This window comes from Sinohyriopsis cumingii, chromosome 16, assembly GCF_028554795.1.
Source record: "Sinohyriopsis cumingii isolate HCF-2022 chromosome 16, ASM2855479v2, whole genome shotgun sequence".
Taxonomy (NCBI): Eukaryota; Metazoa; Mollusca; class Bivalvia; order Unionida; family Unionidae; genus Sinohyriopsis; species Sinohyriopsis cumingii.
This window is the reverse complement of record NC_142976.1, coordinates 56,131,602-56,203,690: the sequence shown is the minus strand read 5'-3', so window position 1 is coordinate 56,203,690 and position 72,089 is coordinate 56,131,602. Positions and strand designations below refer to the sequence as shown.

The 72,089-nt window shown below is 38.3% G+C and overlaps 2 protein-coding genes across 4 annotated transcripts in view; both read right to left on the bottom strand.

The window, feature by feature from the left end:
• Positions 1-8,673, bottom strand: part of LOC149780462 (mechanosensory protein 2-like) — a 15,984-nt gene extending 7,311 nt beyond the window's left edge. For 2 of the 3 annotated variants that reach the window (XM_089937402.1, XM_089937404.1), the window contains exons 1-3: positions 8,356-8,673; positions 4,316-4,343; positions 2,639-2,692 (exon numbers count right to left, since the gene is read on the bottom strand). In XM_089937402.1, coding sequence (XP_089793528.1) covers positions 2,639-2,692; positions 4,316-4,337 — 76 coding nt within the window. In that variant the 5' untranslated portion in view covers positions 4,338-4,343; positions 8,356-8,673. The remainder of the gene's footprint in view (positions 1-2,638; positions 2,693-4,315; positions 4,344-8,355) is intronic. The other variant, XM_089937403.1, reaches the window with a different exon arrangement.
• A 14,913-nt stretch (positions 8,674-23,586) lies between these two features.
• On the bottom strand, positions 23,587-65,490 carry LOC149780461 (band 7 protein AAEL010189-like). The gene is made up of 9 exons (XM_089937405.1): positions 65,275-65,490; positions 34,357-34,384; positions 32,984-33,096; positions 32,536-32,608; positions 30,056-30,138; positions 29,493-29,696; positions 28,842-28,897; positions 27,452-27,530; positions 23,587-26,420 (listed from the first exon to the last, which is right to left on the bottom strand). Exons 2-9 carry the CDS (start codon positions 34,376-34,378, stop codon positions 26,229-26,231), a joined length of 822 nt encoding a protein of 273 aa, XP_089793531.1. The 5' UTR covers positions 34,379-34,384; positions 65,275-65,490; the 3' UTR covers positions 23,587-26,228.
• Between the last annotated feature and the right edge of the window lie 6,599 nt (positions 65,491-72,089).

Genomic DNA, 72,089 nt, shown 5'->3' with positions numbered 1-72,089 from the left:
ATGGTGCTATTTTGGAGGTTAAATGAGTATAGTGTTCCTTAGAACGAGGTACACATTGCATAGGACCTGGCAGACATAATACGAAATCTTGTATTGAAAGTATCATGTCAAAAAGATTTTCGAGATGGTCGCCATAGTAACCACAATACATGCCAGGAAAAAAAAAAAAAACAAGAAAAATTCCTTTTGGGTTTAAGAAGACATGATGTGAAGTCTTTCAGTACAAACTCAATGTCAAATTGACCATCCCTTCAGGATGATAGAGATACGAAGAGTTTCAATATGGCTACCACGGTGATCATATTTATTTCTGGAGGCATCACATAACGAAACAATTTTCATTGAAGACCAACGAGACACCATAAACAAGTTTTACGGATAAATAGCAATATCAAGATTTCAATATATCCAGCGTCGCTGCCATATTGGATGTCCGAAGACCTGACACAGACCTACCATTCAGGAGGAGAAGCAATAATGTATTTTCAAGTTTATCATCCGAGGCAGCCATATTAAACATAAGGTTGGTAGAGTTTTCATCCAGGACCTACCGGACATCAAATGAAGTCGTTTAGTTAAAACCCATGTCGAAACAACCACCCGTTCAGGACGGACAGTGATACAACGAATAAGACGTTCACCCTGTCAACCATAGTGAATGTCCAAGGGTACCCACAACGGGTGCCATTTTCGTCGAGGATCAACCATAGTGAATGTCCAAGGGTACCTACAACGGGTGCCATTTTCGTCGAGGATCAATAAGACATAATACGAAGTCTTTTAGTGAAAACTCCTTAACGACACGACCATCTGTTAAGATGAAATAGTGATAATATGATTTTCAAGATGGCCATTTTGGATGTCAGATCGGTACTTTTATCAAGATGGTGGACTTTGATTACATTAAATAGATAAAAGTCTTTAAACCACTGCCACTAGAACAAACAATTTATTTTTTGCAGGTTTCTAAAACTTCATCTTTAACGTGCAGTTATAAAGTTCAGACAACTGTGGTTTGTATACATGACGAGTATGGCGATAACATATCTTGTAAATGTTATAAAGTAAGTTAAATTCTTAATCAAAACATTTGTAAAGCTGAGGTTACCCACCCGATAGAGAACACAATAATCTGAATACATGGCCCCTATGGTATGTAGACTGAAGACATGATCACTTTAAGATGAAGTGATGACCACTTTAATTTGAAGACATGACCACTTCAATATTAAGATATGAAGACATGACCACTTTAATATGAAGACATTACCACTTTAATTTGAAGACATGACCACTTTAATATGAAGACATGACCACTTTAATATGAAGACATGACCACTATAATTTGAAGACATGACCACTTTAATATGAAGACATGACCACTATAATTTGAAGACATGACCACTTTAATATGAAAACATGACCACTATAATTTGAAGACATGACCACTTTAATTTAAAGACATGACCACTTCAATATTAAGACATGACCACTTTAATATGAAGACATGACCACTTTAATTTAAAGACATGACCACTTTAATATTAAGACATGACCACTTTAATATGAAGATATGACCACTTCTATATTAAGACATGACCACTTTAATTTAAAGACATGACCACTTTAAAATAAAATGAAGACATGACCACTTCAATATTAAGACATGACCACTTTAATATGAAGACATGACCACTTCTATATTAAGACATGACCACTATAATTTGAAGACATGACCATTTTAATATGAAGACATGACCACTTCAAAATGAGGAGAAAAACACTATGATATGAAGATCTTACCACTATGGGATGAAGACTTTTACGCGTGTAGTCTCTTTTCCATTTATTAGTGTATTATGAAAGTATATCTGAAATGGTTTTGGGTTGCCTACTTTTTAAAAACGGTTTGTCTATGTAATTAGATGCCTACTCTCTTCTGGTGTCTCTAGATTCAAAAACTGTCAATGGAGCATAATGCTACAAGTTACTCTTGTCTCATTGACATGCACGAATATCATCTTAGATTACAGCTGTATCCTCTGTAAATTTAAATTCAATTTCGTCTAGCATTCTATTCTCTTTTTTTTCCTTCTTGTTAGCCTCCAGTAAAAACGAACTTCAAGAACCATGGACTAACATATAGGTGGTCCTTGCTTGAATTTTAGTACCAAATTCATAAGAAAATAAAAGCAAAAGTGAGGACAGTAAAAAAAAAAAACGTATACCAGACCGTAAAAAATATGTGGTGCATATGTCATTTTATGGTACATATTATAAGGAACTGATGAGAAGCTATTACTCGCGGAAATATTGATATGAGGAAAAATCATCTATCAAGTGTTCCAAATCACTAAATGATCTGTATGTATCTCAAACTGTACAGATATATGTAGCCATTCAAAGTATTATTCTCTATATTTACGATAAAATCTCACTTGCTGTACAATAACGTGAATCCTAATCACAAAATGTACATTCAGTTGAATTGTACTGTACATTTGGAAGATTCTTTGTCAGTTGAATTGTACTGTACATGTGGAAGATTCTTTGTCAGTTGAATTGTACTGTACATTTGGAAGATTCTTTGTGATGCAAGCTTTATGTCAGGTTATCATCATGGCACTAACATGATTACCTTTGGTCGTCCTTGAATAGGGTGCATCTGCATCTTCACTTCCGGTAGGATGGACTGAAAATTGTTTTTTAAATCAATGATACAGAACGTTAATCCCAAAACATAAGAGAAATAGAAGGAATCAAAGAAAGAATAGTGGAAACTTGTTTGTGTTAGTGAAAGAGACAAATGAAGAAGAAAAAACTTGAAAATAGGGTTAAAGCATATTTTACTTCTCACACACACACACAAACGTACATTATATATATATATATATATATATATATATATATATATATATATATATATATATATATATATATATATATATATATATATATATATAAAGCAAAAGTAATTAAGTGACAGACAAAAACTAACAAAAATTATTTCAAAAATATTTGAATGCATTATTCTACAACGATGCGAAGTCACAATGTGGGATACTCGGTTTGGTTTTAAAAAGCAGCATTCGGCAGATTTATGCCTCTATGCCTTTACGGAAACTGTCAAACGTTATGTAGAACATGGCAGCCCGGTGTGCATGTATTTTAGACACTAGTAAAGCATGTGATAGCGACCACCATAGGATCCAATCCGCTAGTTGATGAAGATATCATGAGACATTACAGATGTTTGTGCACTCAAACAAATATGTTTCTACGTAATTGTTTTTAGTAATTGTTCATTCAATATCAAAATTAGACTAATCTGATCGTGCTGCTGCAAAATGTTTTACGCTCCTCTATGGACAAACCTTACTGAATGTATGAAAAGAAAACTAGTCATTGGTTATAATAACAGTCTTAGTTTTCTATTAAGCCTTCCAAGATGGAACAGTGCCACAAACATGTTTTTAAATTATAGCATATTAGGTTTAGAGGAAGTAATTAGAAAATATCTACTTTTAATAATGTCATAAATATATTATAGTAAAAATTGGATATTGAAATATGTTTGGAACTATGGCATTCGTTTAAATTCTCGTATTATAGAGCTTAGTCTTTGAATGTCTTACCTAATTTCATTTTTAGCTGGACACAGTCCATTGTTGTAGATATGTCTGTATATTTGTACATAAGACATCTATAGTTTCTTATATTTAAAATGCTTTTATTTTATATCATAACTGAATTTATTTGTATGGACTTTACAGTCTGAAATAAAGAATTCATATCATATTTTGAGGGATCCTGTAAAATAAGATTTGTAATGATGACAAACACAATAAGTTATAAAACAATACCTTATCTCAAGAATTGAATATTAAAAGCAGAGTCATGCTGCGACATTGTTTCCTTCCTAAACGTAGGTCTACAACAAAATGGCTCGCAGTAGATCACTTAAGACTTAAGTCCGTCAGGCTCAAATAAAAACTGTGATTAATTTTCGAGGATATTAAGTTTAAATTCTGCTTTGGTTTCAAATTTATTAAATGAAGACAAATTTGAGACCATACATTTTTAAACGGCTTTTGTTTTACTTTGATTTAGTTTTACTGATGTTTCGTTTTGCGTAGGTCTAAATAATGATCGTTAATTTGCACAACCAACAAATTAGAAAAAAAATATTAGTAGATAAAATTATGAAACTTGGTCTCGAAATGTTCTTCTGCCTCTAAAGACGGAACGCACCATCTGACAAAAATCGTGTTCTACCTCCCACCAGAATTGCGATGGATAGAAAATGCATACTTACTTTTGTTCTCTATGCTATTCATCTTCAACTGAAAAATATTAATACAAATGAAGTTTTTGATAAGGGAAAGAAAAGCACTTGAACCAAACTATTTTTTACATGACAACATTGGCAACCATTTGAGGGATGGTGGTATATGGACTTTAACAAATTTTGCTATTGAATACGTCAGATATCGCAGTTGAAAAACAATCTTTGAACCTAGAGAAAAATATTGTAAATCATACATCAAAAAATTGTGTGGAATCAACAGGCTTTGTGTTAGTATTTATATTAGCAGCAAGCATGCTGATTTTGTTTCAGTACGTTTTGATACTACTGGCCCGTTTTGGCAGTGGCCTATACTGCTGGTTATCTGGGCCATACATGGCACAATTTGCAAGTGTCATATCCCACTGGCCATCAGTGCCATCCTGGAAACATGACAGTAATATTTTTTGAAAAGAGTCTATTGTTGCACGACTGATTTCAGATAAATTAAAACTGGAGTATATTTTCAATTTCCAAATCTACCCAGAGTTTTCGAGGCATTAATTGTTTGAGAAAATAAACGTCGCAAACAATCAGTAAGAAATCAAAGCTATTCATTTTGCGACAGTAGGAACTTTAACACTGGGCCTGAAGATTAAAAGCTGTGAATCTGAGTTTCCGGACGAGTTTCAATTTTCAGGCAGACAAAGCTATCATTTCAAAATTATTTTTTCGTATTTGTTAGACGTAGAAGTATACAAGTCAACAAGTTTTACGCGAGTGTGATCTCCAGGTTTGATGGGACAGATTTTTTGCTATTGAGCGGATTTTCTACGATTTAGACGTGCTTTAAATATTGTTCTTGGAAACTAATGACTTGACCGTCAGAAACTTATTTTAATGCACAAATTGGGGAGATAGGAGTGAGAAAGCGGCCTGCAAAATAAATTACAAATTCATAAATCAGCATTGATTAGCTATAAAACAGCAACCAATTATAACTCTATTATTTTATTATTATTATTATTATTATTATTATTATTATTATTATTATTATTATTATATTAAGTCTTTATTTTTTATCGTTGCTCTCATAATTTACAGTCAATGTTGGGAACAAAAACTGTACCAATCCTTATTAAAGAGAGAGAGAGAGAGAGAGAGAGAGAGAGAGAGAGATAATGGATACTATATTTAAACAATTATTTTTTTATATTAGCTTGAATTAAAAGATATTTTTATATAAAATTAAACAATAATAATTTCACGATTATAATGAACTACGTGAAATTCAATGCCGTGGGAATATTTACCATCAAGGAATTATGCAAAATTATGCAGACAAAATTACTGCTAGAACTATACAATCGTGATATTAGATAAATCCTATCACAAATTCCAAAGCTTCATTTTGAAGGTACGACCTAGAAGATAGGGAACACGAATCTAACGGTAACCAATGATCATGATTTTTAATTCCATGATCTGAAGACATTTTTTAACTCATTCGGCCCTGGAGGTTTTTGTCGTTTTTGCCTGAAATGCGAGTAGGGAAGCCATTTTGGGGACTATTTCTGAATACATCGTGATACATCGGCTTCCAACAGATTTTCCATGAGACTAATGCCTAGTTGTATGAGAAACGTCGTTTTCCATTGGTCATTTTGCTTGCGCATGAGCAGAAGGGTAAAAGTTTGTTGGTGTTTTTTTTTTTTTTTTTTTTTTTTTTGCTTAATGGACCCATCATTTTCGTATGGAGACCACAAAATCGCATTCCGACCACAAGCAAATTTTGGGTGAAGAAAGTAAAAACGGATAAATAAAATGAGGTTTTTCATTCAGCATTTTGTAGTGTAAGTAGAACTTCTAGACTTTTTGGTATCATTGTAGAGCTATATCTGTCTGCTTTATTGTAATACCACCCACTTTGGTGTATCTTAAATGACCTTGATGCTGCAAAGCTTGGAAATAGGGTACAGCCTCATCACGCCTACATGCGGGTTTGGGGCCGAATGAGTTAAAAGCCGTGTGGCAACCAAATGAATGCATTGGTATTGACCAGGCTGGTAAATGGATCTCTTTTCCGTTAATAGCGATTGGAAATTCTTTGCTGATTTCATTACTGAAACGACAGGTTTTCCAAACTAACAGGCATAAAATCAATGATACATCTTTATATAATATAGCTACCATAATAATTAATCATTATACTTCAAAAACAGAATAAAAATTTGCAAATAACAATAATACAAATATACTGCAAAGGTGATGTCTGTGTCTCCGTCTGTTTGTCACATAATTGCGCGAGCCAGTCGATTTAGGTTAATATGTAGATTGACGAATGAAAACTCTCAACGCTCGCATAGGTGACAAGGATCCATTCCATGATTACACCAGAGAGATTTTCGGACAGTGGTGGTAATAGAGTGACCTTAAAAATTAAAACCTGTCTGTCGTTTTGTAACTGAAGATTATGGGTAAATAATTATGCGTAGTAGCATTAATCGGTCTGCTGTGCATATATAAACCATGCCCTGACGAACTTGCCAGCATAGCATATCATATAAAACCAAAGCATGTTAGGTTGACACTTACAACATGGGAATTAATATTAAGGGATAGTACTGGTCAGTGGTCCATAATACACAATCCCCAAGCTTTCCATTTGAAGTTCAGTGCTCATAGTGCTTGATAACTGTACTTATCATAGAACTGGTTGGGGTAATTGGACAGTTATATTTTTAAACCATATCCAAGAGCGGAGTGTTCCAAATACAAGTTGTACAAGTTTATGTTCATTAATGCACATAAATGACCGGAATAAATCTATTCGTGATTCCCTCGGACATAATTTCTCTCTCTCTCTCTCTCTCTCTCTCGCTGACAAAAAAGTTCTAAATACCTTCTCTCCCTCCGTCTGTGTGAGTGTGCGTGTGACAAAAATATGACGTTCTAGCATTAATAACCCTCTGGATACTGTAGCACAAGTATACAAATTGATCACTGTTACATAATGGAATATGTGAGTAATAAGTATAAAACAGTGTACATAACCGCATTTTCAATTAATTAAGTGTAGGCAAGTCATTAAAACAAGCAGTGAGTAATATATATATATATATATATATATATATATATATATATATATATATATATATATGTGTGTGTGTGTGTGTGTGTGTGTGTATGTATGTATGTATATATATATATATATATATATATATATGTATGTGTGTGTATGTATGTATGTATATATATATGTGTGTGTGTGTATATATATATATATATATATATATATATATATATATATATATATATATATATATTACATAGCATTCCTTGTCCATTTCAGTTAACCTGAGAGAGAATATTATTGGTGCTCAGCGGAGGGATTTATATCAAAACAGACGTAAAATTTTGCTTGAAGTAAAGGTTCTTTTCATAAAGAAGCTAGAACTATTTACTAACACAGAAGTAGGTGATATATATATATATATATATATATATATATATATATATATATATATATATATATATACTTCCACCAATTGAACAATTGAAGCATACTCAGCCTTTTCATTATTTTTCTTTGGCTTGAAAGAAAAGACAGAGGTTGCGTCTATTGACTGCTAGAAGTTGCCCCGATGCCAATAAGCAAGCCGCAGCCAAAGTAATTTGGGACTATATCAACTGACATGAATTTTGGAGTCCCTAAAGTAGAAAGATCAGTTTATTTACTAAAGATATATACAGTCGGGTGAGAGACTTTAGTTGGATGTGCGATATGCTGTACAGTATGATGTACGGTGAATGGCATAACTATTTTGATTTTACTTAAACTGGGCATTACTCAGTTTTACAAGCATGCTTCTATGTAATCAATGTAATGAGCAAATACCCGTATAATAAAATCCTTGAAAAAATTAGCCTCGGTCCATGAGCAGCTTTCAGTTTAAGAGAATTCCCATAGGCTCTATATAGATTCGGTTGTTGTATTTCCTCTACACATACAAACGTATTGATAGATAAAGGCTTCTAAAAACTATCATCTTGCTTGAGATAATACTTACCTACAGAAAACGCTCCACTTGAATGACAGTTCTCCACCTTACTTCGTTTAGTTATATCCAAGTTAGGGGGCTATGATGTAACTATCACAAGACTACGAAATCTACCCCAGTATCAATGGCTAAGCACATGCAGTGTGGGTATTGTACTGACCTGACATACTTAATGTGAGTGATTAGTAATCAAGAGACTCCACTAATGTCTATTTACAGATCATATACATTGTGTGTATTATATGGATCTGACGTAGGCAAAGTGAGTGCTTCTATTCCGAATACGTAGAAACAAAACAACGACTTAGCAACCACCGTCATAACGTAAACATAGCGGAAATTGTGCAGTCTTGTCTGGGATAAGAACTGCGCAGTGGCGTAGCAACCGCCCAAACAACCCATGCGGATTGAACTAAACCCTGTGTGGCCAGAAACACATTCTCTCTCTCTCTCTCTCTCTCTCTCTCTACCTTTCTCTCTCTCTCTCTCTCTCTCTCTCTCTCTCTCTCTCTCTCTCTCTCTGTACCTCAGTGGTTATTTGAGCCATATTTGCAATCAGATTGCTGCACAGGTCGGCCTGGATCGACTGCAGAAACCTAGCTCTGGGCAAGAGACATCACCCCCATTGTTGCGGCACTAAATATTCGAGGTAGTATTACGTCAATCGGGTCACTCTGGTTCCATTTTAATGCTAGTCGGCAGATTCCAGCTATGTCACCTGTACTGAAATCCCATTTAATTAAAATGCAACCGTTTCCAGAAAAGCAACATAAACTGTGCTAACTTTATTGGTTATTTGTATCACTTATTTATTGTTTGAAATTGTATACATGCTGTGCACTAATTAGTATGTATCATAATTTAAATGATTTCGTGTATCTGTACTTATAACTAATGCAATTGACTTCATAAATACATTGTTGAATAATGGAAGAAATATGCAAGGAACGTAAGCAGTAAAGTGATAGATCATAATCTTCCATGTGCCCAAGTACAGATCTCTCTCTCTCTCTCTCTCGATCTCTCTCTCTCTCAATCTCTCAAATTCACACAAATATACAAATCCAAAATATAAAGTTCAGTCATTTAAAACATTTGTACAAGACATATATCTTTGTCGACATATACTTTATTATTACAATTTAAATCCATTTTGTCTCTACCAACCAATATCGCACGATTTTGTATTTATAGCCAATACTGCTCAGAAAATAAATAAAACATTAATTTAAAAATCAACAAAATTAAAAATGACTAGAAAACAAAACTGTTAAGCCACCGAAGAGAATGACTCTGTGTGTGTGTGTGTGTGTGTGTGTGTGTGTGTATGTGTGTTTTTGATTTTTAACGTACCTTTAAAAAAATTACACTCATATCGCTACGATCTCTGCAGTGTGGCAGTTTTTATTGATGTCTAGCACTGGGGCATCATGTCGCAGACATGTAGCATGATATCGTACGAAATCACATTATCCTGACACCAGGCCGACCAGTCCTAACACTAACCTCTTAATCCTGAGCATCTAGCGAGGCAGCTGTTAGTACCATTTTTGTAAGTCTTTGGTGTGACTTGGCTGGGGTTCGAACCCACAACCTCCCGCTCCCGAGGCGGACGCTTTAATCACTAGGCCACCGGAGCGGTCTACAAATACTACGTACCTATGTCTGACATTGTGTAAAATTACACGCATAACTGTCGTTACTGTAGCCTCTGAAAAATGGAAATGAAAGTACTACAAACAATAATCATTCGACATAACAAATATACTAATCAATTTAAATCGGAACTCGGATGTGGTTCCTGTTTGAAATGGATATTCGGCATATACTGAGCGAATGGATATCTGTGAACAGCCTGCGTCTATATATATGCACACACACGCGCGCACACACACACACACACACACACACACACACACATTCAAAAGTTCGATTTTTAATATTTTTAAAAATTAAATTTATAAAGTTCCAAACTGATGCATTTGCGGAATATTGGTTAATTAGATAAATGCTAATGCGGTATGAAGAGCACAGAGGTAATGCACCATAAATACACCTATGTTGACTCAAGTTCAATCCCAAGGTTCGGCACCAGTAAATGTCTACTGCTGTGAAATCGAGGCTGCTGGCTTTTCTCCTTGTTTTGTTTTCTTCTTCAGTATCCACCAGCAAAATCACAACGTTATAGCCATATTAGGGTCACTGATTCAAATATGTTTGGTGGAGTGTGTTGTGGTAGGGGTAAGGGTAGTGGTAGTGATATTGGTAGATGTTTATTCAGCATACTCCGAAATGTCGCGTATACAAACCTGAATTTAGCACACATCCACATGATGTACTCATTCTGTCCATTATGAAAGGGTTTTCGCTAATTTGAACTAACAGTGACCGATATTGTAATTATTTACTCATTTCAAGTTATCTTTGACTTGTACCGTATATCACCTAATCATCTAAAGCCTTATCTGACCGACGCTATACATCACTTAAATAATTAGATGTACGTCAATTAATCATTATTAGTCAATATTCACAAATGACATAGTTGTATCGCATTAGTAATCTACTGATGATGTATGTCTGGGTGACTTCATAGTACACCTATTATAAGTGACGTCACCGACAGTTTTAACTGAGTACCAGTTAGTTTAATTAAACATATTTTATTGAATATGTAAACATCAATTCGGTTGTGCAACATTATCTACTTAGAAGACACGTAATTATTAAATATATATTAAATAAATAATTGCATACAGACATAAATACTTAGCTTTAGGCTGGAAACGAGTGTTGCTGGTGTTGTTTTGGAAATAATGCCATTTTTCAGCGAGTGATATATTGGTGGAGAAAGAACCAGGGAAACCCACAGTAAGAACCCTCGACATACGAGAAGCTACTGGCAAGGTTTCTCACAGGCCCCATTCGTCGAGCCCGAGACTCGAACTCAAGCGGAGATATGTGAGAGGGCAGTGATGGGTAAAGACCACTCGGCCACCCGGGGCTCTCGGTTATGAGTGAAATACACGAATATTTCATAATTCAAAGAACAATACTTCCATAGATATTATAAGGAATTGTTTACATATGTGGTGTTGTTAAGTCTATTTAATTTGTATGGGTTTTTTTTGTGTGTCAATGATTAGATTGTATATATTGCTTAGTTTGTACTCGACCTTTGTCCAAAATCAAGTTAATGATGTACCATTTATTTTGTAAGCAACATAATACATAACTAATACTTCTCTACGACTGTGGATTAAATATTCAGCTCATTATTAATTCTAAATAGGTTTTCTTCAATTTAGTTAAATATAAGGTCTTTATTCTGACCTAATAAACTTCCGGAATGTAAATTTCCCATTAAGATGACATAGTATTTCCAGAAAATAGTAATTGCAATCTAAGTCAAGTGGAGCGGTATATAATCTTATTTACCTAAAATCATTCATTCCTGCTTTACCATCTGAAGCAAAATCAGTCGTATTGTTCTTTTCAGTTTTTAATGAAATTGAAATTGCTTATTAAAAATTTTCTTCACTAGAATTACAAAGTGATCAATAATAATCTTGGGCTAAAATGTCAATTTGGAATAATAGTAAATTCATACAAAGACAACTTGGACTATATTATTGTCATACAAAAGACTGTTAACGCATCACCGTAAATGAAACCGTAACAAGTCCGATACTACAGGCACACAAACATATTTAATATTGGAATTTATTTGGAATACCATTGTAATTCAGCTGGGACTTCCTACATTTGGACTTGTGAAAGCACTTCAAGGACTAGTTGGGATTTGGTTCACAACACTGTAAGTTCTTATTACATTTTCACTTTATAGTATAGGGAAATAAATTATTTGTTGAATTTTACAAAACGTGTTGGTTTTTGTTCTTTACTTTTACTTAGTTTAAGGACATAGAATCGTAACAATACCTAGAAAATCTGTTACTAATAATACCTTTATGACCTCATTTTTTACTAGGTCACATAATGTTTCTTTTTATTAATCATGACATAAATGATTTATCAGTATAAAACATAAGATTAACAACCGAATTACCTGTCTGCAACTTAACTGCTCAGCAGCTTAATCAAGGTAAACAACTGAATTATATATAGCAAGTGATACGTACAAAGAATATTATATTCCTAATGCGTCGCACGGCAATTTACTAAGAACGGGGCGTAGGACAAAACGTTTTAACTCGAAGAACTCTATGAATTTTGTATAAAAAATAGGAATATTGACCAGGAAGATGAAACAAATTTACACTAAAAGTGACATAATCATTACAAAAGATGCCGATGATGAAATTCTTAATTATGCAATTAAGAAGCTAGACATTATCGATTGTATTCTGTTATGTATATTCGATTTAATTTATATTTGATATAATTTAATTGTTTGTAAGTTTTAAATCTTTTTATTTTTAATTTCATTACATTTCAAAGTAATATAATCTTGTTTACTTGATTTGGCATTTTGTTTCCAGAAAATTTAGTTTGACCTGAATCTTTTCATAAACACCTAATAATAGAAACACTGTTTCTATTTTCGACTTAGTTTCCGACCTTGATTCACAAATCACTGAGACAAGTAAACAACTTTCTATTTTTATTTTATTATCGGAGTAAAATGATTGGTTTTTATTAAGGTTTTACTGGGAGTATGTGCTTTAAATTGTAAACAGCCTCTTTTTCGCAATTCTGGGTTTTCCAAATTGCTCAATAGATAGATTTAATAGTGATGTTTAGAGATATTTATCAGTTGAGCTTTTACACTAGAAAGTGTTTGCTTGTAACCAGTTTGGAGTTACATTTTAATTTTTATTCAAATTATTTTGATTCTAAAAGATTAATTGTTTTTCCTGGAAATATTTTAGTGCGCATACAGAATTCTTGGACAAAGACATCTATTTAAATTTTATTCGGAATTAAAACACCGGAATATTATTTGCTGTGGTTCACAAAGAACTGTAAACACATCAGCGCTATACTGACTACAGTATACGTCATCACCTTCCATATTGGATTTTTCGTCGGACTCGAACTAAAGAGTCTGGGTTCATGTCTGTTTCCTTCCTTGTTCCAGTCTCCTTTGAACGCTATTTGTATTGCGTGCACTGTCCAATGATGCGGGCTTTGGGTCAACTTTGGGATCATGTGTCATCATGTCTATTGTGGGGAATACACACGCACACACACACACTTTCTGAGTAATGCTCACGATATGACCATCAATAAATTGAGATGAATTAGACATTTTTAAACAGCTAATCCCAGTTGTTCATTATATATGTGCCTGAATTTGTTATGCTTCAACGTTAAAGATGCTTTTATTTTTCCGCATTACATATAACAAGACACTCAAATTATGGCAGAAAAAGAGCATACAATAAAAAATCATTGCAAATATTTCATTTTCATTATTGGAAAGCTTAGTCGTACTTTTGAAGGAATCAATGCACACTATCTGCTATATATTCCACTTGCCACCACCAGTTAGGCATCCCAATAAACGTTGCCTATTTACTCTTTTCCAAAATGGGTTATTTTATTTGTTTTTTTTTTCTCGTCAGGTTCTTCATTTCCTAAACATCTTATTAACCTGGGCTAGCCAACATTTAATTAGCTTCAGTTTGTATCCATGCTTCCATTGATAATCGATTGATTTTATAGAAGGATAAATAAAGTAAAGGCGAGGCAAGAGTTAAATTGTAATCGAGGCTTGTTTTATTTACTAAAGTTCGGTTTGCATACTACTAACGTCACACGCATGAATGGAATTTAGTCATCTGGACGCTGTAGCGTTAGGCCATCAGCGACTGCTATTTTCCTGTCAGTCCGATTCTGCCTAACAGGGATTTTCCCGAAGGAAGCGGTGTTTTCCAAAGGTAAGGGTCATTCACATGCCACGGAATATTTTAAATCTCATTTCGTTCGATTGTAAATAAACAATACCATATTCTTACTAGCTTTTTAACTCACGTAGACTATTTGAAATTATCCCCAGTGAGCGCCATACACATTTGAAAGAGCTTCAATTAAGTCTACTTCATTTCTATAGATGAATGTCAACTTTCAATCGTTTCATTAAAACGCCAATAAAGCTATAAAGTACATATATATGCATTAGACCCTTCCAACCGTTCGATTATCGACATTTTAGAATAGCTAATATATTAGCATCGTCAGACAACAGCTTATGATACCGTACTTTCTTATAATTTGCCTGTATTCTTCAACAGACTATTTGCATATCAGACGTGTTACATTCCATTCCTGAGACAAGGCCGCGGACAGAGTAAGACAACAACGACAAAAATTCCGTTGACCCCTAAAGGTTAGGGGACCCACCGCCGTCACAATTTGTAATTCATAGGTGCCTGTTGGAATATTTTTCATAGGGACTACAAATCCTGTCTGCGGACCTGATTTGAATGCAGCGTAAATCATTTTGCGACAGAAATTCACTGGGAGATAGGCAGACTGATATATGCTACTATATGTTTTAAAGATGAAAATAATATGAATGGTACTTTTACAGGTTGATTACGAAAAAGCTCTTGAATCAGTCTCTTGGGGATTTATACAGGAAGTACTTTCTTTAATCAATTTGGTAAAGGAATGAAATTATATATATATATATATATATATATATATATATATATATATATATATATATATATATATATATATATATATATATATATATATATATAAATTCTCCGTGAACACAGAATTTGTGGGAAATGAATTTTGGAAACAAAATTCAATTGTACAAAAACTGTTAGGAATCGAAGAAAATTAATTAGGAAAACTATGAATGTGGAATATATTGATCACTGAATGAAGCGTTGACTCTGAGAAAATAACCCTTTTTCTTTCATTCTCTTTATCGTATGTGTATGCGGGTAGGTAACCATATATATGCATATGTATGTGTGTATAAATACATGTGTAAGTATGCGTATGTGAATGATTTTTGTACGTGAGTATGACTGTACATGACTACCCCACTTTCATTTTTGTAGAAATGATGATATTTTAATATATATATATATATATATATATATATATATATATATATATATATATATATATATATATATATATATATATATATATATGGTGTTCGGGGTGATCTGGGAGGGGTAGTACCTCTGGTGGATGGGCACGTCGTGCTCCTTCTGGAGTAGCTTGTCCATCTTTGGTCCTCACCAGGCACTCAGCCGTCACCTGGCCGGCTAAACCAGGTAGAGGGTAGCCGACGGGCCTCAAAAAACCCTCGGTGACTTAGGAGCTTGCCTATCCTCGCATGCAAAGCCAGTTTCGGCAGACTGGGCGGAAGAGATCAACTGAGTGATCCAACGGCCACGAAGGCGAATCTGCAAACGTTTTGTGGAGAGTGCAGGGTATGACAAGGCACGGAAGACGTCATAGCCATCCAATGCAGCAGAAGTAGTCCCCAGCCGTGACGAATCTTCGTACCACTGAGTTTTAACTACCAAGGCCGAGAGAGTGAGGCTGTCTCTGTGCAAAGGCTGTTTCACTTTAATCTCCTTCACGCACAGGTTATGTTGTGCACCTATCATTCATCCTCATCATCACACTCATCGTTCCTTACCTGCACCTACCGGGGCCCCGAGTGGCCGAGTGGTCTAAAGCGCTCTTCGTTACGGATCACTGCCATCTCACCTCTGTCTGCGGCGGTTCGAGTCTAAGATTCAGCCAATGTGGGCATGTGAGAAAGCCTGCCAGTAGCTTCTCGTGGGTCGGTGGTTCTTTCCGGGCTTTTCCGGGTTCTTCCTCCACCATTAATACTGGCCGCCATGTATAGCCTATCGTGCTGAAAAATGGCGTTAAACCCCACAACAACAACAACAACAACCTGCACCTACCAAAGTCCTACGGCGATGGGCGACTGGCGACGCAACAGGTGGAGATGACCACTGGTTGTTGTAGTCAGAGACCTGCAAGTAGGCGGCCTTTGGACAAGTGGTCGTTTTGCTCTGCACCCAGGGCAGCAGAACAGTTCGGCAGCATCCAGGGGCGACTGAGCAGACCTTTTCAGGACGGCGCTGCTCACCCTGAATAGGGAAAGGCCTAGAAAAGGTGGCCTAAAAAAAGCTTGCCCTAAAATATCTGGCCAGCATGCCGCGGCTGACAAGATCATCCATATCCGCGGTCGAAATAATCAAAGAAAAAAAACTTATTATTGGAGCATGGAACATCCGTACTCTCATGGACAAAGAGAACGTAGCAAGACCACATAGGAGAACAGCTTTAGTTGCTAAGGAGCTTTCACGCAACAATATTGACATTGCAGCCTTGAGTGAGACCAGGTTCGCAGAGAATGGTTCTCTTACTGAGTTAGCAAGCGGCTACACATTCTTCTGGAAAGGAAAAGCCCAAAATGAGGACAGGATCCATGGAGTCGGCCTGGCTATCAAATCATGTCTTCTGAAGCAGCTTCCGGAAATGCCTGTTGGTATCAATGAGAGGCTAATGAAATCGCGAAATACCTATCAGCCACAAACACCATGCAACAATCATCAGTGCCTACGCCCCTACCCTATCGAGTCCAGCAGAAGCCATCGAGCAGTTCTATGCCGACCTCAGCTCTGTGCTTAGCTCAGTTTCAGCTGACGACAAGATCATGCTACGGGGGGACTTCAACGCCCGTGTTGGCTGTGATTATGGTGGATGAAAAGGTGTGCTTGGCAAACACAGTGTCGGCAGAATGAACAACAACGGCCTGCTCCTACTCAGCAAATGCGCAGAATTTAACCTCCTAATCACAAACTCAATGTTCAGAATGGCGAACAAACACATGAACACCTGGATGCACCCCATATCTTGCCAGTGGCACTTAATCGACTATGTAATAGTCCGCCAGCGTGATGCCAAGGATGTCCTCATCACCAAGGCCATGCGAGGAGCAGAATGCTGGACAGACCACAGACTTGTCCGAACTACCCTACAGCTGCACATTGCCCTTCATCACCTAAGACGTCCTAAACTTGTGCACACAGCCTTCAACATTGTCAAACTACAGCAGCCTTCCACCAAGCTCAATTTCCAGAAGAGACTAGATGACAAGCTGTCAACAAACGGACCGATATGTGGAAATGCCTCCGAAAAATGGAACAAGCTCAGGGACACGATAAGAGAAACAGCTATGGCGACCCTGGACCCAAAGAAGCGAATCCATCAAGACTGGTTCGACGAGAACAACGATGCCATTGAAGATCTGCTTGCCAGAAAGAACAAAGCATTCATGGACTGGCAGAATGACAAAAACTCCATCAACAAAAAAGACCGCTTCAAATTCTATTAAGCTGAGGCTCAGAGGGAAATCGGCAAGATGCATGACCATTGGTGGGAAAAGAAAGCTGATGAAGTGCAAAGCCATGCTGACACTAACAACTCCAAAGAGTTCTATAACGCCATCAGGTCAATCTTCAGCCACGCAAAGTCCAGCTCTGCGCCCTTACTCGCTGGAGATGGCATTACACTAATAAAGGACAAGAATGGCATTAAGGAAAGATGGAAAGAACACTTTAGTCAGCTCCTAAACATGCCCTCATCGGTCAGCCAATCTGTTCTTGATCAAATACCCCAGCAGCCAACGTACGACCAACTGGATATTCCACCAACGATGGAGGAGTTGAGGAGGGCCATTAAACAAATTAACTGTGGCAGGGCACATGGAAAGGATGGTATCCCAGCGGAGGTGTACAAGGCTCTCAGTGAACAGACTCTGAAGGCATTCCACGATGTGCTAATCAGCATCTGGACGGAAGAAGAGATGCCAAACGACCTCAGGGACGCATCAATCATGACCGCCTATAAAAATAAAGGCACACGTGTGGACTGCAGTAACTACAGAGGCATCTCCCTGCTGTCCATAGCTGGCAAAATACTTGCTCGCATCATCCTCAACAGGCTTATTGCGACAGTGTCAGAAGATAACCTCCCCGAGTCTCAGTGTGGTTTTCGCCCATACCTCAGCACCGTTGACATAATCTTCGCAGTGAGACAAGTCCAAGAAAAGTGCCTTGAGCAGAACATGAATCTGTATGCTGTCTTCGTGGACCTGACAAAGGCTTTTGATACAGTCAACAGAGACGCACTGTGGGTAGTACTCAAGAAACTTGGTTGTCCTCAGAAGTTTACCAACCTCATTCGGCTCCTCCATGTTGACATGACTGGAGAGATTCTCTCAGACGGTGAACCATCTGAGAAATTCCCAATATCTAATGGTGTCAAACAGGGCTGTGTACTTGCTCCGATACTCTTCAACCTCTTCTTCGCACAGGTACTGTTCCATGCCATCCGTGACCTTGACATTGGCATCTACATTAGGTCGCCTGGATGGATCAGTGTTTGATCTCCGTCGCCTAGCTGCAAAAACAAAGACGCTAGAAAGACTCATCATTGAAGCACTCTTTGCAGATGACTGTGCCCTCATGGCCCATGAAGAGACTCACCTACATGCAATCATGGACAGATTCTCTGAAGCCTCCAACCTATTTGGACTCACGATCAGCCTAGGAAAGACAGAAGTCCTCTTCCAGCCCGCCCCAACCACTTTCCCCTAACAACCCTGTATCACCATTGGCGACACGCAGCTGAAGAATGTGGACAGTTTCAAATACCTTGGCAGCACAATATCTAGTGACGGCTCCCTGAACAAAGAAATCATTGCGAGGATCCAAAAAGCCAGTCAAGCACTCGGACGACTTCGAACCAAGGTTTTTCAGCACAAGGACATACGCCTGTCAACAAAGATGAAAGTGTACAATGCAGTTGTCCTCACGTCTCTCTTGTATGGCTGTGAAACATAGACACTCTACCGAAGACATATCAGTCAGTTGGAACAATTCCACCAGCGCTCCCTGAGATCCATTATGCGGATCAAGTGGCAGGACCGAATTACCAACCAGGAAGTCCTTGACAGAGCCAACACAGCAAGCATCGAAGCCAAACTAATCCAGGCCCAGTTTCGTTGGACTGGCCATGTCGTCCGCATGGATCAAAGCAGAATCCCAAAGCAGTTGTTCTATGGCGAGCTAGCCCAGGGAAACCGAAACCAAGGCCGCCCTCATAAGAGGTACAAAGACAACCTCAAGATGAACATCAAAATGGACAGACCTCCAACCCGCCAGCTCGAGCTCGCTGCCTTAGACAGAAGCCATTGGCGAGCGCTGACCAGAAAAGCCTGTTCCACCTTTGAAGATGACCGCCGCCAGCGTCTTGCTGCAACTCGGGAGAGACGTCACAGAACTGTATCACAAATACCACCAACCACCGGAGTCCCATGCCCCACCTGCAACCGCCTGTGTGCATCGGAATTTGGACTCAGGAGCCACATGCGCATCGACCGTTGAATGAGATCGCACAACTTGTCTTCCTCGACTCGAGAGACTACCATTATATATATATATATATATATATATATATATATATATATATATATATATATATATATATTGATATGTTATCTTGACATTATTAATGCAAACTATTTCTTTTTATATTCACTAGATTCTCTCTTCTTTATTACCTACTTTCCTTTTATCTCCCCATTGCTTTTACGGGAAAGCGGCCAGTCATATAGATATTCGTCAGACTTGTGAATCGATGCAGCGACCGGCGATTCGCCGAGACCAAGCAAGGCAAGATGTCAATCTTGCCAGGTTAGATAAATCAAATGAACAATACAGACGGGAGGTGCCATAAGGGTCTTGGAATGTTAAATCATCATGCAATTATAGCAGTGAGAATTTTGATACATTTTAGCCTGGTAGATACTTGCTGATTAACCGACCAGGGAATATCCAGATTAAATCAGAGAGCCAGAACATATGTCATCTGAATCTTAGAGACCAGGATATGAACGGAAAATGTATTACAGTCTGATTCTTATGTCCACAATACAACTAAAATACACTATATTAGTGTATGTTTGTAGCTAACGGTTAATGTAGTAATGCAAAAACAATGTAGCTAGTTTAAAAAAAAAAAAAAAAGAAAAAAAAAACAAAAACAAAAAAAAAAACAACAAGAACAACAACAGTGAAAACACATCTAAATTAGACATAACAGATTCAGGGATGTTTTTATTCCCTGATGATGTTTATATTCCCTAGGGATGTTTGTATTCCTTAAGGATGTTTTTATTCCTAAGGATGCTTTTATTCCCTAAGGATGTTTTTATTCCTAAGGATGTTTTATTCCCTAAGGATGTTTTTATTCCTAAGGATGTCTTTTTTCCTAAGGATGTTTTTTATTCCCTAAGGATGTTTTTATTCCTAAGGATGTTTTTATTCCTAAGGATGCTTTTTTTCCTAAGGATGTTTTTATTCCTAAGGATGTTTTTATTCCCTAAGGATGTTTTTTTTTCCTAAGGATGTTTTTATTCCCTAAGGACGTTTTTATTCCCTAAGGATGTTTTTCTTCCCTAAGGATGTTTTTTTCTTCCCAAGGATTTTTTATTCCCTAAGGATGTTTTTATTCCCTAAGGATGTTTTTAATCATAAGGATGCTTTTATTCATTAAGGATGCTTTTATTCCCTAAGGATGTTTTTATTCCTAAGGATGTTTTTATTCCCTAAGGATATTTTTATTCCCTAAGGAAGTTTTTCTGTTACGAAGTGACACGTTTGTCAAAATCTGTAACATATTCTGGAGAAAATAATAAGTTTTAAAAATATATAGAACCTATTAAACATGAATGTAACCCCACCATTAATATTAATTTAGGAACCAGCGGTATTCGAAAGACCGACAAACAATATATGATAGTACAAAATAATATTTTAGGGACAAAAGAGAATGCAAAGTATAAAACAAGTTGCCAAGAGATGATTACATCTAATCATGTGATATGAGATGCTACATCGGATTTCAGTCATGTATAGTAAGTGTGGCACTAGACTACGTTCAAGTTGATAACGTTACAAGACCTGGTGCTTGCCATGCACAAAATCGATAATAACAACAAATTATACAGTATTGTCTCAAAGCTTTTCATTGATGGAATTGGCCCTGTTGGGTGATTGAGCTCTTTCTCTTTTTTTCTTCTATCAATATCCTCGAAGCATCTTAGTAACATTTAAAAAAAAAATTAAAACATCTACTTTCGCTGGTAATCGTGTATCTTGTCCTGACCAATGAAACGTGTTTTCATATTGTTTTCGTCTATGCCATACGTGGGCAAACATTCCAGTGCAAGAGCCGCATACACAAATTTACACCTCGTCGCGGGCCGCATAGTTTATTAAGTAAAATAATTAATATTTGAAATGGCAAAAACAAAAGGTTTTTCTAAATAACATCTAATTAATTTTCAGTTGCTAATATGCTATTAATATTTGAAAGCAAACTTAAACTTCAAAAGAAGCACATTTATTTGATAAACAGAGTAACATAAACAGTGTCAGTGCAAATGATGACTTGTTCCTAGGCCGCATGAAAACTCTTAACTGGCCGCATGACAACCCCCGGCCCGCGGACCGTCGTTTGCCCACCCCTGATCTATTACAATATAATTTTGTCTGACATATTCAGGCTTTGCAAAAGTCAATCATAATAGGTATATGTCAGTAGATAGGACACCCAACATTTACTTAAGTTGTATCTAATTTTAAGATTTAATTTCTTGAGAGTTTGTGTTATATTCATGTTCCCTATTTATTTTCTCAATTTCAAATTGCATTTATTTTCGCTAGGTTTTCATTTCCCATACTTAACACGGGTACGCATGCTAACTTCCAGACAGACCCACACTACCACTGTGCTACATATCATTCATTAATCAATTTTGCCGTCGAAAACGTGTCAGTTTGAATTTTATAACTCGTACGAAACTTTAATTTTTCATTAAAATTTAATTTTCAAAATTTAAATGTTTAGTTGAATTTCCTTTAAATTTAGTTTATCAATGTTTTGATATGTCAAATATATTTTCAGACAGACATCATCTTGTGTGACAATTAACATTTTACTGCAATAAAAAATCCCCATGACTAAGGAAGATGTAGCAATTTAGTGAAGGTTTCTCAAGAGCACTTATGCAAAATCTTGTGGAACCACAGCACTACACGAATTCTGACAGCTGTCACGCGCATTGTTTGCTGTGAAATTCTAAACGATTATAGAGATGACGTAGGTGTTGTATTCGATTATAAAATTTTAAATAAAAATTTGCCATAAATGTTTAGGCCCGACAGTAATCAGATAACAATAATTAATTGGGTACCCACGAATGTATTCTCAGTCTATATTAGATCATGTTTCCACTCGCTATTAATTGGTGATACAAGAGCTAGATTTGGACAATATCGGTGTTGAGTTAAAGGTAATTGTTTATTCTTTAGAATTAGAATTATGGTGTGGCTGTCTCTGTGTATTTAGGCGACAGTACACAGTCAGTAATAAAGCATTGATGATGATCCATTAAGGAAATATGTGACCCAATATACGGTGCTTTGTTCGTAGCACAGCCTCTCAAAAAACAATGCCGGATAGCCTATGAAAAGATCTTTAACTTCAGTAGATTGTGGGAGGTACTTTAGAATAAGATATGATTTATTATCATTTGGACACAATGGAAAGTTCAGTACTGATAAACAAATGTAGAGAATATTGAGTAAAATTAAATGTGATCTGATTCCATGTATAAGATTGCAGTACAACTTCAAGTAGAATAATCAGAAGAAATCTTAGCCATTTTCAGTTCCAACAAAATGGACGCCAAGATAAAAACAAATTCCGGGGAAAGTGGAATATAGTGGTCAGCTATAACGTTTTACGGATGTAGGCCACAACATGTTGAAAGGTAATATCCGGGGGGGGGGGGGGGGCAAGTGCCCTCATCCTCCTTGCCCCTGTATAAGGGCGTCTATGAATAATTGCACAAGGTCTCTAAAATTATTTCAAGTTTATCTGGGCGAATATGGATCAAAACTAAGATGCTAGAATGAACAACGAATCCACAAAATGCTGTGTCTTAAATGCTCCACTGTGTCAATATAAAGCTAAACTTGCATAGTCAATTGAGCATGAAATTATGTCGCACTGACCTTAGATGGGCCACAAGTTAGGTTAAATATATAAGCACGAAGAATTGTATGCAATAAATATGTGCAATATTCTTATACAAGTATTTTCTACAACAGTTTTATTTGAATGAAGGACTTATGTAAATAAGTCTTAATGCATATATAACTTAATTATTCTTTTATTCATTTTCCGTAATACTAATATTTTAACACTGGTCTCGTTTTCGTTTCTAATGTACTGTATGATAAAACAACTGTAAACATACGTGTACACAGCTTTATGAATAATTTTGTTGTGTTCAGAATGGTTTAAAATAACAAATAAAAACATATCTGAAAAGTAATATTCTATTACAGTAGTGAAGCTGAATTATCAAAAAGATGAGCATTGTTAATCGCTAGGAATGTATCGGTAAGACCATTGACGGGGCTGCGGCGGCTTTCTTCATTTCATGTAGCTTATGTTTTGTCAAGTCTTTAGATTTCTGGTTCAGAGCTACTACGAAGTGAATGAAAATTGGTACCTAAACAAATTGAAACCACCGTTTATTACTGCTTTCTACCTTGGCATCAATACACCTGCACTTGATATAATACGAAATGCACATCACGCAATAAAACATATACAGCATATAATACAAAGGAACATCATACAGTACAAATCTACAGCATGTGAAAGCTAATAGGACTATACAATAAGTAATGTAGCCTATACTCTCATGTATTGCTATTGATGGTTTGTGACAATATTCCTATCAAGAATTGTTCTTTATTGATAAGTGTATAATATTGCGGGACTTGGATTTTTGTTGCTTCTTCCAGCTTAATTCCTTTCCTTCCATGGACTAAATAGCATATACATCTGTGTACGAATAAGCGAGATACCTGATTATAAAAATGCTGCTTATAAATATTCAGGTATGATTAGGGAGCAGTGAGTATTAACAAAGTGAGCAGTGAGTATCAACAAGGGACAGAGTATGTAATTTCAAATTACTCGACCCCTCCCACAACACACTTACACAGAGGATCATTCGCCATCAACACAGATGCATAACCAACCTTAAGCTATGCCCACACAAAATGTACCCTTCTTTTTCTTCACTATAGAAAAATATCATACACTATCCTCCACCCACCAGAAATCCAAATCCATAAAATTGCCCCTTTATACCAAGGAAATGGAATATCTGTTAACCTATTCTCAAAAGGCCCTTATGTCCAATCGGGAGTCAATCACTTTAAAAGATAACAATAAAATAAAGTAATTTTTTAAAAACAAAAGATGAGACGCAAACATTTGATGATGTTGCGACTTTCTTTTGACAGTCTTTATCAGCTAATACGACTAGTAAGAACAACATCCACCCATGGTCCCATTATTTTTTTCTGTAAAGATACATATATATGTTTTCATTTGGTTAAAAAAAATGCTATAACTTTGGATGTTTATTATCATTTTAATGTGTGAGAGATTCAAATGAATCAGCTTTAAGAGTTTATCTAAATAAAGATCGTTTATACAATATAACATTAGTTGAAACTAGAGTTCATTTTTTCATGCAAATACTATGGTTCAGCAACGTTGAGCAGTATCCACCCTTGTGTAAGGACAGTTTTTCATACTCTTTAGTTAGTTTTTTTTTAATTAAGAAAATACATCAGTTATTAAGTATACATTTTGTTGCTTAAATATAATGTATGTGATTATTAAATTTATCGATTGTAAAGAAAGGGATACATCTCCACACTAGACAATTTACTCTCGATATCTCTGTTTGCTAAAACCTACCCAACCATTGAAATAGATGACTGTGTGATATACGTGAAAAAGACGATGCGTTATACTGTGTTTCTTTAAAGTAACATAACCAAATGGAGCTGCAGGAATTTATCAGCTAAAACAAAAGTTCTTCATATCAAAATATCATCGCTGTTAGAAGCACATGGTCATTTTCTTAAAACTTATACAGAAGTTTATATGCATAGCAAATATATTTTGCACATAATTTCGAATGATACCTTCGTCTATAACTGGCTGCTTAGCTTACTATAATATTAATGTTCCTACCGTTACGATAGCAACGTTTTTCTGGAAAACTGAAGCAGATGGACACAGAGAACTACATTTTTAGGCAACTTACGAAATGTTTTAATACTAAATCTGCATATGTTATGGTCTTCCGTGTCATGCAGTATTGATACAGTTCTCAAGGTCATATTACAATACTATGAACGTAAAATAACAAATGATAAAACATTCAGAAGTCTCTGAAAACAGAGATAGTCCTACCAGTACCAAATAAAAAAAAAAAAAATTATTTAATAGTTTCTACTCGAGAAATTTTGATTATCTAATTATCTTCTTTGTCTTCAGAATACATTCCAGTTTACTATTTTCACAGACACAAACATAGAATGGCAGAAAAAAACGTGTTTATATGTTTTCCAAAAATAATTTCATGGCTGTAAACGACACGGGCTGTGTCCAAGAACATGCTGTAATTTTTATAAAATAGGATATGGTGACCAATAAGAGACAATACTAGTAACACTGTTTATGCTAAGTATAAAATATATGGTCACACTCTGCATTTTGCATGCGATGCAGCATGGCCTAAGACACCATGGAGAGAGTAATATTCCTATTCATTATTTTCTTTCAACAGAAAAGTATTCTGCTGAGCAACGTCAAAAGAATCCCAACCACTCAGCTCAAGGTAATTGAGAATCATTAAAAGATGAAAAACAAAGACCGCTGTGATCAATAGGTAGGAAACACGTCTTTTCAAACGCATATGGTCTTTATTTTTTCTTGGCAAAAGCAGTGATGATGTCTACCGGAACCGGGAAGATGATAGTAGAATTTTTCTCCGCGGCGATTGTGTTAAGCGTCTGAAGGTATCGGAGTTGAAGCGCAGAGGGCGACTCTGATATGATATCGGCAGCTTCCTTTAAAGCGCGTGACGCTTTCATCTCTCCCTCAGCTGCAATCACCTACAATGTGTATGTATCATAATCACTATATATTACTGAAAATGCCTGTTGTTCCAGTTCATACTAGCATCTTTTGAAAAATAAAAATAAAAGATCTGACAGTAGGGCGACAAATTTTGGATTGGAAGGTGATATTTATTATCATCCAATACAGATATATTAAGATTTAGCTAACGACTCTAATTAGTAAAACTCCTGGCTAACGGGACACTGAACAGGAGGTATAGATCATCGATCACCTTTAAAGTAATCAGAGGGAGTGAATGAAAATTGAGTTGTGTGATCGCAAATTCGAAACTCACATCTGCATTGAACCACACTGTCAGTTTACTTGATTTCCACGTATGCTTGACATCATTTGTTCACAACAATATCTTTTCCGGAAATTTTAAAAAAAAAAATTCAATTCACATCTTGTATTGTCATATAGTACGAATGACTATGACGCAAAGGCGCAAAAATGGCTGCTGTATGGTAGAAATAAACCGATAATTTTCATATAATCTAGTGTTCCACTCATTTTCTTAAAATTATCCAAATTGTTTACTGAATCTCAAGATCGTATTATGTACGCTAGAATTTTTTTTTTTTTACAATTCTAATGTTATGTACTACTTAGACCATACATGCCATACTTTGTGCAAACTGTGGCATAAAATACAGAGCGAATGTAATGGCAGAAACGTATCTTCCATAAACAACGATTACCTAATGTTATATCGATATTCGATTATAGCAAATATATCGATACATTATTCGGTTATTGAGTTGACTGTGCCAGCAATAATGATGAATGATCTATTTATGGACAGTTACAGTCTGCTGGTCGGAAAACTATCTGTTTTTGTTCTAATATTAAAAACGCAATATCCACATATATATAATGCCAGTTTGTCAGTGGCAGTCCGTTCCTAATTTGAATAAACTTTGCATCTGTGTAAATTATACCAATTTAACCATTTGCTCATATTTTTTATTATCATGATAAAATATAAAAAGGTATACGTGTTCCTGTGTATTTATCAATTTACCTTAGCGCGAGCTTCACGTGCAGACTCTGCCTCGGCTGCCATGGCTCTCTGCATTTGAACTGGGAGACGGACGTCCTTGCTGAAATTCACAGTACAACAAGAATGTACATTTTAACAAGTGTAATGCTGGATGTTCACTGAAGGCAATTTAACTTTTTTCAAATTGATGAATGCGGATGCTCAGTGGAAAGAAGTAAAATCAAATTTTCACCTGATAAAAATGTAGTAAAAAGGCTAAAGCCACAGGCGGCAATACCTTACGTTCCTCTTTAACCAATGGCTGTGTGTGACAAGATTTCCTCGTTTTTTATGAATATGCGTCAAACATACAACAACAGCAACATAATCTAATAATCTCATACAGAATGAAGGTGCTCTCTTACCAATCGATGAATGAATGACTTTGAAAAGGAAACTGTGTACGACTCATTGAGACAGCATGAAATGCCTTGTACGGTCAATAGTATAAGCACATTTTTATCGCGCTCGCAGTTATTTGTCAAATAGGTATATAAATATTCACGTGAAACGAGGAAATCGTATCGCAAGCAGTCAGAGGTGATAATAGAGCCTAGCATATTTCACCCGTGCCTTGGAACAATGCATAAAACCTGAAATTTTAAGTTAAAAGGAATCTAAGCAGACAGTACCTTAACGAATCAGCCACAACATCGTAACCATCAAACTTTCATACATTGCAACTATGGCGAGACTACACACCTGTAGTGTAATTCACGGAATTTGGCGAAAAGAGACTATCTTAAGTTACCTCCATGAAATATTTACGATTCTGTAATCATCTGTGTTGATAATTTCTCTCCGTTTATATGACAAGTAAAAGATACATCAGTGAAGAATTTCTCATTTTGCTTAAGGAAGTGTATGTTACTTTATTTCAAATTAAACTGATAATTTTATCTAGACAATGCAGACGAATCGTGGCCACCACTCCAAACTAAATAAGCGCATTAAAAAAACAACTGCACACATGTGCAAAGAATCTGCTAGTTGTACGAGGAAAATACGACAAAATGTACAATGAGTGAATGCTGGATTCAGTCGGTATTATTGCTTATTATGTAGCCGTTACATCTCATTGCGGATGCTTCTCTCATCCAACACTGAAACAGGAAGGCTCAGAGATCATGCATAATCACGTATAAGATCTCTTTCTCTATATATACAATAATGTAAGTGTATATATTAAAATTTTCATTTTAGATTATGAAGATTTATTTATGCAATTGGCGAAACTTGAGGATATCATAAAATGGAGGATATTCTGTAATAAAGATACTGTAATAAGGATACTCTAATAAGGGTACTCTAATAAGGAAATTACAGAAAGAAAAACAACGGCCAACATACAACATTGAAAAAACATTCTTACATTTCGACTCTCTCTACCTTGACGCCCCATGGATGAGTCGCAGCATCAAGCGTCTCCTGCAAAAAAATTGAACACAATGTAAGGGTTATTAAAGTTATATACGTACAAATTCTCTTTTACGGCAAATTTTGTCACTAAGGAATAGTATCTCACTTATAACTGTATTGTATTCTTTTGAAGATGAGCGAATACCCTCAGACCAAATTAACAAAATGGAAAAAAAAATGTTTATTTTTTTATCTCACAAGAGTTAAATTTAAATAATATAAAAGCCGACAAAGGAATTCAATTGAAGATGTCAAGAGTCAAGAAAAATTAAGTAACCCAAGCAATTATCTATCTATCTATCTATCTATCTATCTATCTATATATATATATATATATATATATATATATATATATATATATATATATATATATATATATATATATATATATATATGTATATGTGTGTGTGTGTGTGTGTGTGTGTGTGTGACAATAATAAATGTATGAATGAACACTGAGAAGAAAATAAAATGGACCATTTAAAAAGTTATACCTCAGATGATAGTTTAAATACAGCGAGAGATGGTTACATTCATAAAAGTATTGAATACGAAAAGAAAACTTAATGATATGTAAAATATTTAGCGAGCACCTGCAACGTACCTCCATAGTGTTGCTAATGTGCTCTCTATCACTCAACACCTCAGTAAGAGCTTTGGTTCCCAGTATGTTTCGCAGTGTCGTAGCTGCCAGAAGTTTTGTCGAAGACTGAGCATCAGACACCTTGATGACGGACATGGTGGGGTCAAAGATACGGGCGTAAAAAACGGCGTCCACGGCTACCGTCACTGAATCTTTAGTCAAGATCTGTGAATTAATTTGTAGATTTCGGATAAGTGAACTTCATGTAATTTTATATGACTCTTCTTTAATCATCACCATCGTTCTCGCTTCGTCTCTTTTGTCTTCAACATGATCTTAATAATCAATATAATTTAAAAAATTAATAAAAAAATTTTAATACTTTTTACAGTTGGTATATAAAGGACAGTAAAACATGTACATATCATTGAAAACACAAATACTAAATAGCAATTTAAGGAAAAAAATCTAAATAATTTACATTATCTGATTAAAATTATCTTGTAATTTTACGGTGACAACATTAAATGTTGTTCCGTTGTATTTTAATATATCTCGTGCAGTTCGTTTTAAAAATGATATACCTCCTGAGGCGGGATATCATAGGAAAAAGTTCTCAGATCCACACTTTTGAAGGTGTCAACACACGGAAGCAGGAAGAAGATACCTGGAATGTTATACCATATAATGAAATGAACACGTAACGAATGAAGACTAAAACGAGAGAGAGAGAGAGAGAGGGGTGTCGATGGGGGGATGCACACATATATTAACTGTACTTGCAGTCATCAATCTAGTATGCGTTTAACCGTGTATCTCTCCATTCATCCAACACCCACACATTCAAAATTATATTTTGTTCTCCATTAACTTTATATATTCTGAATCGTGCAGTATTTCTCCATAATGCATTGCTTCATATTGCACTACACGTGTATCTAAAAAATAGTAGCGTGTGTTCGGAACTACATTTTTGTAAAGAAACAATGCATGCTAATATAGCAGACGCCTGAGCCTTTGATTTATTAGATTCGACTGGCGATGAACATAGCATAATTTAAGCCATTTTATATTATAGATGCTAAAGTTGATTATGTGGGTGAGTTAACTGAGTCAGAAATGAAACTTTCAACCACGCAAGCGACTAAGCGCAATATCCGCAATGTCCAGAGATAGCTTTATGACAACAAACTTGAGAATGCGATTGTCCAACATACCTATCAGACCTCACCCATGTGTACACACCAGCAATATACTTATGCTCCTCTTCTGACAATCGTATACTCATTATTCCCACTATGAAAACAAAGTCATATAGACAGCGTTCTTTTGTATACCAGAACCCAGCAACGTGGAATGAATTGCCCACTGAACTTAGACACAAAGACACAGTGATCACATTCAAGAGGGCTGTCAAAACTCACTTATTTCGACTGCAAGAACAAACTTAAAGACCTAATAATGTTTCCTACCTTAAATATTCTCAGCATGTTTTTTTTAATCATTTTCTAATTTCATGGTGTTTGTTTTTGCAATCATATCATTATATGTTTTTTATCTTATAGGTGTTGTCTAATGTTGTAAAGCGCTTAGAGCTTCTAAAGATTAGGCGCTATACAAAGTCCTCATTATTATTATTATTATTATTATTATTATTAATGAAATTATAATTCCGGTCATTTAAACATTTATTTTGGAGAAATGTTCATAAAGATTCGCAAGTAGGTTTGATCCTGACGTTTAGTCAAATAAAATTAGCATAGAAGACATATTAAGGCCAAGGGCTTTACTGACTCTCTCAGAGATGTTCCATTTGCAAGTCAGTTTACATTGGAATAAAATGTAACTGAAGAAGACGAGATAATAAGATTCGATGACGAAGAAGCCTTATTTGCAGCTGACGAAAATGGGCTCTTACATCCCATCTAATGTGCAATTTTTCCAATGTTTCTGAGAAGATGTTTGGATTTATAGCACAAGTCTTGGTCATGTAGATGGGGTCCCTCCAGCAAAGAGTAAGGAAGTGATAGGGCATACAAAAATAGCATCCTTGGCTTGTAATAACAATGGTAGTACATACATACATACATGTATATATATATATATATATATATATATATATATATATATATATATATATATATATATATATATATATACCCATCTTGAATTACCTTAAAATTCACTTTGTTGGTTATGACTTCTATCAGAAATACATGGGTTTCAAAACTTCATTCACATCGCGAAAATGTAGTGAAATTTAGTCAACATTTCCAACAGAAATTACATTCAAAATATGAATTTACTGCACTTCAATCTGAAATGAATTTGATATTCCCTAACAAGTTCATATCACTGTCCACATTATGTTTCGAAACGATTAATAACATAAGCGAAACACGTGTGCAACATGCATCAAGACCAGTCCCTCCATCCCAAGGAATTGACCTGGATGTTAATTCCAGTCCATCACAAAAAGAAAAGCAGTATTTTAGTTGAATCAATAGAAAAACGAAATCCTTCGATTCGAGACAAACTAAAACAAAATGCCAAGGCGCAGTCATTCACATTATGACTCTAAATTTCGATTTTAAGTAGACCAAAATGAGATTTCTTTTTTAAACCAATGACTGAGTACGCGATATATTACCAAATTCAGAGGTCGCTCGGTGGTGCTATGTACGGTTACTGTTTATTTGTTGAACTGCCTTGGTGTAATTACTCTGAAATGTAACAGGGTTTCAATTACGTTGTTTCTTGTAGTGTTCTTTAGTCTATTCAGCCTTAGGTAGAAAAGCAAAATGAGTACATAAAAAATGGTTACTACATTTGCATATGAAAATATGAACTGGTTTTGTTTGTAATCAGTATTGTACTCATACCGTCGTGCAGTATAGCTCCAGAAAAAGTCGTTCATATTTTCCTATGCAAATGCAGTAACCTACAATTACTATAAACGTTTATACATCCATGTGTGCATAAAATGCATTTATGTTATAAATAATACATGAAAGACAGACAGGATGAGGTAAGTACAGACAAAGACAAAATATTGAATATGTACCTGGTCCGACAGCGCCTCCTTGCTTGACCCGACCCAATCGGAAAATGACCGCTCTCTCATACTCTTGTACTATCTGTACATTGTAAAATATACCTCGTTGAAATATAAATGTAAAAATTCCCTAGAATTTGTTTTTTCTTTTCTATTGTGTGTTTGTCTGATAAATGTATTTCAATGTAATACTAAATACATTGTTCAGTGCATCACACAAGCATGTACCTTTTTATTTTATTCACTTCCTCGTGCATTTCATCATTATTACAATTATTACAAGCATTATCGTTGCTGTCATCATTGTTTTTGTCGTCGGCCTAATCATCATCATTACTAAATGTACATGCATAATTGTCATAAGGACTCCAGTCATCATTCACATAATCATTAATTATGATGATTTTTATTATTATTATTATTATTATTATTATTATTAGTTTACAAATTAAATTACCTTGATAGCACAGATGAGAGAGAATGGGAAGCAGATTATCAGCATCAAAACTGATATCCCTAAAAGAATGCAACCGCAACAGCCGATGTCCCCATCGGGTTGAATCTCGCTCTCTAATGGCAATAAAACAAAAATCATTGGCTAGTATGATATCATAAGCAAGAGTCTTCTGAAAGGACTGACATTCTACGAACTGAAAAGAGTCCCAAGAATGCAAGGTCAAATTCTTTTTTTTTTCTTCTTTTTTTCTTCTGACTGTTGCATTTTGAAACCATATTTGATGTTGGTAAAAACCTTTAACTACATTCACTGTATTCTTCAAAGATATCAAAGCACTGGGTTAAATATTCAAAAAACATTCATACTTGTTTGTGTCATCATTCTTGAAATCTAGTACAACCTTTGACCTCTAGTACAACCTTTGACCCCGTATCATCAGCTCAGCTTCTCAACTTTTTCAATGTAACGCAACTTTATGCAAAGCCTCTGGCGAGCGCCCCGTCCGGACCTGACTCATTGGAAGCAATTAAATATTGCATAAAGTGTTTTGATGAAATACCATGTCAGTGCCTCCGTGTCAGTGCAACCATTCATTGCAATACCCATCCATGTCAGTGCCACCATTTATTGCAAGAGAAGCAGTGATAAGATTTTCGACATGGCTATGGCGCCATATTGAAGGTTGTTGTTGTTGTTGTAGGGTTTAACGCCACTTTTCAGCACAAGATAGGCTATACTTGCGGCCACCATCAATGGTGGAGGAAAAACCCGGGAAAAACCCCGGGAGGAACCACCGACCCACGAGAAGTTATTGGCAATCTTTATCACGTACTTACATTGGCCTAACCCGAGACTCGAACCCATGCAGACAGAGGTGAGATGGCATTATTCGTAAAAGTTTAGCGTTGTTTTGGATTTATTTAATCTCACGGATTGCTCTAATTTAAAACATAAATTAAGCATAATAGTCAAAATGTTTACGTCAGTCAAACCAGTTAGTAACAAGACCTTTCTTGACCGAAAGCCCTCAGGATGAAATACAAAGTTCATCTGATTTATTTTTTTTTTTGGGGGGGGGGATTTCGGTTGATATTTCACCTTGGTTTAAACAGAGTTACTTTTCATTAAAATATCGGAAATATGAGACCAGAAACAATTTCAACGAACTTCGTTTTTCTTAAGATCATTTATGTAATATAATCACGAAAGTCAAATTTTGGTCTTCATTCTTTACGTTTTCATTATATTATTCATAATAATCAATAGAAACAAGCAATGTTCTTTGCATATCTAAAAGAAGAACTGAACCAAAGATAAAAATAGTTTTCTCCTCATCCCACTAGAATGACAATGGATAAACAATATATACTTACCCTTGTTATTGGTGCTACTCATCTTCAGCTGAAATATATGAAGAAAATACATGAAGAAAAGACTTGTTGCGATGAATTTTGCGATCGTAACATAAGATATACGATTTGTTATAAACATTCATGTAATAATATTTGCGACAATTATAATCAATGATTAGTGTTTTAATACATGAAAGTATAATTTGATGATGCAAAGGAAAAGGGCGGAAACACCATCCTTACCCTAGCGCTAGGTATAACCAATAATCATAATTTCTAATTGGTCGAGCTACCATAAAACAAATTGACGAATTTATATAAAAAGGCTATTGCTAACGGAATAAACGCATTGGTATTGACGGTATTGGTAACTGGGCCCCTACTCCATTAATACTGATTGCATATTTGGTACTGACGGTATTGGTAGCTGGGACCCTACTCCATTAATACTGATTGCATATTTGGTACTGACGGTATTGGTAGCTGGGCCCCTACTCCATTAATACTGATTGAAGATTTGGTATTGACCGTTCTGGTAGCTGGATACTTACTCCATTAATACTGATTGAAGATTTGGTATTGATCGTTCTGCTAACTGGATCCCTACTTCATTAATATTTAATGCACATTATGTACTAATGAGACATGCTTTTCAGTTAACAATAACAAGGTCAGTGATTACATTTTATATGAGAAATCGATGACAATGATAAACCAGGGTACTTCTAAAATCAGTATCAATGTATGTATGTATGTATGTATGTATGTATGTATGTATGTATATATGTATAATTGCAATGCCAGTAGCTGGTACAGGAAAGTAACATTTCCATTGGTCAGAATGTTACCACGTGATCAAAACGAATTGCGTTCATTTCTGTATGAACTGTAAGGAGAACTACTTTTCCACATCTATAAATAGAGTCACATGTACAGCAAAAGATAAACAACGCCAGTTAAGGCAGACATGAAGTAAGCATTAAAGAAAAACAACATTCTAACAAACAAACAAAAAGTAATTGAAAATTTTTGGCTTCCATTGGTTGAAGGACTGGTATTATGATGACCTTTTTGCGATCAAGCTGGACATCCCAAGTGCTATAAATAGCTACGTAACAGAAAAACCACAGACATGTATTACTACGCTCATATAAGATTTCTGTTTTTTAATGATGCATACAAAATAACATAACAAATAATTAAAATTTCAATTATAAGAGTTTAACGTTGTTTTCTCTGAGTTCATCGTGGTATAAACTGTCAGTTGCCGACTCACACAGCTTACATAACGCCCTTCGGGCGTTATTTGCTGTGTGAGTCGGCAACTGACAGTTTTCGGGCGTTATGTAAGCTGTGTGAGTCGGCAACTGACAGTTTATACCACGATGAACTCAGAAAAAACAACGTTAAACTCTTACGTGTATGTGTGTGTGTGTGCGTGCGCGCGCGCGCGTGCGTGTGTGTGTGCGTGCATGCATGCATGTATGTATGTACATGATGTACATGATGTATGTATGTATGTATGTATGTATGTATGTATGTGTGTGTGTGCGTGCGTGCGTTCATGCGTGCGTATGTATGTATGTATGTATGTACATGATGTATTTATGTATGTATGTATGAAGCGTTTTTAGGCACATCAACAAAATCGTGACCGTATGGCGCCAGCTAAACAAATATATTCTAAAACTTTAAAATGAAAAACGCACAAAACTTTATGAAAATGAACTTTTCGAAGTATATGCAAAAATGAATAAAGTTTTTTGAATATATTTGGGCTTGGATGAGCACCTTAAAAAGATTTCATATTTTCACCAAGCAAATTATTAGCTGGATGATCACATATGTTTTTCAAAAACATATTTCATTTATCAGTGTTAGCAGTTAGGTGCCATTCTTTACAAACTTCGCTTGCTTCATTTAAAAATGTTGTTCACGAGACTGCCGAAGCAGTTTCTGATATCTGTAAATAGTCGTTTGCACAAAACAAATGTGATACTGCTTCATTGCTAAGCCTATCTTGTTTACACGAATATTGGAATGTCAGGTTATTTACAAAGATATTGAAAAGGGTAGGGCTGAGCTAATTTCCGTGTTTTACTTCACGTATATTTGTAAGCCCGGTTAGTCTCTGGTTATTTGGTGTATATTTGAAGATGGTTTTGCTAATGTTATAACGTATTACGTATATAACTATTCATTATAATTTCTAAAGCAGTCTCTCCATCCATTATGTATATGAGCCTCGTTTGAAGTCTTTAAATTCGAGATATAAAAGTAGTGAAAGGGGATACCCTAGCGACAATGGGAATTAGCATTACAGACCCCCCTGGGACAATCTGGCGACAATGGAAAATTAACATGGAGAAAAATCGTGGGACAATCTGGCAACAAGGGAAATTAACATGGAGAAAATTTGTGGGACTGTTGAGCGACAACGGAAATTAACATGGAGAAAAATCGTGGGACTGTTTAGCGACAACGGAAATTAACATGGGATTTTTTTTTTTTAAATTTTTAAAGAAAAAAAGGGGTAGGCAATTGAAAGGCTATCTCTTTTCGAGAAATATGGCTGGCCCTGAAAAGGGCTTTTGGGTTTTCTTCTTCTGCTTCTAATTTCTTCTTTTTCTCCACCAAGTTCTTATTTTATCTCCTACACTCTTTCTCTTCTTTTCTTTCTTTTTTTTCTCCTGCTCTTCTTTCTTCTTCTCTTCCTCTTCTTCTTTCTTCCTCTTCTCATTTTCTTCTTCTTTTTCAATTTTTTCGTTCCATTTGCGTATTCTTATTCTTTCCTCTTCATCCTCCTTCTCCTCTTTTATCTCTTTCATGACACCACTTATCTTGTCCTTTACCTTTCTTAAGTTATTAATTTCCATCTTTACACGATGGGGACTATAGGAATAATGGTCTTCAACGAGTCTTATTAACATCTGATCCATCATTCCTAAATTGTCTAGAACGTCTTGCAATGTTTGCATTTTGTCCATTTGGTTAGAAGCCATCTTCTTTGTAGAATGGTTTGAACGACGAATACTGTGGGTTCTTATAGTGAAAGCGCGTACGTGAAGGAAAACATCCCCTAAAAACATAAAATTGATCTTACCTAAATCATGACCGAACAACGCGCGGACGTGAAGGAAAACATCCCCCTACTTTTCTCATTTCATATAATAAAACCATAACTATACTCTCCACATACGCTAAGAAACCCATAATCTACTATTCACACAAACTTACGTGAACGGTTACAAACACAAACACACAAACACATACCCTCTCACAATAAAAAAAGAGTTATTGTTGATATTCACACTATTCTACCTACACACATTGGCTAATTAATCGTTATTTCTTTTCTAGAGTATTGGGTAGCCCTGAAAAGGGCTGTTGGTTTTTTTTTTGAACTCCAGATGCACCTATCTAATGGTTGCACCTTCCTGGCCTGGCGCCACACACGCATCTTCTTCCCCAGTCTTCTTTCACCTTTCTTCTTGGGAGTGCAGAGGCAGGATATGTGGCTTCAGAATCCCAATTTTCGGTTTCTGGGATTCTGAAATTTCTTCTTCTCTCCTTTTCCTCCTCCTCTTCTTTGTCTCTTCTCTCCTTCTCTTCTTTTCTTCTTCTTTCCTCCTCCTCCTCTTTCATTCTTGCTTCTTCGACAATGGCCTCCGCGGCCAGTTCATTTAGTATGCGCCTGGCATATTCCAGGTGCATCTGGAGCTCTAACAGTTTCACTATTCTGGTGTTCATTCTTCTGGTGTTGATCAATCAACAAGGGTAGCTAGACTGCCGAGCGAGTTTCAATTTATACTGAAAGCGCGGACGTGATGGAAAACATCCCCCTAAAAACATAAAATTGATCTTACCTAGATCATAACCAAAAACAACAACGCGAGGACCTAAAGGAAACACTCACTCACTTTTTTATGCTACCCATCACTATTTTAAATTTTTTTATAAATCACTTCAATAGACTATTTACATACGCAAAGCAATCCAATCTAACCCCCAAATCTACACCTCTGACAGCCAAAAAAACAAACATCATTTTAATGTACTATCCATACCAACGTACGTGAGCACTTACAAACACACAAACACATACCCTCACATTTTTTTAAAAAAGAGTTAGTGTTTATTTTCACACTACTCTACCTACACACATTGGTAAAGTGATGGTTATTTCTTTTCTAGAGTATTGGGTAGCCCTGAAAAGGGCTGTTTTTTTTTCTTTTTTGTTTGCTATGGCAATCTTTTTTAGTTTCTAAGAATGCGGTGTCCTCTGAGGATAGACTTTCTGGCGATAGGTCTGCTTCTTCGGAAAGAGAAGAAGAACTCTTTGGTGTCGATACGACAATCGACAAAGCCTCTGTCAGCTTCAGGTTGCTGCTGCTGCTGCTGCTGTTGTTGTTGCTGCTGTTGCTGCTGTTGCTGCTGTCTTTGAAGTCGGTACTTCTCTGTCCATTCTTCTTTTTCCCCGTTCATTTCTTCTCTGAAGAGCTCTTCTATCAGGTCTTCCGTGATTTTTAACATTCTCACATTCTCTATTTCTTCTGGCTTCGGTATCAGACTGTGTCTGACCCTATGCAAATTCACGTAGGCTTCGTTAAGCTTAGCTAGTTTGGAGCACATCTTCGTAGGAGGATGAGTCGACAATGGATGGTTAGACTTGAAACAACCCGGGTTCTTAAAGTCAAAGCGCGGACGTGAAGGAAAACATCCCCCACACGGTTTTCGAGTCGCAACGTTTAGTGAGTGCCATGAGAGGGATAGTAAGAAATGAAAGAGCATGAATCCAACATTCTTATAGCTAAACAAAAGACAATGGCATTTTTTTTTCAAAACACAACATTTTTTATTCAAAAATCACTTAACACTAAACAACAACTCTAACATTTTTAACAATAATCCAACATAATAACATCAAACAATTTTTTTCTAATCACAAACATTTTTTCTCAATTGACAATCTACTTTAAACAGGGCTGACAACGTTGTGAATGAAATTGTATTTCCACTGTTGGAAATCATTAGGCCATTGATGGACACTACGTTTCCTAGCTTGAGACAAAAGATAAGCATAATGGTCACAAAACCATCGATCTACTTTCACATCGTTTCTAGAAGAAGAACGAGGATCAAAATGAGTCACTAAATGTTCTAAGGAATAGCCCAGGCTGCGATGATGCAGAAAATACACACAGTACTGTCCACACACCAAGGAATCTGTGCCTTGTAATTTCACATTATTGAATCGGGTGGTTTGAGCATTTCTTCTCATAAAGTCGATGATATCGTCTTCCAAAGGGGGCAATCCGTACGAATCGAAATATTCCACACATCCTTCTTGAGGAAAGTAGACAGCTACCCAGTGGGTTCCTGGGAGATGATTGTCGTCCGTAGCACAGACGACAGGATTCCAAGAAGCCGTATACGAACTGTGGTTCAAAAGGTAATAAAGTTCCCAGGTATCCATTGTTTTGTGTGTGCTTTTTTTCTTCTTCTTCACAGGTAATAATAAGTCGTCAATTTGATCCTGAATTTTTGCTTGCAAATGTCTGACGAATAAACGGTTATTCGTTCTGTTTCCTCACTCTGATTCAGGAGAGCTTCGATACGATGGATCTCTTGAGTGGTTAATGGTGGACAAGAATGTTCACGCAAGTCTTTATACCACTGGTGCAACACGTCTTTGTTCGAGATGAGACTCCAAGCTTCGTCCAGATACTCGTCCAATTTTTCTTCTTGACTTAACATTAGGCATTTATCGTGTTGAATTTGACTGGGATGATCGTTTTGACACCCATAACAATTTTTCTTGATCAATTCCGTCATTTTTTCGACCAAGTGTTTGGCAAAACAGGAGACTAAATGGGCTTCTTGTTCTGGCCATCTCGACTTCATCATGACAACTTCCTCGTCTTTGTCTTGAGATTCTTCTCCTTCCACGGTCTCCTCACATTTCATGTCCAAAGTTTCTCCACTAGGTAAAGAGGGATAACAGTCTTCCATGGCTTCTAATAATCTAGAATGACTTCTCTCAAACTGTTGATTTCTATGGTATTATCGAATTCGGCATACAGGATGACGTTCACTGTCTTGTCCAGTTTATTTGCAAACTGAAGTTCCACACGAATCTGGCCGGATTTTATAGGGTGGAAATGTCCCTCGTCGCTGCCTTGGTCTGGAGTGAAATCGAAAGCCCACAAAGCATAGCCTCCTGCGTAATCTTCGTACGTAATGCCGTGACTGGTGTTGGTTCCTAACTGGCCCGTGGCTTCGTACAGGGACAAGTACGATCTCAAGTAATTCATCTTCTCGTCAGTAAAGTCAGGTTCGAAAGGTCGGGTACACAAGGTCTTGCCATCGCGACTGACTTCGATTTTCTTTACGTTGAAGTGTTGAAAGTTGAAAGGATTTTCAGCGAAGGCTCCGTTGAAGGCTGAATTCGAGACCATACCAAGGATTAAACGTTTGGGTAGCTGTCCTTGAAACAGATGATCTTCAATCATGGAATGATGTTGAGCGGGAATGGTGAACGTTTTCACTTCCACACGTCGTATGGGATACTTGGCGGTCGTTCTGCTCAACGTTTGACTGATGTCGTTACCCACTTTGGGTAACACTTCCACGCGTCGTACGTAGAGTTTGGCCTCTTCGATTTTGCTTTTAGGAGCCTTAGCAGGATCAGCCTGCAAATGGAAAGCGGTACTGCTGCGATTCAGTCTCAAGCGAACATTCACCCCGTTCAGCAAATATTTCTCTTGCAACCACATGTCCAAATGCAAACGATCCATCAGTTCTAAACTCTTCTTCTTTAAGATTTTGATTTCTCTTTGCTCAAAGCCGGAATTGCTTCCATCTATAAGGTCGAACTTGCCCGCTTCGTCAGGTTCCCACAGCACACAGGCATTGAGATGAGTATCCTTGGCATCTATTTCGTACGTCAAGAGATTTTCCAGGTAGGCACGGTAAGGGTAAGTATCCATGCTGCTGCTGACTAGGTTGTTATTCAAGTACAAATCCACTGAGCTGAACAAGGAATGCATGAAATTGTTGACGGGAGCTATATTCTCAGTGTCCTCTACTCCACTATCATCTTTTTCTAGAACTTGAACTTTCAAGCACAAGTAACTGCTATTCAGATCGATGTAATCTTCGGGTTGTCCTTTGATTTCAAACTCGATGGGAGCGGAATCGGTCAATGAGGAGACGGGATGAAATTCCACCCACTGGGATTCTTGCATGGTCATCATGGTGGGGGGCATGGCAAACAGATCCAGTTCCGTCTTGGAACAAGCGCAAGACTCTCGGTGCATCATTTTTTTCTGTGTTTCAATAATCGAAAACGTCTAAGTCTCGAACGTTCTTCTTTTCTTGGCCTTTCTCGCTTGAAGTCTGGTGAAAGGGTGTTTTCTTCGTCGTCGTCTCTTTCTGCCTTGTCCTTGCTGAATGCCTGACTCGGTAGCGTGCAGGGCATTTATAGGTGTGTCTCGTCGGCCTAAAATGTCTTTGCCCGTTTGCAGCAAGACATTTTTGCCAGCCCTCATGAAGGCTTCTTTAGGGTTCTGTTTGTCGATGATGACATTTTGGAGAAATTCTTTGCCTTGCGTCAGTGCCGCATCTTTCAAGGCGTGCAATCCGCGTGTCACCATCGGTTTCAACACCGGGGCCACCGAACGAAAGGCCGATTTTAACATGTCTCCTAAACCGTGTCCTCGCTGTCGTGCACTGGATACATGACTTACTTACTCACGAATCGTGAGAGAACCGTTTTCGAAAATGGAGTTTCACCGTGACTTTTCCTTTGTTGAATGGAATATTTTGTCCCAAATCTCCTTTTATAGTAATGTTGACCGTGTCCAAATACGACTTGCTGACCGGCAGATAGTGAGGATTGACAAATTCGCGGTGGACGTGATAATTGTTTCCACCTTCCTCGTCAGCGTTTGCGGCAGAATCCACTTTGAAAGGAATGACACGCAGTAACGGCACGGAGGTGTGTCCCACCACGTTGTACTCCACCACATCGGAGTACACAAAGATCAAATTCAGTCCTTGGTTCAGTTCTACCGGGGTACGAAAATACTTGGCAAAAGTCTCGTTGTCGAAAATGCCTGATGAATCGGGTTTTTGTTCTACTTTCTTCCTCAGCTCCATGTCACCGCCCAACATGTCAAACAATTCAGGACAAAATAAAATGGTCACGATTTTACTCTGCTCAAATTTCATCAAGAAGCGACGAGCTACTTTGTGGTACTCCATGGTGACACTTTTGTTCTTGACCTGCTCAAAAGCTTTCCCAAACACGCCATTAAACCTGGAGGCTATGGCGCTGACCAAATGATGACCACTAAAATAATAGCCTGCGGGAATGAACAAGTGGTAGGTCCACGTTTTAGTGCTTTCATTATAGGTTTTCTTGTCAGGTATGGTTCTCTTATTCAATTCCTGTTGCAATGGTGGGTCATGAACTTCCACCGTAAACAAATTTTGATTGGGAAGGACATTGAGAACTTGGGTCGGGTGAATCATTTCTACTAAAGCCACTTCCCAATGGGCTTCGTGATCTAAGTGGATGGCCTGAGGTAATTTGGCCGTGTAACAGCACAACGTGTTGTTGGGAAACACCTCCATGGAACTGTCACTGGGTAAGGTTAAGTAAAATTGGTTTTCGTGACTCATAATTCCAGAGTTCTGTGGCTGTCTGAGGGGATATTACTGGACGTCAGAGGCGTGTTTCCGCCCAAAATGGGGTTCTGATTGTGGTTGGAGTGGTGACTGACACTGGCACTGGACACAAGGTTCCCGTTCGAGGAGAATTTCAGGGAGGGATTGGGAAGCAGGTAACCGATGCAACTGCTCAATAAAATGGTCCACAATTGTTTGTCTCCTTGTTGCAAACTCAAATTGGCGATGGCTGCCCCGATGACACAATACACCACGAAGATTTGGCAGAAAAAGACGATTAGCGTTTTAGGCACACGTTCTCCACACCACACCCACAAGGGTTGTTTTTGTAAATCTTGCACAGAAGAACTAGGTGAAGGAGGAGTGGTCGACGTAGCTGCGTCTGATGTGTGAAAGGGCATGATGGTCACTTCTTTTCATAGTCGATACCTTGCGAAGCGTCGATCCAAGAATCAAAACTGGGCGGATATCCTTTCCAACGTACTTTGACTTCTTTGACACGTCGTTTGCCCACTTTACGGGTTCTGCGTTCGAGAATGCTTTCGATGTCGTACACGTCGTCTTCTTTTTTGGTGACACGTTGTAACTCGGGCAAATAAAACGTTCCTTTGAGCACTTCTCCGTTCATGTCTTCCAATTTATAGACGGCAGGATGACGGCCATGCACTCGTCCAGTGACGCGAAACAATTCGGTCGTCCAGTTAGGTAAGTAACCTTTGTCAAAAGTGCGTTTGGTTTTGCCAATGCGCACCCAATCTCCTACGGCCAACTCTCCACTTTTCTTGGGGACAGCCCTCGTCGGGGACGTACCGAACAGACGCTCAAACACCAGCACTTCGTTGTCGGGAGTCACGTCTTGCGGGGCACGTCCGATGCTTCGATGGTAAGATTGGTTGTACGCTTGCACCAGGTGCGGTAAGATGTCGATGTACTTCAGAGTGTGGTGATGCGTAAAATATTTCCACATGCGTTCTTTCAAAGTGCGTTGAAAACGTTCCACGATGCTGGCTTTGGTTTCGGGATTCTCGGTGGTAAAAAAATGAATGTCACGTTTCTTTAATTCTTTTTGGAAAGCTTGGTTCAGAAATTCGGTGCCTTTGTCCGTTTGCCATCGAAGAGGGTGACGACCGCTTTGTTTCAACACCCGTTGCAGGGCTCGCACTAACTCGCTGCTCGATTTGGAAGTCAAGGGCACGACCCAGGCAAATTTGGAAAAGACGTCGATGACACAAAACAAATATTTGTAGCCACGATTGTAGCTGGCCAAATGAGAGACATCGGCTAAATCGGCTTGCCATTGATGATCGATGCCTTCCACTCGGGTGCGACTTCTGGCAAACTTGCGTCGAATGGGTTTGTGTAAAGTGTAGGTAGCTTGTTCTTGTAACCATCGTTGCACTTGAGGTAAACGGAGACTTTTCAGTCGAGTTTTGGCAGCACGATACAATTTTTGAACTCCTGCGTAACCTGCAGGATGCGAGGGATCGTAGTAAATGCTGGCTAAGACTTTTTCCATTTTTTTGTGTGTTTGTGTGTTAATAAGGCACCCACTCTTGGAAGAGGCTACTCTTTTTCTCTTGGGGTATTTTCTTGGATTGCAAGGCTTTGCGTGTGCGACCGGCAATAGGTGTTGAAGAGGAGGAGGATGTCTGAGCGGGGGATATCGGTTCTTGTTTCACTTCTGTCTTCACTTCTGTCTTCACTTTCTTTTTCTCTTGTGATGAAGAAGGGGTGGCCATCATCTTTTTAATCCATCCAATTCTGGAGGTAGGTGGTGTTGTTAACTTGCGTACTTTTTCTGGTGGAGTTTGAAACCCTTCTTCTTCTCCTTCTTTTCCTTTTTCTTTCTTGGTCACTGGTACTGGTGGTACTGGTACTGGTACTGGTGATGGTGCTGGACTTTTCATCAAGGTCTTAAAATCTTTCAGAGTGGGTAGAGCTGTTTCGTCTAAAGCTTTCTGGTGAAAGAGTTGCAATCGTTGCAAGAGTTGACCGTACTTTTGCGATTTTTCTGTTTCGGACAAATCTTGGCGATCCATCAAGGACTGCAATTCGTGTTGTAACTGGGACATCTCGCTCAAATTGGGATTGGGAGGTAAATGCGGGGTGCGTTGTTCTTGCCACCGATGGCATTCCATCCATCGTTTGTAAGGCACTAAAGCTAGTTTTCGTCCTTTCATGGGGTTGTCAGCGGTCGATTCTGAGATCTTGGGACTTCCGAGGGCCTTTTTATCTTGCTCCCACCAGTCCTCCCAACATGGTTTCCAAGACTCCTTTCAGTATGGGGCCTAACGAGAGAGGCAAAATGCCTCCACGTTGGACCAACATCTTCTTTTTTTGACGAATGGGAATTTTCTTTTGAACCATTTGGCGAAGAACGTGACGATGTTTGCCTAAGCATTGTTTCTGGTGTTTGGACAAAGGGATCGTGCCTTTCAAAACGTTCAAACAACATTCGCACACGGTATCGATGACCTCTTTGGAGGCCGTTTGAATGAGTTTTTTTCGTAGGGGTGGAGAAGCTTTGGACAGGACAGATAACATGTCCCCATGTTTGGCTAAACGTGGTGGCAGTCTTTTCCTATTCTTTCCTTGGGGTTTTCTGGAGGGTGACATCTTTGCTTGTGGGTTCCGGGACATTCACCAAACAGACACTAACGTCGATGACTTAACACACACCCTTTTATCTTTCTTGGGACTATCGCTTTGTCATAAAGGTGACAATGTTTTTCCCAAAATCGCCAAGGAATCGTCCCCTTTGTTGACGCCTCTTTTTCTTGGAACGACTGTGTCTTTTCTTAGGGTAATGTCGATGCTTGGCTAAGCGCTTTGTCGGATGACGCGTCTGCCTTTGTCTCTTTCTTTTTTGGCTTCTTGGAGGTGACATCTTTTACAAGTTCACTGATACAACTACTTGGTTACAGGCCTTTTTTATACTGGAACGCGTCGCCACTGATTGTCTTTACGTCGTATCAGTTTGAGGACAGGCATGACACGTCGTACAGGGGTACGTAACGGACTAAATCGAGCCAGTTCTTGCTTGGACAAATCCAGTAAACTTTGTAACATGCCCGATCTTTCATGGACTTTGATTTTGGGAGAAGGTAATTTGTGAGCAGCCACTGCCGCTAAATTGGAAGGTCCTGCCACTGGGGAAGTTCTTTTGGGGGTCATCAACGGAGAAGTTCTTGGTGTGATTAACGTCTCCAAGTACTCTTCAGTTCTGGGTGTCATTAACGGAGAAGTAGATAAACGTGAGGCTGTCGGAGACGCAGTCACCGCTGTGGCAGGTCGTGGTTTGCGAGTGTAAGGTTGCGTCCTGGCCGAAGTGCCTCTCTTGCGACTAGTTTTCTTCTGTGGACTTTTCTTTTTCTGGGGACTTTTTCTCTGTTTCTTTTTCTGGGGGCTTCTTTTCTTTTTCCGGGGTGGTGGTGTCTGGTCAGAGGAGGGTCCTGCCACTGGAGAAGTTCTCCTTGGGGACCTGGTCTTTTTCTTTTTCTTCTTGGGACTTCGTTGGACTTTTGTCTTGGGGATAACTTTGGGGGCATTACGATCCCATCTTAAGAGTGAGCGAATGATGACCCCTCCTAGAGTACCGCTCCCTCCAGGTTTCAAAATGATTTGTTTTTTGGTTTGAGTGTCGATGCGGGGATCGGCCAGTTGGACCAAAGCGACTTTGTTTCGATCGAAAAAGCGTTTGGTTTGATGAGGAATCTGAATGATTCCTTGGAGTATTTGACGTGCCGTCACCGTGAACCATCGTAAGACTTCTTTGAGACTAGCTTCTAAGACACGGGCTCGTGTTTGTGGATTTTTTTCTCGACTGATGCCATACAAGGCACGAATCAATTTGACGGGAAGATGCGACTGAAGGGACGTCATGTTCACACTGTGTGAGACAGACGAAAAAGGGTCTGAGGTTTTTATAGATTTTTTTTATGGGGAGTGAAATGAAGTCGAGGACGGAGACGTGTACAGGACAGGCCCTCCGTCTTGGCACCAGTGGTGAAACAAGTGGGTACGAAATCGCAAATCCTCGGGAGTCGTAGGTTTCAAATCGACGAGTAAATAGGCGTGTGGAGTTTGAGTGGCATCGTCGTACGCCTGAGTCAGCCAAGGCGTTCCTAACTGTTTGGCTAAGACTTGCACTTGCGATTTATCTCGAGGGCTTTTAAACAAGACCACGTAATACGCATTGAGACTGATGGTACGATGGGCTTTCCTTTGTTGAAACAAATTTTGGGTGATGTAAACGACACTGGCATTACGGTGATGCCCTTTGCGCGTGAACCACAATTTAATTTCTTCTTCGTCTTCTCCTAACATGTCGTCGAAAATGACCAAATGGGTTTGACGGGAGTCAGAGACGATGCCGTCGTCTTCTTTAGGAATGCCTTCCACAAACACGATGGAATCGCCTTGACTTTCTCGCAAGAGGTTGTACGCCGATTGCCACTCTTTGTAACACCACACGATCCGCTGAGGTGGCCGATCGATCAAATGATGTTTATGTTCGATCAAACGTTTGACGAATTCGGTTTTGCCAGAACCGCTAGGTCCAGCAATGAGCATGTTAAAGGGATGGCGAAGATACAAAGACTCCCAACTGGCACGATCTAAGTGTTCGTCGATGACTTTGACAGTAGAGGAAGAGGGAGCAGAGACAGCAGAGGTAGCCATTGTGTGAGAAATGTCACTTGTGACACGAAAAACAAACAAGACAAGAGTTTATATACTTTTTCAGAACACGTTTATTGAATGTTTTTTTTTTTCAAACATGAATACGAAAGACAAAAATACATAAAAGCCAAAGGCTTATGTACAAGGATAAAAGGCACATGATAACTATGAACGTGGAATAAAAACAAGTGTCTGTAAAACAGCATGTTTTGGGTAATGTTCTAACCAGTTCTATAGTAGGGGGTAAGGTCACACAAGTGTCCTCCCGAAAGGGTCTTTCAGGTCTGTCCACGACAGTCCTGTCCTGGGTGACGGGTTCTTCTGGCACCGTCACTAAAACGGGTTGAAAAGTAACTTTTTTCCTTGAACAACTCTCGTGCATACTGGGCCACTTCTTGGGTCCAAGCCTCAAAACCCCATTCTTTCCAGGCACGGACATCTGCCCAATGGGAATGTAAGTCACAAGCTACACACACATCGTCATACACGTCTTGGGTAGCTAAAAGTTGACGAATCTTTTTTTCCTGTTGAGGTCGAGAAGTATCCAGATGAAAACGCAAGGCTTTGAGCAAAAGGAGTTTTTCGTGACCATTTAAGGCCATTGAGGTGGTAAGTACTGATCGTAAAGAGTCCACAAAGAATCGGCTGGTAAACGAAATCCCAGAAAACAAGTCACTAAGACACACACCACTTGTCGTCCCAAATTGAATGGATAAAATTCTTGTAATAATTGATGGTAATGATCCACGGTTTGAATATGGCCATTGAGTACCTTCCACGGAATCTGTTGAATGATATGTGACATAATCCGTGGCATGGCAACTTGATTTTATAGTGTCTTTGTTTCGGAAGCAATAAAGGTAATTTCTAACCAAACATGTTCGTTCTCCAGTAGGGAATTTAAATGTTACATACTGTAACTGAAACGTCAGAGTTTGTCTAGATGTTTCGTCTTTTTCTAAGCAGATTCCATGTAACAAATGTTGGTAATCCTTTAACTCGTCTTCCTCAATACGTTGCAGTAAGTGAATCTCGAAGTAACCAAAATTACGAACGTCTGGTCCATCATCATTCACAAACTGAAAGTGTTCAACAAGGTCTGACCACTGAAAAAATTTCTGACGAATCAGTCCTCTTATACCATTCAGGTACCAGTGGTTAAAGATCTGGTGACGTAACGGATGCAATTGTTCTTTACGTTTCACTTGTATTTTCACCAGCTCTCGGTAAATCCTTTCTCTCAACTCCTCAGGCAAGCCCAAAATGTTCTCTTGTAAAGTATCCATAAGTATATACACTGTTTTTGGAATCGTTGGGTGGTGGCCAATAGCCTCGTTTAACTTTGTGCCTAATGTAATATCCACTCATAATCAGTCTTCTTTTACTTTGGAACATAGCATAATTTAAAAACGGACGAATCACTTTGAGTTTGCGTTTCACTTGTATTTTGATCAGCTCTCGGTAAATGCGTTCTCTCAACTCCACAGGCAAAGCACGAATGTTCTCTAGCAAAGTATCCATGAATAGGTCATACTAAATCCTCTTTGGTCTGACACAAGAAATGTACTGTTTGCACAAACATGGTTTTACTTCAGTGTCGAATTTAAATCGTTCAGTCACTAATTTGCACATTACAATTCGTTCAGAAGTTTCCTCTTTCACCAAGTTGACATTGTGTTCAAGATGTTGGTAATTCGTTAACTCTTCCTCTGGAATTCGATGCAGTACGTTTACAATGATGTAGGTAGAATCGCCCATACCAAACCAATCCTTTTTAAAACTAGAGGATCGTTCATCAATGTCTGTCCGATGGAACACTTTCAATTGAATCAATCCTTGTATAGCCTTCAGGTACCAGTGGTTCAAACACCGGTGACGTAACGGATGCAATTGTTCTTTACGTTTCACTTGTATTTTAACCAGCTCTCGGTAAATGCGTTCTCTCAACTTCACAGGCAAAGCACGAATGTTCTCTTGTAAAGTATCCATGAACAGATTATGGTAAGAAGTTACTTCAATGTCTCGGTCCCACTAAGGGTAAGTAATGACAATTCGGTGACCATCGAGCATGTTCAACGTAGGCCGAATCTTGCGGTTCCCAGTGGTGAAGTGACACACCGCAACTGAAGCACTTGACTTTATCTCCTTCGCCCAAGTAGAAAAATCCAGCTCTGGCTAATTCTTCGGGGGTCGGTCCTCCCAGATACTTAGGCCATTTTCCTTTGAACGATTGAAGACGATTTTCAAAGTCGCAGTATTCCGACAAACGCACAGGGAACGAATATTCGTTTTTCACAGGTTCGTTTCGATGAGGGTTGAGTGACATGGGTAGGAGTTTGCTCAGGGCTGGATGACATCCGTAGGGGGGTAGACGTGAAGGTGAACATTCCCCTTTAAAACGAAACCCAGTAAAATGTCCAAGAGGACGAGCGGCATCACTTTCGCATCCCTCAGGTTTGACATGCACAGCATCACTTTCCATGATAGGGGTAGGGACACTAAAGTTCCCATGATGCTTTACGCCATCACTCAGGTCACAAGGTACAGCATCGTACCCATCGCAAGGCTCACAATCGCATTCCACTTCCGAAGCCTCACACTTGAATTGTGCCTTTCTAAACAACTTGTTCTGTGTTTCTCTGAAAGTATTCATCTTGTTCGCTCGGTCTTGGTAGTCACAATGAACTATCGATCTTGACCATAACCCCTTTTTATACTAGTCGCAATGCAGTCTCCAGCTTGTACATCTTTCCTTTTTTACGTTTTTTATGTCCTGTTCTGGAAGGTACCGTCTCTAAGGTACCGTCAACATTGCACCGTAGTGTGATGGGTGGAAAGGCCATAGAAAGGTAAGGGCAATGCGGAGACCATCGAGTATGTTCCAGAATAGCTGAATCTTTATAGATACATAGATCCATTCGTAACTTCAGTCCGCAAGCGAAACACTGTACCTCGTATCCCAATCCTGACTCAGGTCCCAAGTAGACAAATCCTGTTCTAGCTAAAACATGCGAAGAAGGTAATCCTTCCCTATCCGTAGGCCATTTCTGAAACGTGTCCAATCGACGGGCACAATCACAATAGTCAGGTAAGAAGACTGGAAAATGGTAGGGTTTGAACTTGGAGTTCTCATCGGGTTTCTCACTCGATTCTTGCTGTGGCGAAGTCATCTTTCTGGTGGGGTAACTATCCTCTTACAACCAATGTTTTATACCAACGTGTCCATACGGTAAGGTGAAATGATTGGGAAGTCGAACTCGCTTCTGGTACACGATTTGATAGACTTTTTCCAAGGGACGACTGACGATGTGATGAGTGGGTAAACGTACAATCTTGTTCGGTTGATAGGTGGTCACTTTAAAGTGTCCATCCTCTCCCGATTGCAAGGCTTCTTTCAATACCCCAAAGTTGACCACTCGACTGGTACGATAATTCAGAGTCAGTCCTTTCACTTTGCACGTCGTGTCCACTTCTCCTTGTTTGTCACGGTATTCGTAGCCGTAATTTTTGGGACCGCCACTGACGAAACTTAGAATCTTGTCGTCGGGATGCTCGTCTGTCCAGGCTCCTAAACGGTCTCCTTCGATGTTAGGGTGATGTTGAATCGGGTGATGGATGTAAATGCAACTGTCCGTGTCAAAGTACAGGACGCGTTCTTCTAACAGTTCTAAAGCTTCGTACAATTTTAAGCGAGCATGAGCTGTCACGTAAGCCGCAATGATGACATTTCCAAAAGGGTCGTCTTGTACAAAGTCCAGATCTTCTTCGTAATTGACCAAGATCAAATTCTCTCGAACGACGTCCACGTGTTTCATGTATTTGGTTTTGTCGTGAATCATCTGGAAGTAGCGGGAAGGTTCTCTCAAATATTCCGTCTTGGGTAAACACGGTCGTTGTGCCATTTTACCCCACAAGCAATTTAACATCACTTTGGCAAACGATCGCCTGCCTTCGTTTTTCTCGATGTGGTCTAAAGTGATGCCTTCTTGTTCGTAGTATTTCTCTTTGAATTGTATTTGGTCTTCGGGAGTGAGACACCAGGAAGGATAGCCGCTAGCTTCTTGTTTCAGTTTCAAAAAGGCATCCAGGTAGTCGGCGAAAATGCCTTTCTGACTGGGATCACCCTTGTGCTATTGTTGTGTCTTGGGAAAGTGGCAAATTTCGTACACTTCTAACAGTTGGTATCCCATGTCCAGAGCTTTGAACAATTCTACGCTGACCCAGGTTCCCGTCAAGGCCCGTTCTTCCTGGCTGTGCTGACAAGGTTGGTCTTGGTTGCACGTTTCGGCACAAGTACGGCACAAGGGAAACATCAGTTTACCTTGACAATGGTGAGGTAAGACGGGATGGTATAGGTTCGTGGGAGGCAAAACTTTGCACTTGATCAAGCCTTCGTATTGTCGAATGTTTTTCAGGTCGATGTGTTCCGTCAGCAATTGCGGGTGCCCTACAGGAAAGCGACAATATTTGCACACGTAGGGATACAGCAAACACACGTCCAAGTATTTGATTTCTTCTCCTTTCTCTTCGTCGGCTTGGTACAGCAAACAGGTGGCATTGGTCCTTCCTCCGTACAAACTATCCCTCGGGTTCAACGGGTCCATGAACTGGTAACTTTCCACGAGGCGTTTAAACTCGGGATCGGTTTTCAAACCGTGATCGTACTCGTGTTCCCACATTTCCACCACTTGGTATCCTTGCTGTTCTAACTTTAGGCGCCGCTGACAAGTGGCCTGGTAGAAGTCTTCCATCGTTCGTTGCAAAAACTGATTTTTAGTGCCACGGTCAGGGTAACAGACGGGACATCCGTGAAATAAGCAACCGTTAAACTCGTACACGATCTTGGGGTTTTCTAAGTCCCAGCCATCGACCGAATACGTTCCGATGGTCTTTTCGCCCCCTCCGTTGCGGGCATGCTGAATCCACTTGTCTTCCTTGTCGCACAAGTAATGTAACCAACGTAGGGCTTTGACCGAGTATTGACGTTTGACATAGTGGGTCGTTTGAGGACTGATGACAGCCACGGTGTTTTCAGGCATGAATCGTTGTCGATACACTAAAGAACACGCTTTGGCAATGGTGCAAGCTTCTTTCAAAGGATCGACCCCTCCGTGTTCCATGAACAGTTCTCGAAATTTTCCACAGCAACGCCGTAAAATGTCCACGTCGGAACGACAATACTTTAGCATTTCTTCCTGAAAGTCGAAAGGGTCCGAGGCGTGAGCCTGGTAGCAAGCGTAGAAAGCTTCTCGTTGTTCGGTACGCATGTTGTCGGGGTCGTAATAGTGAACCTCAGGTAAATGGGGTAGAACGGCGTGTTGATTGGCTTCCGTATTGAAAAAGTGTGGGAAGTACCCTTTAGCCATTTCTGTCATTCCAAACGTTTTAGGCATTCGACTCAAAGGCATGGCCAAATAGCTCATCGAATCTTTAAACTGTACTTGTCCCACTTGCATGAAAATGATTTTGGCTCCGTTCAAAGTCACTTTAGGACGTTCGGTGCCTTGTTCCGTATAGTACCTCAAAAGAAACTGTCCATCGTATCCGGAGAAATTGTGAGCCATCACCGTGGCATGACGATGACAATCTCCGTAACGTTCGATGTCCTCTTGGCTCCACGTCTTGTCGATGGGGTCTAAGACCCATTGGGCAAAATCGGCTAACGTGTTCGGTCCTCGAAAGATTTTTTCACGCCCTCCGGGAATTTTGCTGCAGTGAGGGCAATAACTGAAGATAGGTTCTTGAATGCACTTCTCGCACGCTCGATGAGCCACGCAGAAATTAGGAATGTGAATGCCGGTCTCTTGCATGCATTCGAAATCGAAAAAGATGAAATTGCCTTTCTTCTTGTGACCGTCCTCTTTCTCTGGTGGGGGTTGGTATTTTTGCACGTAGCATTGGTGTTCCAAGTCCACGATGTGGTGACAAATGTGACATTTTTTCTTTCCTTGACATACGTGTACCTTGGCATTATTGGTACGTAGGCCTTGTCCACAGGTAGGGCACATTCTCAGCAGCTGACAAGCACATTTCTTCTGTGAACCTTGCGTCTTCAAATGTTGTTGGTAACAGGTAGGGCTGACAAACGTGCGCAGACAAGTTGAACAAGGCACTGGTTCTTCGCTCAGACAGGGTGGAGAGGCCAAACATCCTGAACATTTCCATCCACAATGCTTGTGTTGCTCTCGATTGTTATAACCATAATCACATATCTCACAGTAATAACCGTATCCCAGGAATCCGGTGATGGTGGTAATGGTATCGAAATGGTCATCGTGATAATAAACATGAATGTATTTTCCGTCCTTAAAATCTTGGCCTCGAAACAACAGAGACCCACGCATTTCTTGAGGGTGCACTTTCAAGGTGTAGCGTGGAGCTAGGACATCTTGCAATTTTTGCATCTCAGGAATGCCACAGGTTGTGTCTTTGGACAGTCCGGCTTGTTGCAACAGGAGTTCTGCTTCGTTTCGTTGTTTGGCTCGATCGCATCGTTGAATAGTTTTCCAGGTTCTTTTCCATTCTACCGTGTCGTTCTTGTTGGCATAGGTTCGTCCCACCACGATGGCACGGGCTAAACACATCTGGTCTTGAGGGTTGTGAATTCGGACGAGACTTGTTTTGGTGCTGCGAAGCTCGTCCACCAATAACATCCTTTTGCGTCCAGTCCCTTGAGGAGGAGAGACGTGGGTCGTGTCCAGTGTGGCTTTTCCATCGGTGATGTCAAACTGGTCATTAGATTGTTGCACGTGTTGAATTTTGTCCATGACTTTGGAAGCGGTCAATTCTGCAGGGGTGCTAAACTCGATCCAAACAGGGGATTTCAAACCGTCGTGTTGTATGGAAAGTCTCAAGCGATCGTCTTCTTTAGGTTGACATTGTCGCTTGAGTGCAGTGAGCAAAGAATCCCACACCCCAGTGATAAACACTTCTGCTTTCTCTAACGGCACTTCAGCCTTGAAATCTTTAAACTTCACTGTGTATTTGTAAGCCGTGGTTCTAAATTTTCTAGAGGAGCGCTTTTCCGTCTCTCGAATGGAATAGTATTTTTCAGGGTTGACTAAGGGTGGTGAACTTGGTTTAGAGGTTTCAAATTCTGGTTCACTCATGTCCTCTTCAAAATCACTGGCATGAATTTGTGCCAAGATTTCAGCCCTGGTACGAGGCGATAGATCACGTTTCTGCCTCTTACTTTCTTCTTCTTTCTTCTCAAATGAATAGGATCGTTTCATCTTGAGTGAAAAACGTCAAATGACTCAAGTTCAAACACCATAGACTAATTTATAGTCATGGCAGACTAGCGTATATAAAAGGGTGTGTGTCTTGTCCTTTCACTATTCATTTCACTCTCAAGAGACTCACCAAATCGAACGTTTCGTCAGAGCTTTGCGAGGGGTCATTAGAAAATTCTCTTCAGACCAGCCTACGGACTACTCTCCTTCCTTTCGAGATAAAAGTCAAGATACTTGCTATATCTGTCAGAAGAAAGGGCATTGGTCTTCAGAGTGTCCAGACCGTCAAAAAAGAACAAAAACAGGGGCTAAAAAAGACAAAAGTCAAGATACCTGTTATTATTGTAAAGAAAAAGGACATTGGTCTCCAGATTGCCCAAAAAAGAAACAAGAGGAATCAGAAGAAAAGAGGAATTCTTCAGAAGAAGAGAGGGATTCTTCAGAGGAAGAGAGGGATTCTTCAGAGGAAGAAGAGGAAGAAAGAAGACAATTCTATTTACAAGAGGCAAAGAAACAGGAGAAGAAAAGAAGAAGGGAAGAAAATGAGGAAAAGACGGTGAAGAAATTTAAAAAACAGAGAGACTAAACAAGGAGAAAGAAGAAGTCAATGAACTTTTAATTAAAGTGTTGTGTTATGAATTGTGAATTGGATTGCAAAAAAAATGGAGAAAAGAATAAATTAATTATAAAAGGTAAATGTCTTTGAGTTGTGATTTTAAAATAAGAACGTACACTCACGCACTCATACACAGACACGTACTATAAGGGTAAAATGGGCTGTTCAAAATATTTTTTGAGTTATTGGCAAATTGAAATTGTATTTCTTTTCGAGAAATGTGGGTGGCCCTGAAAAGGGCCTTTTTCTTTATGGTGAAGGGGTGAGTTTAAGCAATCAACTTTAACTGCCTTAAGCCTTTGCCACGGCCAAGGCCTACTTCTGGACTGCGTAATGTTGATGATGATTGGGTTGAAATCACTAAGGGTGGTACGGTAGGCTTAGTCACAGGGTTGACGTGTTTAGCTCGGAAAGGTCGTATTCTCTTCGGTCGTAATAAAGAAGTCTGATACATTTGTTTCAGACTTCTTAACTCCGCTAAAATGTCCAACAGTACCGTGACCGTTTGATTTTCACCCTCCTGTTTCTTTGCTGCTACTTCTTCTTGCTGTTGTTGCTGTTGTTTTTTTCTTACCTCTTCTTCTTGCTGTAGGAGAAAAGCCTGTTCCGCTTCCTTTTGTCGTTGTATAAATTTCTCCAATTCTTCTTTCTGTCTCTGTCTAAAATTCTCCACTTGCGGTAATGAAGAAGGTAACGAAGGTTCCGGAACAAATTCTTGCGAGGAGAGAAAATCCACAAAATCCCAGTTCACCTCTTCTGAAAGTAAGTCCGGGTTCCCTTGGGTGGTCTCCCCTGTTGGTGCACCCCAATGGATCGTTTTCTGAGTTTCCGTCTGTTGAATCACTGTCGCATAGATTGACTGCACACAAGCGCTAGCGAATCTATATAGACTACGTGACGTCACAGACTGCTCTCTTCGAATTGGATGCGGGCTGACTGAATTTTGTAACGCGTGTTCGGATTGGTGAATGAACTCAATCCGTTTCAATCCTACCTCTACCTATAAATAAGCGCAGTTCACTGCATTGCTTCACCTGTTCTCGTCGCTTCAAGATGTGGACCGATGTGCAATCTTCTACGCTTGTGTCTTCCATGATGTTCAGGACGGACATGCTCATGTATGTCCGATCCAAGTGGACCGTTGTCCACAGGACAAACACCAGTCTGTGGATACGTAGGATCTACGTTGAAAGACAAGGATGCCTGAAAAGAGTGCTGATTTACGGACCAACAGTAAGACGCAGCCTAAGGACAAGAAGAAGACCAATGCGGTGCCCTTTATGTTAATGAATACATTAACATAAACCCAAAGGCCCTTTTCAGGGCCAGCCATATTTCTCGAAAAGATATAGCCTTTCAATTGCCTACCCCTTTTTTTTAAAAAAATTTAAAAAAAAAAAAAATCCCAAGTTAATTTCCCTTGTCGCTCAACAGTCCCACAAATTTTCTCCATGTTAATTTCCCTTGTCGCCAGATTGTCCCACGATTTTTCTCCATGTTAATTTTCCATTGTCGCCAGATTGTCCCAGGGGGGTCTGTAATGCTCATTCCCATTCTCGCTAGGGTATCCCCTTTCACTACTTATAAACGCTTAGACTGATTATTTATTTATATACAAGTTTCTTTTGAATGAAGATTATTAACTGTTCTATCCTAACCACTCTTGGTTATCAGCAAAAATGGAATTTTTTTCAATGTACAAGTTATGTCCTTTAATATGATATTAGGTTGTTCCCCTTTGTGTCAACGAGTTACCTTCCCACAGTAGGTATGTTGATAATAATGCATAGAAAAACATGAACTCTTTAATCAATCTGAGCTGATAAAAGTTTTGATTTAAGCAAACAAAACGCCAAATGGTTCTATTTTATACAAATAAGTAAGTGAATAAGAATTCGTTAAAACTTCCTTACAATGACTCTTAACTCGTGCAAAATCTCATTCGGATATATATTGTAGAGTAAATACCTACGATGGGGAGGCAATGCCCTGCCCAAAAGAGATATAATTTACACAATTTACAAATTTGGAATTGACAACTACAGTAAACAATTTGTCAAGACAACTGGAATGGTGATTCCCACTGTAATTGGTAGGAACCATTAAAGATTCTTATGTATGCAATGTGCATTGTGGGAAATTTTTGCGAAGATGTTATAAATCTGGAATAACAATTGGAAATTATTCAGTTGAGTATGTATGTATGTATGTATGTATGTGTATATATATATATATATATATATATATATATATATATATATATATATATATATATATATATATATATATATATATATATATATATATATATATATATATATATACCTAATTACACAGCTTAAATGGTTTCCATGTATGGGAATGTCAGGTCATTTACACAGTTTTTAGTATGGTAGAACTAAGGTTATCTCCTTGTTTTAATTTCAGTTTTGTTTGAAACAAGCCTTAAAATTCCTAAAATCTTTAAGATACAACTTCAGTTATGCTCCATATAAGCACACTCTTGCAAAAAATCAAAGACCATCCGAGATAGAAGTCAGTCCCTGTATGCATTTCATGGCAAAAGCATTCCATTCATTAGTGACATCTAACGACATGCAAGAGTACGCATATGGTCTATTTTATATCTTCGTGCAGACGGGGGTGGGGGGGTGGGGGTGGGGTGATTAAATAAAAGTGATACACGAATATATAAATGACAATTTACATTTATGTTCTTAATAGATTTTATTGAACCTAACAATCTGGTTCAGACACCAAAGAGTGGTCAAAATATAGCTGAATGCAATATATGCATTTTAAAAGTAAGAATGAATTGCAATTTAAAAGTTCACTTTTATTTTAAAGTTTCTTGAGAAAAGAGAGTTTTTCTATTACAAATTAGCGGAGTTCGCATTCCAAAGTCATTTACGTGTACTTTTAATTTAATCTTGTGAGCGTCCAAATTTTCTCTCTCATCAAGTTTTTTTTTTTTTAAAATTAAACCAGTGTAGAATCACCATATAGGACTTAAAAGTAATTTTCAATGCATTCTACAGGATTGATGACTCTCAGTCCAATGTGTCCATTACCATTGTCTTTTTCACGGCGGCTTGGAGAATATTAATCTGCTAGAGTCAATTACGTTAACGAAATCTCCATCGTAATAGTTTTTGTCGTCTCTCTTGTTCTATTTTTTCTGCATCAGTGGATCCTGGGTATAATACCATGACGAGTTCGAAACGTTCCACAAGATTAATAAGTATCAAACAAATGATATCCGTTACTGCTTATAGTACCATGTCAGCATCTATAAAACGGAGCTGAGTCCGTTGTAGAGGGCACTCAAATAACCAATGCAATTTTTTCTGGACATTTTGGAGCCCCTGTAACATGCAGACTGGGTCACTTGATTCCCCCAAACAATACAAGTTGAGGTCAGTCCTAATTAAGGAGTACACCCAATACATTTAGAACGGTCCATATTGTTTCATGGGAAATAAGGAACGAAATAATCGTAAACAAATGCATTTTAACATTTTGGAAATGTATGTCCTATGGATTGTATCAGATACCTGCATATTTTTCAATCTGTTTTGAGATGTAATTGCATAATTGTTTCCTCGTACAGTAAGTAAAGTATGAATATATCTATCAAAGAGACTAGGATTGGTTTCCAAGGACGGATTTGTCTCCAAACAATTTGTAAAAACAATGTCGCGTCATAAAGTTACCTTAAATAAATTGAGTGGATATTATGGATTATCAGCAGGTACGATATAATTATTTTACCTATAAATAAGTCACCAGATGGTGGAGTGCACTACCTGAGCAGTCGAAATTGTTCTAGGCTTTTCCTGGTTGTTTTATTACGACTGCTTTGGGGCTTGACAGAAATTGCCAAATTGTTCCAATTGATTGCTAGACGTTAGTTTCGGGTCAGAGGTAACTGGTTGACTGGTACAATTGTAAACTTAACACGGGGAGGAATAGAGCTCAAAATCTACCAGGAACTGAATAAGCTACCAAAATAAATACAAACTGTATTGAATTTGAAACGAAATGTTTCATACCCTAAAAGATGAAGATCTGTGTTGTTGATAATCAATACAGTCATGTGAGATATTATATTACCATGCAGAAAGTTTGCTCAATACGGGTTTTACAATAAATTGTACTAGCTAATCTGATTTAACATAAAGTAGGAAATTCTCTCAGTTTTACAGACACACATGTATATAAGTAATATAATAGCATATCATAACTACTATTTCTGCATATAAATTTATAAGAAAATAAAGAATTAATTTATGAAAAGCTTTTGTGGGCTTCAGTGAGAATAAAGAAAATGATATCAGTCAAAGTGTTTGAAATAATAAAACACAGATGTGAATGCAATATATATATATATATATATATATATAGAGAGAGAGAGAGAGAGAGAGAGAGAGAGAGTAAACAGATTGGTGAAACTTCTGTCATCTGGAGGTGAATCGCTGGATACGTTTTCTTCGATTGATATGATTAGAATGACTTTGTCTTTTTATAAATATGTAAATGTATTATTTTTGAGCATACCTCTTAATATACCAAAACCAAAGCAACTGGTCAAATATATAGTAATTTCTTATTTATACTTTTATTTACCTAATGACTTTAGATTTTTGGGTATACTTGAGGTGCTGACTTAGCTTGGAAATTTCTTGACTTTTGAAACAAAGACAACAACTATCTTAGACTTTTGAAACATACACGATGAGTGTATGCATTTTCAATGAAACCAAATATAGTATGCTAAGAATATCAACTAGCTATTGATCGAATTGGCAATTGAAATTCAGGCATTATCAAATCGACATTTATAGACATTAATATAGCCCTTATATCGACGTATGAGTTGAGTGTGGTTTGGTGTATCAGACCAGTAGTTGTTGTATCAGCCCAGTAGTTGTTGTATCAGCCCAGTAGTTGTTGTATCAGACCAGTAGTTGTTGTATCAGACCAGTAGTTGTTGTATCAGCCCAGTAGTTGGTGTATCAGCCCAATAGTTGTTTACTGCTAATGTTACATTTATTCAAAACGATTCCAACGTAAATTACCTGTTTTTAGTTTTGAACAGAACGTTTGTCATCATGCTTGACAATTATCGCTTGGTTTACGAGCAACAATCACTTAAAGAGAATTCCGATCAATTTAATATGGATTTTTTATGGCATTTCCACCAAGCAAATTGAAGTGTTTATTGATAATAAAAAACGCTAGGATGTGCACCAGAGCGTATCCTGGTATGTTGCAACAGTCCTATGGCAATAGACCTACACGATTAAGTACAATTACAGATTTTTGCCGGTGTTTACATAACCGATAGAAAGTGGATGAGTAGAGAGATATTCGGATCAATATTGAGCTGACAACTAGGTCATTATTTTCTGTTAGAATAAATGAATGGATATGGTAACTGATCTGTTTGCTGAACTCTCAGGCGAGTTGAGATTATTTACATATACCAAGCCAAATACATTTCTGAATAAGCCATAGGCTGCTCACAGGTCGGAACAAAAGACTATTACCAGCAATGGGACACTCACTCATTGAACGCACAGATCTGGAGAACATTTTGCATGTGAAATATCACAATATGACCTAGTCTCGTTTAATACAAACGTAACACTATATTGACCCTTCAAAGGGTGATAAAAATACTGATTTGTTTGTCAACGATTCATAGGCTTGCATTTGTTGTTGTAGGTGAATTTACATAGTCATTTATGCCTCACGAATGTCTCAGCGGTGTTTTATTACAGTCAATCGTTTCTTTCCTTCTTTCTCTAACAATCAAATGAGCATGAGGAGTTATACGTGACCATGAAAAACTGAATATATGTCTATTGTTTCCAACGTTACAGAAATCAGACAATAGCTTTCATACAAATAGCTGACAGATATATTTAAAAAAAAGATCAAATCAATGAATATAATGATCGTTTTGTCAGTATTCTCCAGCTATATCGGAAGTCTTTGAACAGCCAGATCACTAATCTTTGACAATATCTTACACTCATACACTTTTGCTTACAGAAAGGATTTCAGCATTCAAACAACACTAATGCAACTTCTAGAAGGCTAGCGCTTCGCCCTAGACCAAAACAAATGTTGATGGATTTATCAAAAGCATTCAACAACCCCATCAACTCCTCCTTCAGACCCTGTCAGCATATGGACCTTCCGATTTAGAGCTAAATACATATCAAACAGAAAATGTGTGGAAACTGGAAACTCAACTTGTTCGTAGGCAAACGGCTACAAAGGGTACCTCAGTGATTAATTCTTCACCCATAGTTTTAATTTCTTTATTAATGACATCTTTTTCATACGTAATTCTGATCTTTACAACTATGCTGATGTCATCACGCATGCCTATATTTACCATGACTCTAATATTATGAAATCTACTTTTGAAATGAAGTGTAATACCTTGATTAGGTGGTTTACTACTAATGAAACGAAAGCAGACCCTGACATATTCCAAGCTTTTTCATTTGGAAAGAGAACCAAATAACAACTTGAGGAATTCTCTTCCAGCGAGGCTAATATCTCTTGCGAAGTTCGGTGAAACTACTTGTAGTCACATTTGACTTTATGTTAGTTAATCAGCAAGTGGGTGAAAAGTGTCAGAAAACGAATTGGAAAATACCTTGCAACCGAACGAAGACTAGCTGTGTTCGACTCTTTCGTCGTGGCACATCTCAACTTCTGTCCCATAATCTGCTACTTCAGCAGCCTCACTAATCTGAACAAGCTTGAAAAACTATATGAAATCGTTCCGATATTTAACTTCACTGATTTCAAGAAAACTTTACTCTGAACTGTTGGATCTGGCAGATGTATCGACGTCCCTCATTATGACTATGAAGTGCAAGGTACTTGAAGTATTCAAACTTGTAACCATGAAATGCCCAGCATGCTTAAATGATATGGCAGGTTTAAAGAAAAGGAAATATTTTCGCTCTATTATGTGTAAACACCGTGGAGATCTCAAAAGTAAGAGCATCCTGGTATGAACTACAGTCTTCTAGGTATGCAGCAGAAAAATGATGGAATTCTCTCCCTTGCGTCTCTTACTCGTGGTTATGGCCCTTGTTGTCCTCCCCCTTAGAAGATACCGTTATCAATTATACGTTTGTTCTGCATAGTCTGTCTTTGTCCGATTGTATCTAAAGTAGGCATGCCTCTAAATGCTATCTTAAAGATGAAATGGCCAGCAATTATTTTAAAAAGAATATTTTAACACTCTATGCACGCGAATAGTATATTATATTCATGTAAACTGACGTCCCTCCATTGAATTGAAATAAGAAATTAGTATGGTAATTATACATTTGAGGAGCGAATATCTTAAGTGTGTATTAGCTAGTCATCAAGCATGTGTATTTTAACAGTGCATCTAATTGAAGGGAGAGTAAAATATTTTCACGTAAAAATACGTTTTCTGCATTGACTATTAAAATATAAATTACAAATGGGGTACGGTCATGCAGTTGTATATTAGAAGCTTAATTTTATAACTTAACCCCCACAATAAAAAAAATATTATGATTGTATTACTATATTTTCCAAAATTTTGAATTAAATTGTTATATTATTGGCACAGTTAGTAACGTAGATTCAACGAACGAACGTTTCTTGTTTTGTGTTACATTTGCTTCTTTAAATAAAATTTGTCTGTTGATGCTTAGATCTGTCGGCCTAACGCGCAGATCAAAGAAAATGTCAAGGTTCGAATAGCTTCGACTAAAACGTCATCGTTTCAGATATTGTAGAGTGTACACGTTTAAAACTTCTTTTATAAGCGCTACAGCTGTTATTTCCACTAACTCAACGTTGTATATAAAAATAATAATAAATAACTTTTTTTCAGTTTTTACTCTCCCTCAGAGATAGAATATTCATAACTATGCAACTGTTCTTCGTACATCGACAACTACTGATTTAGTATTAACGTACGTGGGCTTCTCTCTGGACTTGTAATTATTAGGCAACTAAATCAATTAACCACTAGTAATTACAAATTATAATCAATTGTTTTTGCTGCTGGCAATACCGTCTTCCTTATAATTTTCCAATCTCTTCATCTTTGTTTGCTTGTTTGTTTGGGGTTTTTGTTGTTGTTGTGGTGTTTTTTTTTATAATTTGTTTGGTTTTGTGTGTGTGTTTATTTAATGAACGAATAGGTTTAACAAATACAGACTTTATGTCATCATGTATGGAGTTATCAGGTCAAAATACTGATTAAACCTAACTTTATTTGACAAGATGTTTAACCTAGCCAGCTTGTTTATTTTAATTTGACCGAACTATTTTTGTCATAGAACTGATTGCATGGAAGACACAACGAACACATGTACGTTATATTTTATTTAAAATATATATCTAATGAGAGAAAGTAATTTTAAAGCGACGGAAGAAAATGTTAAGTTTAATATAATATAAAGCTTTTTTCCAAATGCAGTGATCCCAGGGAGACCCGCGCATGAACCAGGGGGCCCCGCTAAAATGCTCCAAATCGGGCCACGCGTATTTGTAATGCCGTTCCTGGTTATAGAAGATGAAAGACAGATAAAGTCTGGATGCATATAGAGGATACTGTATGCTACATCTGAACAGTATACCCAATGCATGCATATAGAGAATACTGTATGCTACATCTGAACAGTATACCCAATGCATGCATATAGAGGATACTGTATGCTACATCTGAACAGTATACCCAATGCATGCATATAGAGGATACTGTATGCTACATCTGAACAGTATACCCAATGCACGCATATAGAGAATACTGTATGCTACATCTGAACAGTATACCCAATGCACGCATATAGAGGATACTGTATGCTACATCTGAACAGTATACCCAATGCATGCATATAGAGAATACTGTATGCTACATCTGAACAGTATACCCAGTGCATGCATATAGAGAATACTGTATGCTACATCTGAACGGTATACCCAATGCATGCATATAGAGGATACTGTATGCTACATCTGAACGGTATACCCAATGCATGCATATAGAGAATACTGTATGCTACATCTGAACGGTATACCCAATGCATGCATATAGAGAATACTGTATGCTACATCTGAACAGTATACCCAGTGCATGCATATAGAGGATACTGCATGCTACATCTGAACAGTATACCCAATGCATGCATATAGAGGATACTGCATGCTACATCTGAACAGTATACCCAATGCATGCATATAGAGGATACTGCATGCTACATCTGAACAGTATACCCAATGCATGCATATAGAGGATACTGTATGCTACATCTGAACAGTATACCCAGTGCATGCAAGTGCACTGTAGGAAATAACACACGTTGTCTATTTATACTGAAAGACTGCATGTGTATCACATTATGTACATGGTATGCTACAACAGAACTGTAGGCCCACACAACTTAGTCCCATTTTCCGCTGACTCTTTCCACCCCATGTTTGATATTTTGACGTTTATGTTGGGTGTAGGTCTGTTGAGTAGGTGTAAACCCCAACATAAATGTCCAAATATGAAAAATGGTATGGCAAGGGTCAGAGGAAACATGGACTACACACAACTGTATTGAAGGAGACAACACGTAGCGTCTACTGATACAGAAAGGCTACACATATTTTAGAGTATATACAGAGTACGATACAACATAACTTGCTGACCCACTAAAGACTCACCTGTAGGATATCTCACTGTTGTACGACAGTTATCCACCCTACTTGGTTTTAGTTATATCCAAGTCAAAACGGTCAAAGGTAAATATCAATTAAACCACGAGATTCCTTCTAGTCCATTTATAGGTCACATATAATGTATAGATTGTATGATACTAACGTAGGTAATTCGGGTGATCACAAGACTCAGTGCAATGTCTATTTACAGGTCGTATACAAATTGTTTATCATTTGGAAATGACGCATATATTCTGAATGATTCTATTCAGGACCTGGAGAAACCCAATAGTGGCTTAGCAACCCACGTCATAATGTAAACATGGCAACAATAGTTTTGTCTGCGGGAGACATATATATCATGTGTGTGTGTGTGTGTGTGTGTACGTGCGAAGTTGCTGTGTGTCACTAGTAAAATGGATTCACAACCAGATGGCTGATAGGTGCCCAGCACAGGAGCCTCGGTGGTTCAGTGACTATTCAACTGTAAAGATAACTCTCAAATGACGTTATCAGCAGCAATATATGTGGTATGCTGGCAGATTTACCGTTGGGTTTGTATGGTGTTTGGAAGCTGAGATCAATTAAATGAATCTTAAGATACTGTTTTGAAAAAAAAAACATACACATGTAAAAAGAACAAGAAATCAGGCTTTCTGTTATTATCTACATTTTTAGTTTAAATTTTGATTTTGCTATAGTGTGCCTTGTTCAAATTGGTCAGTTGTGGTGGTCGTTCATAGGAGAAAGTGCCAGGTTGCCCGATTTCCAGTTAAAACGGAATATCTGCTGATAGTGACCTTATCAGATGTCATCTATTCACACTCAAAGGGTTCCTCTCCTGTCCAGAGAAAAAGTGGGGTCGTGGTGGCAAGTCTTAGCGTGCTGGGTTCACGATCAGAGGGTTCCGAGTTCCCATCCTCCTCAGATCCGCTTGCAATAGTATGTATCTGGGCATGGAGCGTCACCCGGATTGTCTCGATACTAAATATTCGATGTGTAACTAGCAAAACGGGTGTTATTTCATTCTGCTCTAGTTAATAAGAAACTCAATAGTACGTTTTGTTTTGGGCGGTGGGGTGAGTTTGTTTCGTTTTGGTTTGGGGGTGATTTGCTTTTCTTTTTTTTCTTCTGACTTTTTCTCGAGATGTGCAAAGCAGTATAAAATTTTAAGATTTAAAACTGCAGTGGAAGATCAAGCCAAATTTTAAAATCATCTAAAAATAAATACCATGAATAATTATACTTTCGTAATAAGTGTTGACTTTGCACAGTACCGCCTATTTTTGATGGTTGAACAATAAATTTCCTGTTTTGTTAATGTTGTTGTTAACGGCCATTTTCAAACATTATTAACATCATGATACCGAGGATATTGGATTTCAGAGACTTTTCCAAGGGATGTATCCCTGTTCCCAGCAAAGGCAGAGGAGTGTGTGTAGGGGCTGGAGCAGTGCTAGTTTTCCGCTCTTGAGGACTTTAGGCGGAATGCCGTCACTTCCAGGAGCCTTCCCACAGGCAAGGCAATCGATGGCTTTTCCGAGCTCTTACAGAGTGGGCTGTGTGTCTAGCTCCTCCATCACAGGCAGGTCTGGAATGGCATCCAGGGCAGTTCCAGTGACATTGTTTTGGGTTGCATATAGCTCGAGATAGTGCTCAACCCATCGCTTCAGTTGTTTCTCCTGGTCTGTGATGACTTCGCCCGTCTTGGACTTGAGGGGGGCGGTCATGTAGCTTGGGGGGCCTGTCGCCTTCTTGATACCCTCATACATTCCTCTTGCATCCCCGGCGTCGGCAGCTGCCTGTATAATATTGCAAAGGTTCAGCCGGTAGGTGTTGGCACAGCGGCGGAAGGTCTTCTGGGCGTTGTTCCTTGCACTCCTGAGGGCTTGTAGTGTTCTGTGGCTAAGTGCAGCCTTGTATGCCAGGAGGGCTTTCCTCTTTGCCTCCGTTACGGGCTCCATCTCCTCCCAGTTTGCCTCATACCAGTCGACATTCTTTCGCTCCCTCTTCCCGTAAGCTGTGATGGCTGAATTGTACACAGAGTCACGGATATGGGACCACTTGGAGTCAATGGTGTCATCAAGTATCACTTTGGCGTGATTCAGCTTCTTGGGTAAGATTCGTACCTTGCTGGCCACCAGGGAATGGTCCGTGTCGCACTCGGCACTGTGGTAGCTGCGGGTAAGGAGGACACTGTCCATTTCTGCACGCCTGGTGATGATGAGGTCTAATTGGTGCTAGTGGCGTGAACGTGGGTGTCTCCACGACACCTGGTGAATCTCCTTGCATTTGAAGAAACTGTTTGTCACACATAGGCTGTGGGAGCAGCACATCTCCAGTAGTCGCTGACCACTCTCGTTGATCTTGCCCCTTCCGTAAAAGCCGAGACAGGTGGACCAGTCCTCATTGTCAGCTCCCACTCTAGCATTGAAGTCTCCTAGTAAATAAAGGCCTTCATTATTGGGGATACGTGGATATTGCCTCATCCAGAGCCTCATCAAACTTGTCTTTCTCATCGTGGGTGATGCAGAGGGTTGGGGTGTACACGCTGAATATGTTGACCGGGCCTAAGGATGTTGACAGCCGGAGAGCAAGGATTCTCTCAGTACCTGATGATGGAGGTTCAATGGAAGCGATTAGCGTGTTCTTTACTGCAAAGCCTACACCATGCTGCCTAGGTTCATCCGAGGGCTTCCCCTGCCAAAAGAACATGTAATTGGCTTCCCTGATGGTGCCGCTGTCAGCCAGTCTGGTCTCCTGGAGGCAGGCAATGTCGATGTTCAGTCGGGAGAGTTTTCTGTCAATGACGGCAGTCTTCCGTGCATCGTTGATCTGCTGTAGGTCAGCGGTCAATCCAGGACACATGGTCCTGATGTTCCAGGTTGCAAAACGAAGAGTTGGAATCTTCTTATTTCTTTTTTTAGTCTTTCCTCGTGCGGAATTTTGTGGCCCACTTGTCGAGATGGTTCTCAAAGCTCCACGCACCCAGTGAAGCAGGCAGGCCATGGCGGGCAGCACCTTACTGACTGGGGGCTGCCCAGCTGAGACCTGGTGATCTCTCCCACCGTCAGAAGTAACCCCTGGCGCCAAGCTCTACGCCATTAGAACTTTGACTTAGAACCGGTAAACTGCTACTTCTCGTGTTGTGCCGACACCGTAAGACGACGCTGGAGTGTCCTCTCCAGTGGACTATGAAGCCTGGGCAGGGTGGTACGGAGAATCAGCTGTTGTCCCCCCTCTCCACACAGCTGGTGGGCCCAAGGGAACGACGAATGCTGATACAGCTTGGCACCAACGGCGTCGCAGGAGTTGCTGGAATGACGCTGAAGTCAATGTCAGACCGCCTTAGGGACTACGTCTCCGGATTTTCTGTCGGGGTTTACTCCTTTAGCCTTTCCCATGAGTGGGTATAGCCACAAGGCAGCAGAGGTTTGGAATCGGGGTTTTCCTTCTCCTAGATGAGCTACCATCCGAGGTTTACGAGTCCCATCTACCCGAAGCAATTTGTTTTAAGGCGCCAGTGGCCCGCCTTCACCCCTTCTCCTGTTAGTGGAACACGTGGTCTGCAGGACTTCAAATCTAAGCCACTCGCGAAGGCCGGGAGCTGGATTTTAGTTGACAGAGGCAATAAGAGACGCAAGCCGTATGGGACATTTCTGGAGGATTGGGGCGCTTGTCTCCCACTCCCAGCCCGGGCAATGTCAACCTTAGACCACTATATATATATATATATATATATATATATATATATATATATATATATATATATATATATATATATATATATCACAGCGTCATACAACGTGACTTTCTTTTCTACCGCGATAAAACAAATACTTTTCTCCCCACCCAGGGTACAAAGTGCTTCGATCCTCACCAGTAAGGATAAACAGCGCCTTGATTTCGAAACCATTATGTTGAGACTTTGGAGTTTTCTTGACAATGTGATTGCAGTAGGGTACGTGCAATCGAGATTTGAAACGCTTGAAGATCGACTCACATTACATGACTTCATCTGAACAATACCATGTTCATCAAACAATGGAGTTCCTTACACTGCACATGTAATATATATATATATATATATATATATATATATATATATATATATATATATATATATATATATATATATATATATATATATGTAAGTACGTAAAGTTAGTCTAGAAATAGTTGAGGAACGGAAATTTGATATCGTCTACACTGTTAGATATATAAACTAAATAATGGAAAAGAGCGAAAACAAACAATTTTTGAAACATTCAACAAATAATTTATTTTCCTTGAATAAAAAGAGAAAATTTAAGAAAGAACGTACAGTTTTGCGAATTAAATCTTCAGTAATAATGAATAAATTTTAATTAAATTCCAGTGGTTTTAGAAATAAGATCAAAAAATGAATGTGTTGACGTGCATGTAGTAGCCGGTGACGTGGAGATGTGCTAACAGTCTTTTGATGAGTCAAATTAATATAATCCAAGATGTCCTTGTCTAAATTCAATATAATTCCTAGTTATTTTTGTGTCCAATGATATTATTAAAGAACACTTTGAATTTCCAGTGAACAATAATTTGAATACATAATTCCACCCAAATAAATACTGAGCACACAAATAAGACTGATTCACCTAAAGATGTTAAAGCAGTAATGAGTGATTTCGCAGGTAAACAAAAGTATAAAACTATCTACTTGACCTGGGCCACAATTTTCTGACGATAATACGTCTGCTTAGTGGACGTTTCCATTCTAGAACATTCTGGTTTGCCAACTAGACAAAATCTGTTACTAAAATTATAATATAGAATGTGATAAGCATCAGGTACGTTAGGTTATTCCTTGAGAATACTAATGTCATAGACCCAGACTATCTGGCGTCCTAGGCAAGGTTAGATTATGCCCCCCCCCCCCCCCCGGAGAATATCAATTTCAAAATTTATAAACAATACATTTAAAACAATACATTAAATTTTTTTTTTTTTTCAACATTTGAAAGTTTCGTATACGCGCGATCTCCACTCACTCATTTTGCTTGTTCCGGTCAGCCTGATGTTTCGGTCAGACTGAATCTACCCGATTATTTGTCCCTGTATGAAATAAACCAGGATAAAAAAACGACCCTCAATAAAAATGAAATTTATTTATTTATTTTTCAAAACTGTTGTTGATTTGGAGAAAAGCGCCCTCTGAAATCAGCGCCCTAGGCGGCTGCCTAGTTTGCCTATATGGTAGCGCCGGCCCTGCATAGACCCAGACCAAAACAAACATGTTTACTTCTTTTGATAATTATCCCAATATTTAACCCACATTCATGTTGAAATATTAAGTATGTATTATTTGTTTACAAACAAGAAAACAAAATATTGGTCAAGTCGCAAAGAACTTGGTTTTTGACAATGTCAAGTATAAAATAGAATTATACATACCGTATAATTATGAACAAAAAAACTTACCAAATATACAAATTAAAAGCTACATATAAACTCTTTATTATCTACATGAAATGTGTTGGAGGGTTATAATTTTGTCACCCACTGTATAAGTACCGAAGAATCCAAGCAGCAAGTTATGTTGGTTATTGTAATCCCCCTCATCTCTCTCTCTCTCTCTCTCTCTCTCTCTCATGCACACACATACCATGTTTACCTTCGGAATGATTAATTTGATACCGGTGTAAATATAGAGATATTCTTATCATAGTTGAATCAGAGGTCAACCGTGTTAATATGCGAGCATATTTCATACTATTACGAGTCTTTTCTGACCGTGTTAATATGCGAGCATATTTCATACTATTACGAGTCTTTTCTGACCGTGTTAATATGCGAGCATATTTCATACTATTACGAGTCTTTTCTGACCGTGTTAATATGCGAGCATATTTCATACTATTACGAGTCTTTTCTGACCGAGGCACTCGGAATAGATAATACTTTACAATATGTGCACGTATGACGAGACTTCCAATCAAGGCAAATAATTTTTGAAATGAAAAAGCGGTCCTGTTGGGAATGCTCGCTAACATCATTCGATTGATTATTATTTAACGTGGATAGAGCCGAAATGGAAATTCATTTATAAATATCGCTGACAGTGAAATTGAGCTTACGTGTACGCGATAGAGTTATTGAACACATTACCTTTTAATGGCTTTGACAGTCTGAAATATTGTGTGGCTTTATCTATGGAAAACACTTTAAAAAGTTTAATTTGTCCTCTCTTCTGATTATAGGCAAGAACTCTACCCATAGCTATGGTACACCTCTCTCTCTCTCTCTCTCTCTCTCTCTCCTGCCCAAAAATAAATGTTTTTCCTTAATTAGGATTAATTTGAGACGAGTGTAATTGTGTAGAATATGAAGATGTTTGCTGGTATCTTTCCTATTCGTTCGAGTATTTTATCACGAAAACATACGGAATATATAATACTATACAATGTATGCACAAACGACTTACTTATAGCCGACACAAATAACTTGTGAAATAAAAACGTGGCCTATGGTGGAAAAACCTACCTCAGTTAGATAATTTTTAAACCGACGTAGAATCAAAGAAGGAACAAATTACAGAAAATCGTTAAATATGAAACTGCATTCATATGTACGGATTAGACGACAATGTTTTCACGTTAGATTTTAAATGTTTTTACAATTTGAAATCATGTTCTCTTTTCTTTTGAAGTTACCTGAATATAACGTGTTCTGATGTATTCATGATTATGTACTGGTTTCGGATATTTCTGAATAATTCATCTTAATTTAATCTCGCTAAAAATGCTTATATCAGCTGATGCGCGACCACCTGCCTTCAACCCTGT

Coding starts and splice junctions, on each gene's coding strand:
- LOC149780461 (XM_089937405.1), bottom strand. CDS start 34,378: ATGAGTAGCACCAATAACAAGG. Junction 33,097..34,356: donor GAGTAGCACCAATAACAAGG/GTAAGTATATAT, acceptor TATTGCCATTAG/AGAGCGAGATTCAACCCGAT. Junction 27,531..28,841: donor AAGGTAGAGAGAGTCGAAAT/GTAAGAATGTTT, acceptor TGTGAATTTCAG/CAAGGACGTCCGTCTCCCAG.